Source organism: Rhea americana, unplaced genomic scaffold (assembly GCF_003343005.1).
Source record: "Rhea americana isolate MKP2758 unplaced genomic scaffold, rheAme1 scaffold_564, whole genome shotgun sequence".
Lineage (NCBI taxonomy): Eukaryota > Metazoa > Chordata > Aves > Rheiformes > Rheidae > Rhea > Rhea americana.
This window is the reverse complement of record NW_028186717.1, coordinates 34,262-104,760: the sequence shown is the minus strand read 5'-3', so window position 1 is coordinate 104,760 and position 70,499 is coordinate 34,262. Positions and strand designations below refer to the sequence as shown.

The 70,499-nt window shown below is 45.2% G+C and overlaps 6 protein-coding genes across 8 annotated transcripts; 4 read left to right on the top strand and 2 right to left on the bottom strand.

Annotated features, from left to right (window-relative positions):
- Positions 1–18,922: 18,922 nt before the first annotated feature.
- On the top strand, positions 18,923–22,949 carry LOC146587826 (uncharacterized). The gene is made up of 6 exons (XM_085318946.1): positions 18,923–18,953; positions 19,033–19,071; positions 19,240–19,536; positions 20,037–20,336; positions 21,018–21,119; positions 22,753–22,949. Exons 1-5 carry the CDS (start codon positions 18,923–18,925, stop codon positions 21,113–21,115), a joined length of 765 nt encoding a protein of 254 aa, XP_085175072.1. The 3' UTR covers positions 21,116–21,119; positions 22,753–22,949.
- A 6,247-nt stretch (positions 22,950–29,196) lies between these two features.
- Positions 29,197–35,342, top strand: LOC146587825 (Fc receptor-like protein 5). Of its 2 annotated transcripts, XM_085318945.1 has the most exons (8): positions 29,197–29,257; positions 30,117–30,155; positions 31,816–32,115; positions 32,412–32,714; positions 32,982–33,299; positions 33,980–34,273; positions 34,520–34,621; positions 35,058–35,342. In XM_085318945.1, exons 1-8 carry the CDS (start codon positions 29,227–29,229, stop codon positions 35,126–35,128), a joined length of 1,458 nt encoding a protein of 485 aa, XP_085175071.1. In that variant the 5' UTR covers positions 29,197–29,226; the 3' UTR covers positions 35,129–35,342. The 2 variants fall into 2 exon arrangements, with proteins under 2 accessions (XP_085175071.1, XP_085175070.1); XM_085318944.1 differs by lacking the exon at positions 30,117–30,155.
- A 2,284-nt stretch (positions 35,343–37,626) lies between these two features.
- On the top strand, positions 37,627–40,318 carry LOC146587824 (uncharacterized). The gene is given in 5 exon segments (XM_085318947.1): positions 37,627–37,646; positions 38,120–38,311; positions 39,122–39,543; positions 40,141–40,228; positions 40,303–40,318. Coding segments are annotated over 5 exon segments (738 nt in total).
- Positions 40,319–44,658: 4,340 nt separating this feature from the next.
- Positions 44,659–47,530, top strand: LTB4R2 (leukotriene B4 receptor 2). Its single transcript, XM_085318949.1, has 2 exons — positions 44,659–44,734; positions 46,494–47,530. Exons 1-2 carry the CDS (start codon positions 44,659–44,661, stop codon positions 47,432–47,434), a joined length of 1,017 nt encoding a protein of 338 aa, XP_085175075.1. The 3' UTR covers positions 47,435–47,530.
- Positions 47,418–49,190, bottom strand: LOC146587822 (ribonuclease CL2-like). 2 transcript variants are annotated; one of them, XM_085318942.1, is made up of 2 exons: positions 49,105–49,190; positions 47,418–48,406 (listed from the first exon to the last, which is right to left on the bottom strand). In XM_085318942.1, the coding sequence occupies exon 2, from the start codon at positions 48,392–48,394 to the stop codon at positions 47,978–47,980; it is 417 nt and encodes a 138-aa protein (XP_085175068.1). In that variant the 5' UTR covers positions 48,395–48,406; positions 49,105–49,190; the 3' UTR covers positions 47,418–47,977. The 2 variants fall into 2 exon arrangements, with proteins under 2 accessions (XP_085175068.1, XP_085175069.1); XM_085318943.1 differs by having other exon boundaries at positions 49,116–49,183.
- Positions 49,191–58,526: 9,336 nt separating this feature from the next.
- LOC146587821 (leukotriene B4 receptor 1-like) lies at positions 58,527–59,622 on the bottom strand. The gene has a single exon (XM_085318948.1). The coding sequence runs from the start codon at positions 59,620–59,622 to the stop codon at positions 58,600–58,602; it is 1,023 nt and encodes a 340-aa protein (XP_085175074.1). The 3' UTR covers positions 58,527–58,599.
- Positions 59,623–70,499: the final 10,877 nt, after the last annotated feature.

Here is a 70,499-nt window from a genome sequence, read left to right as displayed (position 1 = left end):
TTGTCCTGTCACATGGAACAACTGAAAAGAGTTTGTCCCAWTCTCCTTGATACCCTCCCTTCAGGTACTTATACACATTGATAAGATCCCCCTCAGTCTTCTGTTCCCCAGGCTAAACAGGCCCAGCTCTCACAGCCTTTCCTCRTAGGGCAGATGCTCCAGCCCTCTGATCATCTTTGTAGCCCTATGCTGGAGTCTCTCCAGTACCTCCATGTCTCTCTTGWACTGGGGAGATCAGAACTGGACACAGGACTCGAGAKGAGGCCTCCCCAGGGCTGAGTAGAGGGGCAGGATCACCTCCCTCAACCTGCTGGCAACAGTCTTCCTAATGCACCCCAGGAGACCATTGGCCTTCTTGGCCACAAGCRCACATTGCTGGCTCATGGTCAGTCTRTCATCCACCAGCACTCCCAGCTCCTTCTCTGCAGAGCTGCTCTCCAGAAGGTCAGCCCCCAGCCTGTACTGGTGCCTAAGGTTATTTCTCCCTAGGTGCAGGACTCTTCACTTGCCCTTGCTGAACCTCATGAGATACCTCTCTGCCCAGCTCTCCAGCCTGTCCAGGTCTCTCTGAATGGCAGAACAGCCCTCAGGTGTGTCAGCCACTCCTCCCAGCTTGGTATCATCAGCAAACTTGCTGAGGAGGCGCTCTGTCCCYTCATCCAGGTCATTGATGAAGAAGTTGAACAGGATTGAACCCAGTACTGAGCCCTGGGGGACGCCAATAGCCACAGGCCTCCAACTAGATTCTGCACCRCTGATGACAACCCTCTGAGCTCTACCTTTCAGACAGTTCTCAATTCACCTCACTGTCTACTCGTCTAACCCATATTTCCTGAGCTTCTCTAGGAGGATGTTATGGGAGACAGTGTCAAAAGCCTTGCTGAAGTCAAGGTACACAACGTCCATTGCTCTCTCCTCATATACCCACCCAGTCATTCCATCATAGAAGGCTATCAGGTTGGTTAAGCAGGATTTCCTCATGGTGAATCCATGCTGGCTACTCCTGATCACCTTCTTCTCCTCCATATGTCTGGAGATGACATCTAGAATGAGCTGTTCTCTCACCTTACCAGGGGTGGAGGTGAGGCTGACTGGCCTATAGTTGCCTGGGTCCTCCTTCTTGCCCTTTTTGAAAACTGGAGTGACACTGGCTTTCTTCCAGTCCTCAGGCACCTCTCCAGTCTTCCACAACCTTTCTAAGATGATGGAGAGTGGCTTGGCAACAACATCCGCCAGCTCCCTCTGTACCCATGGGTGCATCCCATCTGGGCCCATGGATTTGTGGATGTCTAGCCTGCCCATAAGGTCTCTCATCCTATCCTCTTCAACCAAAGGAAAGTCTTCCCTTCTCTGGACTTTCTCCCTCATGTCCAGGCTGCAGGATTCATGAGGGCTGTCCTTAGCAGTGAAGACTGAAGCAAAGAAGGCATTCAGTAACTCTGCCTTCTCTGTATCCCTTGTCACCACGGCCCCTGCCTCATTCAGTAGCGGGCCCATATATTGATCTTTGCAGCATTCCCCTCTAGGAAGAGGTCTTTGCAGCTAGTGGAGGGAAGGGTTTATTGAAAGGCTTCTTGAAAACTGCTGGCCTAGGGAGGGGAGAGTCTCTGAGGTCTGTGGTAGGTAAGGTATCCARCACTGGCTTTAGAGATCTTATTGTGAATGCAGCAGTCCAATACATGGACTTGTGAATCCCTTGGCATGTGGTATGAGCCCCTGGCACACAGACTTGGAGGACAGGTGGGAGGAGATTACAAAGCATTTCCTTTTCTTTGTATTTCTTCCTCTGAATAAATGACGATTTCAGGGATTGAGAGGTAGCAGACTGATTCTTGGTTGAATCTTTTCTGAGTTTCTCAGGTCTCTTCCTTCCATGTGGCCTCAGATTGTCCTGACCAGGATAGGTCTCATTGCCATATGGTGTCAGCTTTTCTGCCATACAACTTCCAAAAGTCATTTCTGAAGGAAAAGCAGTGACAGCAGTGCACTAGGATGGAATCTACTACCCCCCTTGCCATTGTGTCGTCTTCTTCTGCCTTGACCCACGAAGGTTCTGCCTTCTAATGATTTTCTTCTTCTCACTTCTTCCTAATGATTTCAAGGACAGTGTAGCCTCAGCCACCTTCAAAACACCTTGGGCTTCTGGGGTTGCTTGCTGTTCCAACACATTTTTTWAAAAAATAGTGTCTCTAGGAAAGCTTTGTTTTCCAACTGAGTCAACACCACTGCTGCTCCWCCTGGGCAGCTGGGTACTTTTACTCCCTGATGGAGTTTTAGAGTAAGTTTGGCACAGAGGACATGCCCTTGGCACTTCTTTTCTAGGTGTAATGCACATACTGTCTGCCTGCAAGCTGCAGTGATCCTGAGGTGCTTCTCATCTCTTCTCTGTATCTCTGATTCCAAAGGTCTCTGGTTCCTCTGAGCAGAGACATGAAAGATGGCTTTCTTGGTTGCAGTGTAGTTCCTTTGCCTCCCACTACTGAACTGTCATCATGTCGTGAGCAAGTGAATATGCTTATTGCAGTGATTAATTTTTTTGTGATGCTGGGGGATTGGGGGAGAGGAGGGAATACTTCCAAAGAAACCAGGCAGCTCCTCACAGCACTTGCTATGTGTCTGAAAAACAGACAACTTGGGCTCCTCTGAAACCACATTACATTGCTCTTTAGTTCTCTCTTCATCATCTCTCAGAGCTGTGTGCAAGATCCTTGCTACTTTAGACAGAACCTGTGTCATCACGGTCTTCATTTGATTAGTCAACTCTTCAGCTCCATGCCTCTGCAACAGAAAGAAGGAAAAAATGTTGAGTGAACATGCCAGTTTATTTCAGGTAAATCTTCCACTTTCCCAAAGCAGAAGCAAGTTGATTCCAAGCAGAAAGAGCCTGCTGCTTTGCAACAGGAAAAGCTACTGTGAACAGCACATTACCCAGAATACAGGGAGGCCTCAGATATGTGGGAATAAAATGTGATTTCTAAAAATCAGCAAGAGGAGATTTTCCAAATCAAAGGGTCCTGTAGCCACCCTGAAGTCATGCTGGTGGATTGCAGTGTGGTAGATGAAGTGACTTGGGCCCTGATTTCCATTCTCCGCTCCAGCAGGAACCCCAAGACTGGCCCACATGGATATGTGCATGATAGCAGACACCCTTCCTCCCTCCATACACATAGGCCATACACATATCTGGCCAAGGTGTTGTGCCATGCATAGGCCTAGATGGTTCCAAAACAAACCAAAGCTCTCTCCTGTGGACTGGTCTCCGTAGGAGGTGGAAATAGGTGTCCTTGGGTCAAGAAGGCCAGAGCCCTTTCAGTAGTTCCCTACAGGGACTCCAGGGCAGGAGAGTTCCCAGTCTAGCCCTTGGAGAGATTTCTCAGTAGAGGCTGTGAAGATCTACCATGAATCTGAAGTGCCCAGTCCTTTAGGGCAAGAAATGTCCCCTGAAGAGATGCGGGGAGCCTTCCCATTGCTCTCCAGGAACTGCATGGTGCTCTCATCTTCAGAGAAGGAAATCTTCATGAGAGCCTCTTTGGGTTTTGAATGGGAGCTGGTCGTCTCTCCCATTCATAAAACACCTTGCCAGGGGCCACCATACAAATCTTGTCAGCACAGCTTCTCCAGGGCTTGCCCAGTTGGGTCCTCATAGCCCTGTGAGTGTCAGCTACAAGAGAACATAGCTGAACATGGACAGCTATTTGCACCTCTGGAGCTGTACTCATTTCCTAACCTCTCTGGTCTCCTGTGACAGGACCCTATCATACTCTGCAGTGTCCTGCTTACAGCGAGGCTGAGCTCTCTCAGGCTGCTGGCTGATGTTGCTGGAGTTATACTTAAGAGCTGAGAACATGGGCCTAGTTATCTCCGGTCTGGCAGAAGGCCACAGCAAGTGTCCACGGCAGTTCTAGAGCACTCAGCACTCTGCAGTGTGCATACATAGTGTATTCAGCCAACCACCAACAGTATCATGCTAAGCAATGTGACAGACTTAGTTGCTCACCAGAGGAGAAAGTGACAACATGGACCATGAGGACATTGAGTGCAGCTGGCTGATGTATGCTAAGTGTGGGAGTCCTGGTGTCAAATACACCTGGGAACCTCTGTGCTTCAGCAACTGCCAGTGCCTTGTGTGAGAGAGAAGAGATACTCTGGAAACCAGCCATTTCTGGGCCTCTGACAGCCTTTCTTTGAAGCAGACACATCACACACCAGCAAAACAACATCTCCTCAGTGACCAAGTGCTGCTCAGAAGCTGAGAGAGAGAGTCTGTAGCAGCACTCTCTCATGAGTCCTGGGCACCATGGCATTGCAGAACAGGAGCCACAGAGACCTTCATGCACCCAGCTCTGACTCACAGCTCTGCTTGTGAGACCTTCTGTGCAGAGTCTGCATACCTGAGCAGAGGTATTTTTGCTTGTGGCAGTATGCGTCATCTCCAAGGCCTTCTGGCAGACCCAGGGAGTAAGTGAAGCTTTGGTGCGATGCTTACCATTAGTTGAAAACTGGTAAAGCTCCTATAGGGGAAAAGAAATGAAGCTTCAATTTGTAACTGTTCCCATAGCAAAAGACATTGACCGCAGGACTACGTAAGAGACTTCTGCTGGGACTGCAAGACCACTGCCTTCTCCTGCAAGAGCCTCGCATCCAGTGCGGGGAGGATAGCTGAGCCCCTGTAGCTTGCCTCTTCTTGGGTTTTGAATTTGGTGGGCTATCCTTGAAGGCCTGGTACTATGCCATGCTTGGGGCTGTCACAGAAATGCTGCACACAGAAGTGCACAAAGTGAGTGGCAACAAAATATTCATCCTGTCAGACAGCACTGAACAACTACAGCATTAACCTCTGCATCTTGAACATTCTTTGAGTGTTGCTTTTGAAATCATAGGTGAGGAGGACGCTAGCATATGCTGATATTCCACAACAGAGAAAGCACATCCTTTTTGCGTAAGGCTGAGATGTTCCACGGCATTTGTAAGAGTTCCAATTATATTAGGAGATGCTAAGGCCCCACCACTAACTGGCTGATCAAAGATGGGATGCCACAGTCCAGAAGAAGACAGGGCAGTTATCTGGTGTTAATTTCCAGCTCTCTTCCTTCGCAGCCCTCTGTGGAGGCAGAAGGAACAATGACAATGCTGATCTCAACAGGATCAGGAGCTCTGGGGTGAGCAGAGCACTTGGCACATGGGCAGCAGGATAGTCTGTCCCAGCTGCCAGTTCCAGTGGAGGCAGCAGAGCCCAGGATAGACATGGACAGGAAGGGCATAGACATCCTTGCTCAGGAGTGAGCACAGCCTGTGTTGCCAAGCAGCTACTTCTCGTTTCCCTGTTTCTCTTTGTTTTGCTAGAGTTTTGCCCACCTAGTTGCAAAAGGTAGCTGAAGYACCCACAGCCTTTCTGCCTGTTTGGATCCATGGGACTGCCTCAATGCTGCACAAAGCAGCTGTGAGCTGCTCTGCTGCAGACTATTGCCTAGCTGTCCCCACCTCCAAGGAATGGGTGCAACAGGGACTGTGATGTAATGGGGAGCTTCACTGTATGCTAAGGAGGAGCTCATCCCTGACTGGCCAAGCGCAAGGCCATGTAACATGCCACTGCTACAGGGCAGGGGCTGTGGGAGATGGATGGATGGCTCTACTGGAGCCAGGTTCAAGAATATTTGGTCCAGTCTACCCAGATCTTCCCAGGTCAGGAGCTGTGACTCAGCACTGAGCAGACTAGTAATTTCTAAACCAAATCCCATGTTAAGCCACCATATTACCACGATATTAGAGCCACATGCTCAGCCTACAGATTGTCTGCAGGAAAAATGTTTTCTTCCAGGGTTACCTTTGCCTATCTGGGGGCAGAGTGTGTGTGTGTCTAAGTTCAGAAAGTCTCCTCATGGCATACACATGAAAGAGAGAGAATGGAGGTATAGATAACAGGGCACCTTATTAATGTCTACAAATTCCTTGGGGGGGGTCAAGGGCATGGGGCCAAACTCTTTTCAGTAGTGCCAAGCAACAGGACACGAGGCAATGGGCAAAAACTGGAACACAGGAAATTGCATCTGAATATGAGGAAGAACTTCTTTCCTGTGAGAGTGACAGAGCACTGGAACAGGTTGCTTGGAGAGGTTGTGGAATCTCCTTCTCTGGAGACATTGAAAACCCAGCTGAATGGGATGTTGTTTGGCATGCTTTAAGTGACCCTGCTTGAGCAGGGGGTTGGACTAGATGATCTTCAGAGGTCCCTTTGAACCTCAACAATCCTGTGATTCTGTGATTGGATCAACTTTTTCATGATCAAGTGAAACCTGTCTGAAGATCTTGTTTATAGGAGATGCCAGTTCTCAGCCCCATTAGCTCATCTTATCCTAAGCTTGGCTGTTCTACAGGAAGCATGAAAGGCACATTAACAAAGTTAAAAGCTGCTTCTGCCATGTACAAGCTACTCACAAAGGAAGGCGTTCCTGTGAGTTATGCTGAAGTTTCTGTTTTTCCTTGGAAATGATTTTTCCTTTTTGGATTTCAGATAAGGTGAAAACCTTAGCTGAGCTGTTCTGGTGCTGCATGTCACGTACACTTGACATGAGTACATTCCCAAAGCACAGGCTAAGAAGCCCCAAGACAGCTCTGTGGGCTAGCATTCATTCACCCATCATGCTCATACAGTGCTTCAAAGACTTCAGAAGAGCAGCAGACCCCTACTCCATCCCTCCAGACGCTAAAGCTTTGGAAATGAGAGCCAGCATGTTTGCTGACCTGGGAAAGAGAGCAAGAGCCAATTCTACAAAACATTGACATTACAGGTACCTCTGGCTTTCATCGGTGCGTCCAGAGAGAACATCTTGCCCAAATATTTCCCATAACCTTCAGCCTCTGCACAGGGGGAAAGAAGATCTTGCCCTTATTGGAGGTGGTATGCCATTTTTTTTCTCCAGCAATAGTTGTTTCTACAGTATTAAAGAAAAGCAGTAAAAAAGTAAGTTACCATAAGGTTTCTTTTGCTGAGAGAAAATCCATCAAGCATCTTGCAAACAGCTTGCATTCACTTTTTTTCTGTCTAAGACAGAAACCACCACCCCAAGCTTCAGCCTGTTCAGTCTGGCATGCCTTTGTCTCGGGAGCAAGACAAAAGAATGTACAGAAATCAAATGGCAATGTGCTGAGTGAGCTGTCCTCAATAGCATCATATGACCTCACATTAAAACGTGAATGACTCCTGGCTGACTGAGCTGCTGGAAAACGAGAAACAGTCTGAAGAGGTGCAGTTACTTACACCTCTTTTGGAGGGACAATGGCAATTACACTTAGCTGTACCTTTATCATTCTTTCCTTTAGACCAGAACAAACCTGTCCAGCTCCTTTCACCAAACTATCTGGGTTTTGCACTCCAGACCCTGTAATGTTCTCAGGTGTGGTCAGCTCTAAGAGGGATCTTTGTGCTCCAAAGTATGCTTGGTGCCTCTTTTATACACTCTTTTATACACTCTTAGGATTTTTGTTAGTAATCACTCACTTCTCTGTCACCTACAAGCTGAAAAAATGTTCCTGCACATGCCTTTCTGTTTTTCTCTTCTCTCCTTTTCTTCTGCACTTCCTCAGTTCTCACTTCCTCATCCATGTCCTCCTTGAGTTGCAGTATAAGCAGCAGCTCTTTCTCCTTCCTTTCCTGAGCATCACCACAAGGCAAAAAAACACAGATACACATGTGAGGCTCCAGTCTAGAAATACCAAGCCAACAGCTCTATGAGAAGATTTTCTGTTTGATGCCAGGGCATGCTGAACATGTTCTGCCATATTAGTCCTTGTGTCAGATCTCCCAGTGCAATGGTATCATCAGAGAGAGATGTGGAGATATCTTGCTGCTACGAGAGCTGTGCAGGGGACCTATTGCGAGCCCAGGAGGCTGGGCTGTCAAGGCACCAGGCACTCTGCTCCAAGCACCTTTCTAGCCTGCATACGGGGGCTCCATGTGACACATACTGTGAGAATGGCTCACAGGTATTGCAGTAAACACACAGCTTGCATCCACACCTTACATTCTCCAGGGACTTCCTCCTGAATGACAGTTGATGGTAATTTTAGATAGTTCTGATTTTAGATATTAGTGCCTTGCTCTGTTTTGCATTGCTAACATTCTCTACTGTTTTATAAAGTGCTGCTTATGGTTAGATCTCTTCATAGGGCCACATGTGCACTCTTAAATCAAGTGTTAATCTTTCTGCCTCTTACCCTTTTCCTTATCTCTCTCTCTCTCTCTCCTTCTTGCAAACTCTCTCTTCCCTGCCACAGAAGATCCTGTCACCAGCAAAGATGAGGATAACTGGAAGTAGTCCTAAGCCATGGATACAATCGATTGTGCTGTAGTTGCTAAGGATGAAGAATAGAAATCATGGCTAATGTACGGACATGCACTCCTTGAGGGGAGAGAGAGGACTCTTGCACACTAGAAGGCAGTGTGTTTCACCCCTTGCTGACTGTCTTCTTGACTTTCTGTTGTCACTGGCAAAGGCAGAAAGTGACCTCTAATCCTGTCTCCTGTCCCTCTAATCTGCCAGAGGTTTCAGGTACCCAGAGACACCAGAAACGGCCCCTGGCAGCCATGTGCAGGCTGCACATGCCATTGTTATGTGCAGAGTCCTTGCTGTATGGCATGTGAACCCAGCATATGCTGCTAATTCAGTTATCAGTGAAGGCTCTAGTGGCCTATGCAGCTCATGTCCTTTGTGCCTCTTATTTCTCACCTTTGAAATTTGTCTGTCTGGGTTGGCAAGGCTAGGGGKGAAGACAGGGTCCTATCCAGCTGCTGTCTACCACCTGACTAGCATGGAAAAAAGCTAATCCAGTGTGATACTAGCCTGATAAATAAYCTAATTTCTCCAGAAACCTCCAAAGAAAGATGCTAGTCAGGCAAAGAACACATTCATCAAAGATCAGCATGTGCTGTATTTATCATAAGTTGTGTTGCCTATGTCACCTATTACTCACAACCATCCCTTTCCCATCACTGATGGGAAGGGATAAGTCTTTGTGGACCACCCCAGTGATTTGTGGGCCTTTCAAAGGCCATGACCTATCACTGAACCACAGTGGGTACACATGAGACAGGAGGGGGATTTTCTCAAAGAACCTGAGGCATTGAAAAGAGAGGTATCAGACAAATGATACTACTGGGAGTTTCTTCTACACTCACTCTAGAGAGATCAGATTGTGGTGAGAGTGATACATCCTGCCTGCCTAGGACACTTATCTTGGACTGAGTAAAAATACATTCTGGGAAGTGTCAGTCAGCAATCTGAACCACTGAGGAGATAAAGTAGCTTTCACAAGGGCTACTGGTGTTTTTGGTCACAGCTCTCAGAAACAGTGAATGATATAAAAAGCTCCCTGCTCTTCTCAGCTAATACTAGCAGGCCCAACAACAGACTGGCCCCTACTTGAAAACCTTGTCTAGTCTGTCACCTTCAGCCATCATAGCTAGAGTGATAGTGTCATCTGCTCAAAAGTGGACATGCATCCTATGTACCATTCCCGATCTGTGATCTTCCCAAGACAATCTCTCAGACCCTGACATATCATCAGGGTCTGATATATCCATCTTGCTTTGTTTTGCCAGGCTTCCAGTCCAGCTCATGGGGTTTAAAAGACACAGGATTAGCAAGTATTTTCTGATTATGTTCCGACATGTCCCCTGGAATGGGATGAATGTGTTCCAGCAGAGTACAGGTGTTCTTGGGGCAGATGTGTCCCAAACCTTTTTATCTTTCAGATATTCCAGGACCGTCAAATGAGAGCAGATACAAATACTAAGGCTGAAATCCTGCCAGACTCCAGGCTCAGGATTGATTGCCTCCCTTTTAACTACATTGTGAATTCAGTTATCTCAATTATGAAAYGAATCTAACTATCAGTTTGAAATGAACTTCTTGCTGAGGGCAGAAGCTGTTGGAGTTCAGGAGATTTTGAGGTGTATTTCAGCTTTCCTTTCACAATAGCATAGAAATATGAAGAGGGCTCTGAGTCCCTTCTCCTCTCTGCCCTGACAAGTGGGAATTATAGAATGTTATGGAGAGTGGCTTCACAATGACACCAGTTAGCTCCCTCAGCACTCATAGGTTCGTCTCCTCAGGGCCCATATATTTGTGTACGTTCAGGTTGTTTCAGTACTCTAATCTGATCCTCCACCAGCAAGGATGAATCTTCAGGGCTCCAGAGTCCTCCTCAGGTCTCAGGGTCCTGGAATTCCTGAAGATCAGTCACATCAATATAGATCTGGGGCAAAGGCGGTATTCAGTGCCTCTGCTTTTTCGGTGTTATTTGTTACCATGGCCCCTGCCTTGTTTAGTAGCAGGCACATATTTTTCCTGTCTATTCTGTTCCTGACCAGGTACTTCCAGAAGCCTTTCTTGTTGCCTTTCACATCCCTTGGCAATTTCAGCTGTAGGTTGGTTTCAGATCTCTTAACCCCATTGCTGCATGTTTGGACAGTGTCTTATATTCCCCCTGAGTCACCTCTCCCTACTTCCATCTCATGTACACTTCCTTTTATATTTGACTATAGTCAGGAGCTCCTTGTTTATCCATGCAAGTCTCCTGCTGCCTCTGCCCGGACCATTCTTGAGCTTGGAGGAGGTTATCCTTAAATATCAGCCAGCTCTCTTGGATCCCCATTCTCTCCAGGGATGTATCCCATGGGATTTTTCCAAGCAGGTCCACAAACAGGCTGAAGTCTGCTCTCCTCAAATCTAACCTACCCATTGTAATTCCCAGCAGCCAGGAACAAACAGTATTGCTCTGTTGTAATTCTGCAAAGTATACCATCTTCTCCTGAAGCATTCCTGGAGAATTTGACTTCTTTAAGCAAATCTCATTCCCTTGTGAAATGTTTGTGATGGGATCATCAGAAAAGTGAGTCATCTTCAACACATAACCACTGGTCAGATAGCAGCAACAACCAGAGATAGTACCTCCAGGTGAGAGGTAGGAAGAATTAGGAGAGAATGCATGTCCTTTACAAACCAGTGGCCCAAAAGAGATAAGATGTGGCTGTAGCAGATTATCATTTTCTCTCTGTAAGAGGGATATTTGCACATACAGCATCCACAAAAAGACTTGTTTATTTATTTATTTATTTTTAAAAATTGCAGTAATCATCCTGGAGATTTCTAAGATTAACCTGTAAATTTCTAAAATATGACTTGGAAGTGCCCCGGAATGCTTTAATAACAATTGGTGTGGGGGGTATTCTGTTTAATTTTTTTTGCTTGTTTCCTTGTACAGAGGAACAGGCTCTGGGGAGATTAGATTAATCATGTAAATTAAGACTCCAGCACATGTACACATGTGATATTGGGCAGTTTTTTTTTTCTGCAATAATTGCAGAAGTGCACAGCATTGATGCGAGGTATGGAGTTATCTGAAAAAAATAATGATGCGAGAAAAGATGTGGAGTGAATTCCTTCCTAACTGTCTCTATCTCTATAAAAGTAGCATGTCACATGGGAGGGTTCATTCCTTTCTTGTTTATGCCCTGACTTTGCTGCTGGGATCTCACAAAAGTGTCAGAGATTGCATAACTCAAATGGACATTTCCCTTTGAATAAGTCAGTTTTTACAGACAAATGTGATGCCAATCAACAGGGCGAGAGGCAATGGGCACAAACTGAAACAGAGGAAGTGCCATCTGAATATAAGGAAAAACTTCTTTCCTGTGAGAGTGACAGAGCACTGGAACAGGTTGTCCAGAGAGGTTGTGGAGTCTCCTTCTCTGCAGATATTCAAAATCTGCCTGGATGCAATCCTCTCCAGCATACTCTAGGTAACCCTGCTTGAGCAGAGGGGTTGGACTTTATGATCTCCAGAGGTCCCTTCCAACCTCAACCACTCTGATTCTGTGACTCTGTGAAATGAGGTCTTGTTAGAGGAGTACTGTAACCAAGGCGTGTTGATCCAATCCCTCTCCTTTAGCAAAGAGCTGATACTGAAAGCARTCATAGCAGGAAAAACTTGGCCTTTTAAAGTGCCTTTGGTTCTGAAGTCTTATTCTGGTATGTTAGTGTGGAAAAAAAATTAACAGGGCTGGGAACTGGATTCAGCTTCCAAACAGCAATGCAGAGATTCTTTGACCTGTATAATAGTCTTGTTCTTCCATCGTGGTTGTTACAGAGGAAATAAGATTTCTTCCTGTGTTTGACACTTGTCACCTCTAACATTCAGTGTTACCTATGGCCTCTTTCCTCTCCTTTGTTTTCTCCAATCTCATTTAACTATTTTAGGAGTCTAATTTAAAAGGAGTGACTAGAGATGTGGAGCAGAGGGACAGCTGAAAGAAGTTTTCAGTACAGATAGGGTAAATCCAGCAGAAAGGTTTTTCCACGAATGTTAGGTTGAGCCATGACTTTAAGGCTTTAGCCTTTTTTAGCCTTGGGATTACAAACATAGCTTTTGTAGTCATAAATTTCTCTTTTTGCTGCTTACAAACAACAGTCTCTCTCTCTCCCTCCCCTATCCCAGACCAAGGGCAGGATATTCATGCCAAAACCTATACATCCAGTGGCACTTTCTATGTCTGGAGATATTCCTGTGGGTTTCAAGGGACCATTCCACAATGAAAACTGATCACCTGTATCCCCCTACTTTTTGTTTACCATCCCCACTAACTGCTCCTGGTGCAGAGACTGATTCAAAATCACCTGACATACAAAGTAATCTTCAGCTCCTACCTCCTATAGATGCTTGCCCACCCATCTGGTGTTCAGTGAAGGCATTGTTCTGGCTTCTTTTGTCTAAACAGGGGTATCCAGTGGTATCTGGTGTACCCAAGGCTTTGTCTTATGCTTGGTGTGGGTTTCCTGGAAGTCCAACATCATGGTCACACCTCATAYTCCTTTCCTGGATACCTACAAGTATCTCAGATTCCACCATTGATTTATATGTGGGCCCTGCAGCCCATCTGAAACATTTACTTGCAMTTGGAACTGGACTTGGGACTTACATCTCCTGCAGAGTATGATAGAGTAAATAATCCCCAAGCCCATACGAGCACTCCTTCCTTATGGGCTAGGAGTGCTCTGAATCATATCATAGGTGACTGTGTGTTGCTCTTCATCTCTGATGGGGTATTCCCCTCTGTCCCTTTTCTCTTGCTGTCAATCCACCACATGCTCCTGTGCTTCTCCCAGGAGAGTGTGTCACCTAAGGTGCTTTGCTCCTGGGCTGGGAAGGGAACCAAGATAATGAGTTTTTAACAGAGCTTTAAAATAATTCCCAGCGATGATGGCAGAGCAAAGTTACAGAGCACAACTCGGATGGAGAGTGAAACATCACACAGATGTATAAATACACCTATGGAAGGTGATTGAGAACTCATATCTGAGAACAGCAACATTATCTATGTTTCTATGGCAAGTTGTTTCTTCTGTTATTCAAGTGGGTAGAAATGCAAGAAAAGACAGCATAATGTTTTTRGTTTTTGTTTTGGGGTTTGGGTTTTTTTAAAGAAGTTTGGAGCTCTCTGTTTTGTTTTGTCCTCTCCACTCTCTTGCCCCAAGTTAATCTTTATGTTTGCTTGCTTCTGGACAAATTATTAAATTAAGAGTGCTCACGTATGATGATAACCACAGTAGAAACTACCTACAGCCTATACTGGCTAGTCACATTGATGCCTCTCCATTTCAAATCTTTTCCTTATCTCTCTCTCCTTGCAAACTGTCTCTTTCTACTCCCTTGGTGATGGTTTTGGGAACTAAATTTGCCATTGTTAGGATGAATTGCACTGTGAGTCTTTTTCTGAGGATGTTGATTTCTTGGTTACGTGATACACTACCATAACTAGCTTTACTATGGCTTTGACAGAAATACTTTCTGCTTTTCAGTGATATGGATGCAGTACAAGAGGAGAGCAGAGAAAGGAGAGAGTAGAATCTGCACACTCTTGAGAAACTCAGAAGAGTTTCACCCAACTTCTGCTCTGTTTCTTTTTCAGTTCAAAGGCCTTGGATAAGCATTGACCAAGTTGACCCAGAAGAAATCTGTATGGAAATGGCTCAAGCATATTATAATGWTGGACCAAGAAATCCTGTAGCAGAAAAGATGCAGGCAATAAAATTAATCTTTATTAAAATCTGGATTTATTACAGCACGGTTAAGACTTTTTCTGAGCCATGTAGATCATGATTATAATTTGCTTAGCATCCCGTGTTAGTCTTGCATAAGAGCTCATCAGAAGACACACTTTCTTTAGAGGTATTTGGTACAGACCATGGAAACTGTATCAGAATGGTAAGGAAAGTTGCATACAGTTTAGTTCCTTTCCCAGGAGATGATGGACAGATTGGGGAAATTGGACTATGTAGCCATCTCCTAATATATTTTGGATCCTATTTTGTGCAACACAAACTACAAAAGGCCTTGAAAACACAATAGTCCATGAAAGGTTGTCCTCTCCCTTTGGGGAGACTCTAGCAGCTTTGTAGGAATCAAACTTATATTTCTTTTGCTTATTTTTCTGCTGAAATTACCTGATTATCAATGCTATGCTAGTATAGACCGAAGGAGAATCCAAAGGAATCCTAGCAAGTAAGTTGAACATATTCTCTCCCAGAACTGTTTTTCTTTCCCGGTTGAGCACCAGAGGAAACAGAAAGGTTAGTTTTCTCTGAGCATCCAGCTCCATAATGGCTAATGATAAATATGAAACTCTGCCAGAGAATGACTCTTATCCCCAGGGAATGAAGTTTTATTGGGGGGGGGGAGAGGATATGTCACTCCCCTTCCCTCCTCCCCCAAAAAAAGAAAAAAGAGAGAGATTCTGTCCACAAAGAATCGTGTTGAGACAGTGGCAACAGGGAACAAAACCACAGTTTTGGAGAAAGAATGTCAAATAGAATTTATAATCCAGAATGTCTAGGGGCAAAGAGAGAGAGGAAGAGACTGAAAAAACATGAAGAACCACATGAGCAGTTAACTCTATCATGATGTACATCCTATTAAATGGGAAATTCTTTTCCAGAATGAAAGTGGAGACAGGGACAAATGTGGCTGGGGTTGAATACTGGCTGGGGAGAGACAATCTCTTATTCAGCTCTAGGAGATGATAATTTAGATCATATTATTATTCCTTTTAAATCAAGAAGTGATGTTTTAAAATGGATATTAACTCAAGAGTGATTTTTCAGAGTTTAGCTAACTTCTCTATCTGTCTGCAGATAATTCTATGCATTTATATCTTTCTAGGGAGCTGTTTATTAACTTGGGGGAAAATCCAGGTACAGTGGGTAAGATATTATATTTTTACTGCATTGACATTACCTAAAGTGGAAGGAGCACCTTGAAGCTAACTGATCCTGCAAGAAACAATAGGCATTGCAGTCCCAAAGAATGAGAATCCTCTCCTTGAGCAGTGCAGTGAAGATGTCTGCARTTATTAAGGCCTTTGTTTCAATGAGCAGAGGTTGTGCTCATTCAGACTCCAGAATATTTTTCTTGCCTGATGAGCTCTGACAGGTTAGTACAAGAGGGACTGTTAGCAGGACACTGGTATTCTCTAGAGAGAGACAATATCTGCAGGAGCTAGCTGACTCTAGCTACAGTGGAGTTGCAAAGGCTTCCAACACATGATCTTACCTGTGGCAAATGGATCTGACTGTTAAGTAATAGCTCTGTCATTTTCTTTCTATGTAGAAGCTTATCAGATCTTACTGACAAGTAAGATCTTACTAGTCATTCTACTCCCTTTCTCTGGCTGATTTCTCATTTGAGGATCAGATTAGTCTGTGACAGATGAAACCAAGAGATGATCTATCTGAAAAAGACCCAACTTGAACAATACTGCGCTCCAGGGCTTAAACTGCTCAACATTCATGTCATCCTTTCAGGTAGTAACTTTTCAGCCTCATCAGTGGAGGTTAAAAAGGAGGTACATGTAAATACACACATTCTCTTCCTCTATGTATCTCACTCTGTTCAACAAAGGACAATGACTTTATGTGGTCCTCATGCAGAAGACATTTTTTTTCAGTAGAAAGAAGCTGATTAGATCTGATGCCTCTGATTTAACAACAGCAAAAACACATCATCCACCTTCGTCGTTCATGTCAATAGTTCAACATTGTGCTCATACTGCTGAGCCTATGACCTGGCTCCTCACTACTGACTCTTCCTAACCTCCCCACTCTTGGTACTCCCAGAATTATTTCCACAGAGACCCAGGGTCTATACCAGGTCAGTGTTTGCCTAGACCTTACCCTGTGTATCTATGTGATCAACAGTTGCAAGGTTACTGTGTCACTTAAGCTTGGATGGTGTCATAGGATAGGGCTGATTTTTTTTTTCCCAGAAGCCAACATGTATGTAAAAGGAGCTGAGAGAAGCAGGGTGGAGCTTTGTTTCTGCTTTTGAGATGCAGTTTTGTTGTCTAGACATAGATCTAAAGCTGTTTCAGATGACAGGAAGGTAGCTGAAAGAGATTCAGGGGATGAAATATAGGTTTCTGCTTTTGGATCAACACACCAAAACTCAGGCAAGATAAATATCTAGGGTATCTATAACAGAAGTCAATGTCAAAATTAAAGCACTTGTATCACCTTTAAGTTGTTCAAATCTAAGCTGTTTTTCTAGGGAAGTTAAAGGGAGAAACCAACAGTTTTGGGAGGTGTTGCCCTCTCTACATTAAGAGACGGATGGAGATGGAAATACTGACAGCTCCATGACTTCTGGGAGCTCACACTAGTACCATAGAATGTTAGTGTTTAATAACTGAAAGGCTTTTTTTTAATCCAATTATGGAGAAACAAACAAACAAGCAAGCCAAACCAAACCAAACTAAAAAACAAACAAACAAGCAAGCAAAAAAAACAACCAACGAAGCCAGAAGACCGATGAGTTTCTTTTCCGTTTTGTTTTGTGTTCCCCAATATATCGCTTGGAAATTTAGTTGCAAAGAAGTCAAAATTTTTTCTTAAGCAGAATACCAAAGGCCAATGCTTATAAGCCTCCAGTTGCATCTGAATGACTTGAGACATTTGTCTAYATATATCGGATGGGGGCAGTATTTTGGGTTCAATTCTTTATGAATAGATATGATAGAGATGATGGGAGAGGTTAAGCAGGGCCAGAGAAAATATGAGCACAAACCCAAATGGAATTCAGAGAATTGTGATCATGAGTACTCATCCAACTAATTCTGAAGCTCAGAGTCAGCCTTGTGTCTTCTCAGGCAGAGGGGAAGTCTTACACAAATATCTTGTGCTGTGTCGATGCAATAGGTTCTCTCTCCCAGGCCTAGGGAGAGAACCTCAGTGTGTTGGCTCCTAAGACATTCATCAGCTATAATCCAGTCAATCCCAATACCTCTCAGAGCTGGCAATTAGACCCTGACCTCGAGGTATCTTATACCCCAGCTCAACCAGTCTTTCCTCCCCTGCTAAAACCCATGTGATCTCAATTCCTTCCTAATTCATTAAAGAGCACATCAGTACCATTTCTTTAAATTTCAAGATAAAATTTTGCAGTGATGATATAAATCAATTGCCCAGCAATCAGAAAGTCACATCTGACAGAAGAAATAATCTTGTTCAACATGTTATGTGTGGTTAAAAGATAAATTTAGGGACCTGCTGAGTTTTGTATCTGGTTTTACTAGGAAGGTCTCATTGGTATATAGAATTTCTTCAAATTCATCAGAACTGGTGTCTAAATTCTTTTTCAGTTTTCTGCAGTTAAAATAGCAGGCAGAAATCATCCACCCTTCCTGAACCAAGCCCTTTTGATCTGTATTTGCAAACAAGCTCTTTTACTTCCTCCCAGCAATGTTAGTTCTAATAGTTAATGTAGTTTATCATCTCTGAAGGCTGCTGTATCATCCATTTCTATTCGACATATCTGAGCATGCTGAAAATGACATTGAGCATTCATTTAAGCACTTCAGTTGTTTTTCTCAGCTTGAATCTGAATTAATTCAACTTTTATGCATTAAGGATTAGTTGCCTAACCATGGAATAAAGACACTCAAGTGCTAATAGCTGTGTTTTGAAGCAGCAGGTGCCTTCTGTGCAGAGTTTTCTGAAGAGGTTGGCCATGGAGTGAAAGTCTGTAGAAGATGTTAGACATGTGATAGAAATTTGTTCTGAGGTTGATCCACAGATTGAATCCACAAGTGGTAGATCAACCCCAAGGTGACCACATTTTCAGATGCAATACTTTTTTTATTGCCTGGATTGGTGGAATTTTAGGACATTTCAGGTTATAGTTTGGGTGGTTTTGACTAGAGAACCATGTTGACTTAGTGGTCTTCACAAATTCAGTACCTGTATGTATCTGCACTAGCAGATATGTGAGTCTGTGTTCAGAAACACTAAACCAAAACCAGAGAGCAGTAGAAACTGAGTAGTACAGATGAATAAGTATAGCTGAGTAGTAATGCAGGGGGATAGATAGACACAAAGACATAACTGCATGAGTGTGTGTATGGATAAATGGGTGGATGTAGAATGAAAGGTTGGTCACTAAGATATAAAATTGCTAGTGGTGTCCATACCAACTGAAGGAAAACCTTCACCAAGCCAGATAGGGTCACTAGAAGGATAAATGGACAAGTACAGTATCTATCTCTGGATGAGGCAGACATCCATCAGGAGAGACATATTCACTAGGCACACAGTATGGGAGGCCAGTATCATGCCCTGAATTTGTTATGCTCTCTCCAAAATCTATAGTGTGACTGTTGTATAGTGGACTCTGTTCCTTGTCTTTGCTCTCTCATCTATCTTGATCTTCCGTCTCATGGCTGCATAGAAATTAATCAGTATGAACAGTATGAACATGTGGCACTGAGGAGGCGTATCCTGCTTGACTGAATGCCAAAGAGGGTAGGACTTCAAGGGTGCTGAAATACAGCCTTGCCAGCTGTCCAGCTTTATTCTCTGGGAGAGGTTTGCTCAGTATGGTGCTGTCTTTTCTTCTGCATCTGATGTGTAAGTGAATTTATTCCTCCACTTTTAGCAGCCACCTCTGTCTTGTCTTCTCAAAGCTCTTAATCTCCATCTCTTTCAGCCTTCCTCCAGGCATTCCTGTTTGCTGTATTATCTGCGGGTAAGTACAATTTTACCTATCATAAGATGTCCAGTTGAAAGGTGAGCCTTCAGCAATAAGGTGGGATTGAGTAGCATCTTGTAAGATGGAGATAAAGGGACTATCTCATCTTCTTTTTCCCTTCTGAGGATTCTCTCCCATTCTCTAAATCCTTGCTTTCTTTTCCAGATCTTCTGCCAGTCCCTACCCTCTCCACAGACTCCAGTTATCATGTATACTATGAAGGGGAGCGTGTAGCTTTGATATGCTTGGCTCCAACAAAGAGGACAATAGGTGGATTTTGGTTCTTCAACCAAAGTGGAGACCAAATCTATCAGAGAGCACCCTATCACCACACAGCTGCCTGGCTCCAGCTCACAGCTTCCAAAACATCTAGTGGAGAATACACTTGTATGTACTGGGTGGAGGATTCTGGACAAGAAATCTCTTCCAATAGGAGCTTTCCACTTTCAGTTAAGGTGCAAGGTATGTTTCTCTTGTGGATATGACTTGGATACCATTACCCCATTCACTCTGCTTCTCCCATTAGACCATGCCAATCCAAAATGAAGCTGCTCTGACTTCGAGTCTGTACCTTCTCAAAACGTCTTTATATGCTGCTGGATTTTCTCCAGAAAGCAGTAATAAGATTGCGTAGCAGCAGCTTCAGAAGTTGCGCCACTTTCAAGAGCTCTTTTAATACCTATCAACCACAATGTTTTCATTGGGATTGTGGGTGTATCACATGCCTTCCCACATAGGCTATATAAAAATACATATTTTCTGTATATCAGTGAAGCCTAGTAAACTGATCAGAGTTATTGTCTCTAAGACTTGTGAGATTATTTTACATTGCTCATGGTTCAAGAACAGTATAGAAAAAAGAGCCAAGAATGACCTCCCCCCTAGAAAGGTATATTTGGTTTGGTGTGATTTTATTATTTTATTTTATTTTATTTTATTTTGCTTTATTTTATTTTTTGCAGATGCTCCCATGGCTCCAATCTTGTCCCTAGATCCTCAGCAACAAGTCTACACAACTGGGAATGATATCAAACTACTCTGCTCTGTCCCCTCATCTCTAGACTATATTAGAGAAATCCAGTACTATGGGGACTTTGGACTTGCAATCTCTATCCCAGTATCAAACATTAAAAACTACAGCTACAACCTCAGGATCACAGGAGAGGAGGTCTCTGGATTTTACAGTTGTGCCTATTTTGTATTTTGGTCTAGACGTGCTGTTCGCTCAGAGAGGAGTCGCTGGGTCCATGTCTATGTGAAAAGTGAGTTTTTAAAATCTCGCACACGGGGGGTCCAATAACTACTGATCTATCATCAGTTAATTCATCTCCATGCACTTATCTATGAATTCATTCATGGATCTCATCACCATCACCTCCTGCCATATGAACATGTCTTTCTGTCTCAGTCTCTTTATCCATCACTGAACAAGCTCATTGCCATGTCCATCCATGTGTTTATCTACCAAAGAATGAGACATACTGGAAAAATCTCAATGAAAGAGCTTCTCATCACCTTAGAATGGTTTTCTAATAAGATCAGAGCTGTCTAGGATGATGCAACTTTACTGGACTGGGATATGTACCGTATCTTTCAAAGAGGATTACTCACTAACTAATCTCCTAGGGATCAATACAGCAGATTATGAGGGTATAGTAGAGTGGCCAGCGCAGTTTAGCTTCTGATTTGTAGGATCATACAGCTGCTGGCTGGTATGTTTCCAGAATCTGGAGATCCACTGACTCTCACACCAAATCCCAATGTTTCTGGTCCAGGAATTTGTGGTGGAAGATCTGGAGGGAACATAACCTCATTCCCTCTGATGTGTGGGTGGAATAGAAGCTGTAGGCATTTTCTGATTATGATAGGATGAATTTTATGTATTGAGGGGGGAAATATTGCATAATGACAAAATCACCCTTGATTTCTCCTCACCCGCACAGGCCAGAAAATCAACTGGATCCGTGAGATTGTTGTGGGTGGTTCATTCTTTACAATCAATGGCCTCATCTTTTTCTTCTCCCACTGCCTGATGAAATGAAGAGGTAAATATTAYATTTTTAGTCAGAAACACTGATTCTTATAATCCTGAGATTTTATTTTCGTTGCCAGAAATGATCCACTTTGTTATTTTACATTCATTTAAAAGGGGGGGAAAAAAATGTATGTTCAAAACGTTTTGGGGAGAATGTTCTGGCCAGAGAATTTGTACAGGATCTCTCTTTACTCTTCTTCCTTACTTGGCACCCAAATTTATCTCCCTTAGAGGTCTGAGACTAAAGAAGGCAATTTCAGATGCTGTTGCTTCCCTTCTTTGCAGATCAGGAGGAAGAATTCAGAATGGAATAACAATATGAAGCAGAAGAAACATCTCCACAGTTTTTTTCCTCTGTTTAACAAAAGCAATCCATTGCTTAAGACTTTGGCTAATTCCCTGTTGACTGTGTCAGTGTCCCCAAAAGACAAGCGTGGTGAATGCCAAGCTGAAATTACTTAGTCTGCTTCTCTCTTCTGTGCCTTCAAACTCGTCTCATGTCTCTGTGATAAAATCTGAGTGTTGTGTSTTTGTGGTGCGGGTTTCATCAAGAGATGCATCTTCCTATCCTCCATCCTGGAAAGTGTGTCCATGTGTGTTTGTGCATGTRTGTGTGCATCTGTTCTGCCACATATGTAACTCCACAATGTTATCATTAAATCTGATTCTTACTTTCATCGGAAATTCAGACTCCTTTATGGCAGACCATTGCACCTCAGGCATTTATTGCTGAACTGTGGGACCTGCCAGAAGGGTGAAAGGCACACAGGCACATCAGTTATTTATCCTTCTAGATTGCCTATGCTGGGTGTCCAGAGATAACAAATATCTGCACTGCCAACATATACTGACTTGCATCCGTAGAGGACTGATTTTTTGGAAAGGGAAAATAAAGGGAGACGGAGGGCTTAGATCACAGCAAATATCCCTGGGAATGGCCAGAATTCATTCTCAAAGGAAAAGTAGATGGAAGAAGGGACTCCCAGTACGGGAGCACTGTAGATATCAAAACTTCCTGCTCCATCACCAAAGAGTATAAATCATCCCTGGTAATGGGGAAGAGCTCTGCAGCCTGCCCTCAGCAGGAACAAGAAACCTCAGAAGGGCTAAATTCCCTTCTGAACACCAGGTTATGCCAAATGTTGGGTGTCAGTTTAGATGCTTAGATTTGCAGGAAGCCTTGTGCACACATTAGCCCCTTCCACAACTATGCTTGCAGCACCATGCTCCCTGGAAGATAGAGGAGAGCTGGCATGGAGCAGAAACATCTAACCAAATCCCACAATCATGGCTCAGCTGAGCTCAGGATCTGGATGGATCTGTTGCTCATCTGGTGCAAATCAGGCTAGCCCAAGAGACTACCTCGCCTCCCATTGCCTCACTTCCTCTCACCTCACTTCTCTTCATCTCCCCTCTCCTGCCCTCCCTCCTTTTTTCCTCCCCTCCCCTCCCCGTCCCTCAACACTCTTTGTAGAACCCCAATATCCTTTCAGTTTCCACAGAGTTGATCACCCTTCTGTGTTCCTTTCCCAGGGGCCAGGATGCAACAGGATATTAGTTCTTCCAGCAAAGTCAGTGGTACCACTTTGAGGTCTTCCGAGATCCCAAGGGACATGATCAAATGTTTCTTTTGTCTGAGACAGGGAAGAACGGGACATCTGTGCATGAATACTCAAGACAAGTCTGGCCAGGCAATCCCTTCTGAGGAGAGTGAGCCAGTCTTTGTAACTGTAGCAGATGAGATCCTGGGCTACTTGAAGGACAGTTGATCATAACCCACTGATCGTTTGTCAAAAGGATTTGGGTAGAGAAGAGCTGGTTCATTTCAACCCTAAACCATGAGAACTGCAGGAAAAAAGGTAGCTACGGTCCCCCAGACTTTCTCCTACTCAGCACCAGGTTTTGGGGACAGCATGCCTAACAGAAATTATCCCACCAGCATCTTTCACTAACCACTATTAAGCTGCAATACTAGCCTAGATTGAGCCTCCTGTAAAGACATCTTGAAGTTACAGAGAAAGCAGCAGTGCGTTTTGGTATTAGCCTATTCTTGGAGTCAAGCTAACAGCCCCACAGGGGTTTAATCTTGGATTTCTGTGCTTTTCCCTAGATTCTTCCTGAGAGTCCTAACTGGATGCAGATCCTGCACKCGCCATCTATGTCACTAAAGAATCCACCATCCTTAGATGCTCAGCTCCAGAGAAAGCCATTTACAATTTCTCTAGGGATGGCCAAGGGGGGCACTCATCTTTTAGCAATAGCTTAGACTTTTCAGTTTACATATGTGAGGGAGAATAAGGTATTAAATACTTGAGCACAAGAACATGCTATACTGCACTAGAAGTCCCCTGTATCTCAAATTTATCTTTCCTTCTTTCAAAACCCTTTCTAATTTTAGATTTCTAAGCATTCTGGTGAGAAGAGTGCATGACTGAATGCTACATAGCATAAGAAAACAGTGTCTTAGGTGCTGTTTTGAGGGTATTTATGGTTTAGAAGTCTTTCAAGTTTTCTCCCAAGATGGAGGCTACTCATCTCTCCTCAACTGATAGATATTCTCTTCTGGCCACCTATTTTTTTTTTTAGGTAACTGAATCCTAGCCCTCATGACTGGAGTCTAAAGAGCAGATACAGCTCACAGGAGCAAAGGTAGGTATCAGATATGTTTGTTTAAATAAATTCTGCCTAATTGATATTTTAGGTTATGTCAAAAATCCTTCAAGGTCCTCTCTGACCCCTCCTGTTTCTTCTCCTCTGTGATCTTCTTTCTGAGGTGGTAATGAAGGTGAATGACCTCTCTGGACTTAGATGGAGGGGAATTCACACTTATGGTCTGCACAGTCCCCAACAGATAGCAGCAAGATGGAGTCCAGATTATTCTTGGTAATATGAGGAGGAAGATCAGGCTGCTAGACAGTAGAGTGCAGGCTACATGAAACTTATTGCTCAGCATCTCATGAGTGAGTTGTATCAGCACCATGAAATTTGCTTGTTAGTAGAAGGAGGAAGTAAGAGACAGGTTAATCATATCTCCCAGAGTCAGGTCACAAGCATCATCGTCACCAGGAGATGTGAAGGGCCTGTTTAGCCTGGAGAAGAGAAGACTGAGGGAGGATCTTATCAATGTGTATAAGTATCTGAAAGGAAGGTGTCAAGGGGATGGGGCTAAACTCTTTTCAGTTGTCCCATGCGAGAGGACAAGAGGCAACGGGCAAAAACTGAACCACAGGAAGTCCCACCTGAATGTGAGTGAGAGTGACAGAGCCCTGGAAGAGGAGTCTCCTTCTCTGRAGATATTCAAAGCCCACCTGGATGCAACACTGTCTACCATGCTGTAGGTGACCCTGCTGAGTGGGAGGTTGGACTAGATGATCKYCAGAGRTCCCTTCCAACCTTACTGATTCACAGAATTACATAATCACACAGCGTCTCAGAGTAGTTGAGGTTGGAAGGGACCTCTGAAGATCATCTAGTCCAACCCCCCTGATCAACTGTGATTCTGTGTGATTATGTGATTATGTGACTGTCATACATAGGACTATGACCATCCCATAAAACCTCACAGAATCATAGAATCAGTAAGGTTGGAAGGGACCTTTGGAGATCATCTAGTCCAACCCCCCTGCTCAAGCACGGCCACCTAGAGCACATTGCACAGGATCACATCCAGGTGAGTTTCRAATACCGCCAGAGAAGGAGACTCCACAACCTCTCTGGGCAACCTGTTCCACTACTCCATCATTCTCACAGGAAAGTTTTTCCTCATATTCAGGTGGAGCTTCCTGTGTTTCACTTTGTGCCCACAGCCTCTTCTCCTGTCACTTGGCACCACTTAGAAGAGTCCAGTCCCATTCCCTTGACACCCTCCCTTAAAGTGTATGTAGACATTGATAAGATCCCCTCTCAGTCTTCTCTTCTACAGGCCCAGCTCTCGCAGCTTTTCCTCATAGGGCAGATGGTCCAGTTCTCTGATCATCTTCCTAACCCTGCGCTGGACTTTCTCCAGTAGCTCCATGTCTCTCTTGGACTAAGGAGCCTGGAATTGGACACAGTACTCCAGATGTGGCCTCTCCAGGGCTCAGTAGAGTGGCAGGATCATCTCCCTTAACCTGCTGGCAACATTCTTCCTAATGCACCCCAGGAGACCACTGGTTTTCCTGGCCACAAGGGCACATTGCTGGCTCATGGTCAACTTGTTGTCCACCAGCACTCCCAGGTCCTTTTCTGCAGAGCTGCTTTCCAACACATCAGCCCCCAGCCTATTTTAGTGCATGGAGTTATTCCTGCCTAAGTGCAGAACCTTGCGCCTGCCCTTATTGAACCTCAGGGGGTTCCTCTCCGCTCAACTCCCCAGCCTGTCCAGGTCTCTCTGAATGGCAGAACAGCCCTCAGGTGTGTCAGCCACTCCTCCCAGCTTGGTATCATCAGCAAACTTGCTGAGGAGGCGCTCTGTCCCTTCATCCAGGTCATTGATGAATAAATTGAATAAGACAGGACCCAGTACTGAGCCCTGGGGAACTCCACTAACCACAGGCCTCCAAGTGGACTCCACGCCACTGATGACAACCCTCTGAGCTCTGCCTTTCAGCCAGTTCTCAGTCCACCTCACTGTCCACTCATCTAATCCATATTTCCTGAGCTTACCTGAGGATGTTATGGGAAACAGTGTCAAAAGCCTTGCTGAAGTCAAGGTACACAACATCCACTGCTCTCCCCTCATCTACCCAGCCAGTCGTTCCATCATAGAAGGCTATCAGGTTGGTTAAACAGGATTTCGCCTTGGTGAATCCATGCTGGCTACTCCTGATCACCTTCTTTTCCTTCACACACTGAGATAAGACATTCAGAATGAGCTGTTCTMTCACCTTWCCAGGGRTGGAGGTGAGGCTGACTGGCCTGTAGTTTCCTGGCTCCTCCTCATTCCCTCCCCATTTAGTCCCCTTCCCCCAAGAACAAAGGAGAGAACCATGAAGACCAGCATGCATTCATCCCCAAAAATTAGAAGACATAGCTGCCTGCTGTTGCTCACCAACCAGACATCCAAGAGTGGAGAGCAAGGGCAGATGAATATCCACCAACACAGGATAACACAGTTTCACAAAGTTATCCTCTTTCTCATCAGCCTTCCTCCTCAGTTGGGCTCCAGTACCAATGATGGTGGGGAACCTTTGTCTTCATCAATGGCCTCATCTTCCTTATCTTCTGTTCTTGCTTCTCAAGTGGAATTTTCTGCTGAATTTCAAAGGTGTCTTTTTGCTCTGATGGAGATGGACTGTATTTCTGCAGTGAGAATGATTATGCTAGGTCTCAAAGACCTGCAATTTTGTTTCAAGRACAGCTAAGAGCTGTTGTCCTGTTTCTCATGCCCTGACTAAAGCAGTACATGCAGCAACAACACAGAGAAGTAAGTTCCTGTAGGACTGGGCTTCCTAGTTGCCCTAGAAGCCAAATAGGCTTCAGTATACCATTATTCAAAATACATTTTTCTTGTTTCAGATTTTTTTTCCAAGGTGATGGAAGATTTTCTACATTAGGCTTGTGAAGTGTTCACTGTGAGTTTGTGTTCTGTCACAGTTATAGATTTGGGGGGTTTTGACTAACATGTCTTGGGTTGTACATTTTGGAAGGCCTGGGGGCAGTGATCACTTTACGGACACCAGTATCCACCAGCTCTGGAGAGGAAATTGAGGATGAACAGCAATGTGTTGGAATGTCTTCTAACGCTTTGGGCCATTACTGGAAAGAAGGAGCAACTAAAGGCCAATATATAAGGAAGAATGGAGGAAAAATGTCCCTTTGACTTATCTAGACATGGATGAACCAAAGGAGTGAGGATCTCTTTGGAAACCAGGGAAATACTGATCTCACTTGTGTGCATTTGAATAAAGCATTGACCTAGTGCAACATGTGAACATGGGAAAGTTAAAGAAGGCTGAGATGTCTCTCTCTCTTGTTTACAGCTAATTCAAAATGGCAACCAATACTTTGCATGTAGTTTCTTACTATTAAATATGGATAGAAATCAATACTTTCCAACAGTGATTCATCACATCTGTCTCAGACCCTGATTTTAACCATGGATAAATTGTCCTTCCGATATTTTGGTTTCTGTTCATAGAGTGGATTTAGATGATTACRTAAAACATAGGCAACTGATTTCTAGAAGACTAACATTAGAAGAGATGAATCACTATGTAACAGAGAACAATAAAGCCAGGGAAGAACAGTGTAAAGTGTTGCCTGGAAAGAGGAAGTTTCAGTGTACTAATGAAGTTCCTCAGGAATAGGATTTGGGAAGTAAAACTTTACATATTTCCTCCAACAGTGTCAGGAAACCCAGTAATCAGCAGATGACACTAAGAGGAAGAGGTTATTCCTAATATTTACTGACATMTTGAACTCAGTTGCATATGTCTGACATGTAAACATTCAAAGCACCTTAGGTAGAAGATGAACAGAGATGCGAACTATCAGAAAGAACATGAGATACTTTGCTCTGTGTTCACTGAATATAGAAGGAGAGAAACTTCAAAAAAWTTTTGACAGAGCAAGTGAAATCAGGGACAGGTTCCTAATCAATGAAGATGGAGATTGAAACACCAGATCAGAGGAATACAGGTCAAGCTTACCATCTCCTAGTGTAAGATCCACCTTACCTGATATACGTATTTTTCTATGAAGTATTCCTTATCAGAGAACACATGATTCTTTTAGAAGGCAATCCATCTAACCAAGCAAGGACATCTGCTTTAGGCCAAGATGAATTGCATCCAGGCCAGAGACCTGTATGATTGTGTCTGCCTGAAGTTAGTAGAGGCGATTGCAATCTGTAGTAAGTTTGGGAGCTCTAAATGAGCCTCTAASTGTTGGGACTCTGAAAATGAATCAGCATTACAGAAGAGTCCTTGCCTACATTCCTTCTTGGGAAAGAAGTTCATATGCAAGAAGTCAGCAAAGAAGACAACCCAAAAAGCACCTGACTGACTATTGAGACATTTTCTACTTTGAGTGAAAAGCAGGACTAGACTGATTTTGGAAGATAGGAAGGAAGTACTACTACCTGTTTTATCTCTTAATTTTCTACTGCACTTGGAAGGCATTATGGAAGGTGCACTGGAGTGGGGTTTCTCTCATCAAATACTGCACTAATTGAGTTGCTATGTTGCCTTAAATTTCTAAACCCATTTAAAATTCCTGAGCATATTCTTGCTGCTCAACACAGACCTGGGTCTCTCACTGAGCCCTTCCTCACACCCACCAATTCTTTGCAGATGTCTTGGGTACTCTGAAGAACTCAGGTAGCTCTGGACATCTATGTTGAAGCAACAGAATCTTACCTTATGTAATACCAGAGTATTGCCCCTGCCCATATTTATGCTTGGGAATAGCCCCTCATAAAACACGTTATTAAGGTAGCTGGGACAAAATGTCCATCAGAGGCATCGGTTTCATTTCAATGGCTGCAAAGGGCTCATGTGGAGCTGTTTTTAGTCTGGTGAAGTTAACCTACCTTCAGAAGAAAAATGGTGTCACAATGGTCTGTGGTTAGCAGAGACTGATAAACAAAAAGGGCATGAGAAGGACTCTGTCCCTTATGTCTTTCTCTTGCTAGAGAGGCAATTCAATATCTCCAGCTGAGATAGGGCAACCTATGTGGGTTCAGTGCCTCTTCTCCACAAAAGGTTTAAGGTTATCCATATTTTTCCTCCTAAGAAATATTTCCTATGGCTCCATACCTAATTCAAGAACTAAAGCAAAATATTCCCTTAACTGTCAGAAGGAAATTTAAATAGTCAGATATCCCGTTTAAGTAAGTGACCAAAGGAATGTAAGTGAAACTATTGGGCTGATGCAGCTGACCATAAAGTGTTAGGAAGATGTTGTTCCTCTTCTTTCTTTCTTTCTTTCTTTCTTTCTGCCTGCCTGCCTCTGCCTGCCTCTCTCTTTCTCTCTTTCTTGGCAATGAGCAGTCTGGGTGAATTGTCCTTGCGCATGTGATGGAGGGGAGGGAACACAGGCAACTGGGGTTGAACAAGAGGAAGGATCTGTTCCCTTTGTGGACAGTAACGGAAAGAGAGGTGGTAGCCAGTTCATATACCAGGGAGGATTGGTTCAGCATGGAGTCCCCTTATTTTCTGCCTCTGCTTGGTGAGTGACTGTCTTGGCCCTTGTGCTTCTTCACTCAATGTGTTCTTCTGCGATTTAACAATACTCCTCTTTTCCTCTCACTATTTCTTTGTTTCTCCACTAGGTTTCTTTCCTTTTCCAATTAGACAAATTTCATCTTTCCTCTCTTCTCCCTTCCATTTCTCCTTATTTCTATAACACTCTCTCCATCTATATACTTGTATCTTCTCTGTATATCTGTCACCTCTTCCCTTTTTCTTTTCAATTTCTTCTTCCTTTTCTTGTTATCTCCCTTTTTCATCTCTCAGGAATGGCAAATTTTAATTCCTTCTCTCTTCACCATTTCTTTGCAATTTCTTTTCTTCTCTCTTTTAGTTTTGTCTAAATATCAGTTTTCTTCCTTCCCTTTTTCCTTTTTCTTTCTTTTTACTATCTCTCTTCCTCTTTTTATTTCTCTGGCTGTTATTCTTTCTTTCTCTCTCTCTTTCCCTTTCTTTCTTTTCCCTTTTTCCTTCCCTTCCCTTCCCTGTCCTGTCGTGTCTTGTCCTGTCTTTTCCTGCCTTTTCTGTCTTTGTGTTTCTCTCTTTCCTCCTGTCTTTCTCTCTTTCTTCTATTTCTTGCCTTTCTTTCTCTTCTTCTTCATCTCTTTCTCTACCTTGCCTCTATGTAGATAAATTTCTTTTTTCTCCTATGCTCTCAGTTAGTTTTGATCCCTACTGATACAATTCCAAAATAATTGCCCTACTATTTCATTTGTATAAACCCCATCATCCCTTTACAGCCTGCTTCATTGGCACCCATTTCTTAGTGCCTCTCCAGTTTCTTTGGCATCCCTCATACCTTCCACAGACCTTTCACTCATTTCCTTTCTGTCTTTCAGCATCTCTACAGATATTTTTCCTGTATGGGTCACCTGCAGGTAACAATTCTGCATTTGGGTTAAGGATGTGGGGTAGCACATTTCTTTATTCTGTTGGGACARCTGAACATCTGGGCACATAAGAACCCATTTGACATCTGTTTCCCCAAGGATCCAAGCATTTCAAATGCTCCATATGGTCACATCCCACCCAGATTCACTTAAGAACCATCGCTGGTAGGTGGCATGTGTCAACAAGACCATAGGCAAGATCCCAGTTAACAGACCACTGGCAAAATGAGTTGCCCAAACCTCAGTGAGAATCTCAATACACATGCACCAAAACAGGGAGGATAAATATGGACCTTCAGGAGAATGAGTTTGTGCCTTCCCACTCCAGCTGTTGCCTCGGTGATCATGAGACTGAACTTTGCTTATCAGCCCAATTCGAGCAAACAGGCTAGTTCAACTGCAATAGCTATCCAAAGAAAGAATCCCGTATCACCTGCTTGGCTGTACTTTGGAAGGAAACCCAGGAGAGAGTTTAAACCTGTACAATATGAGGTCCTAGATAGAAACACAAGAAGAACATTCTAGCTGCCCGTGAGTAGCTGCAAACTCTCAGTGTGGAGCATGAAGATGCCCAACTGTTTACAAGGAAATTGCTGATGCCTCAGTTGGGGGAGGGGGGAAATAGCTTTTTGTTGACTGTTCAGTGGCTAATGCTACTTCCCCTGCCACATCCACAATATTTAGTTCCTTTTTCACAATCAAGCTGCTCTGTGCTTTATTTTGCGTGGATGTGAGTTGAAATCTAAGAGGATCTGGCTGAAACCCATCAGCCTTATCTGAGCCCTTCTCCCCTGAGACTAGGAGWCCATTTTGCCTTCTATCTGCATTTTCTTCTGTTCCACCAAGTACCACATCAGTGTTTCTCTAGCTAGTGTGTGAATTGAGATGTTGGCACCATACCTGAATATCTGATTAGGTTTTAGTGTGGACACAGCCTGATCCATTCCCTGTAGTGCTGACAAAGCAGGACACTGGGGCCGAGGAGGAGTCAAGAAGGACTCTTTCTTATACCATACATTAGCAGCAACACTATTTTGATTACATCCTAAAAGTGTGGCCTCAGCTACACACAGGCTTCTAGGAATCTATTAGTGTAGGAATTCTATTAGTCTTCTAGGAATCAGACTGATTTCATCTGATTTCAAGATTTAAACATGGTGGGAAAAATAAGTTGTGTAATTGCTTTGCATGCTATTTGGGACAGGCATGGCATGGGCTTGTGGGACTTGGTTTGGAGCTGTTTTTTCATCTCTTGCACACTTTCTGATAAAATGGAAATTAGACTCCAAGAAAACTTCTGGTTTTTTTTCTTTTTTCTTTTTTGTCTTTTTTCTTTTTTTTCTTTTTTCTTTTTTTTCTTTTTTTTCTTTTTTCTTTTTTGTGGGTGGGAAGGGAGGGGTAAAAGGGCTGCAGTTTTTGCTGACAGTAACAAGAACACACCCTGGTTTCTTCCAGTGAATTCATGAATCATTCAGGAGAGAGATTCTTATTTTAGGATGGCTGCTGCAAGCTGAGCTCATCCTTTCCTCAAATACCTGAGTCAGCATGTCTGTACCACTTTGTCACAAGGCCAGAGATATCTGCCTGCTCTGGACCATGATGGATGAAATTATCTTTGTATAAGTTGAATGTCTAACTTCCTTCCCAGACCTCCCTGCACCCCCCAACATCTTTGTGAGCCCAGAGAAAACGGAGTATCTCATTGGAGACACCGTCTCCTTCCGATGTGTGGCTCCCCCCTCAAAGGACAAGATACAGGGCTTTCAGTTCTCAGGGACAGCTGGATGGGCTGTGGACATTCGGACCTCCAAGAAAGCCTCCACCTACACCTTCAACATCACAGGGCCAAAGGATGGTGGGTCACACACATGCAGATACACTATAATAGATCGGCTCCTTAGATCAGTCCAGTCTAAGGAAAGCAAAGTGATCATCATCAGTGTCAAAGGTAAGCTATGGATCACTCTTTTTCTTTTTCCACCTTCTCTAACAGTTTCCTCATCATACCTCCTTTTGTCTACAGATTTCCTAAAAGTCKCAGACCTGCAATGACTCTTTGATATTTAATAAAGAATATCAAAAGTGGCACTCTTCTCTTTTGCAACTGCTTATTCTGAACTCTGCATGCTCAATTCTCTTTAGAAYGGTATTTGAAGATTATGATTTATGTAATAGAGAAATAGATGGTTAAAACAGGGAGGAAGAACTAAACTCTATAAGTATCTTTTTGCTTTTTCCCTTTAGACCCTCCACCCCATCCCACACTTTCTCTGAACATTTCCAGTGGAGTTGTGAGTGAGGGTTACCCTCTCCTCTTCATCTGCACGGCTCCTGGAAGCACAGTGGAGCATAGATTTCACTTCTACAAAGAAGGAGCTGAAGTCATCCCTGGATCTGAGGTCAACTCATTAGAGACAAGTGCTCAACTTAGCATCTCACAGAGCAGTCAGAATCACACAGGGAATTTTACTTGTGCCTATGAGGAGAAAGTGGAGGGGAGATGGATCCTGTCTTACATGAGCAGTGTTGTGACTGTCTTTGTGAAAGGTAATGCCTTAGCAAAAGGAATGAGGATAAACTGCACAATAATGCCATGAGGGAGAGAACAAAGCTATTATCTAACAGGCCATTTGGGTCTTAAAAGGTCCTGTCACAGCCAAGATTGTTGACTGAAATCCAACATTTTATCTATCTTTCCCTCCCACTCACCCTCCTATGTGTTTTGCAGCTGGGCAACTATTGGTTATTTCCCCCTTACACAGAGCTATACAGCTGCTCTTTTAAAATTTTTGTTTTTCCAACTTTTCTCCCCAGAGCCTCCTTTTGCTCCTGAATTGGGAGTGGATCCTTCCTCTGCTGTGGTGACTGAAGGCTACCCCTTACGTTTCACCTGCATTGCCTTCAGGGATGACTCGAGGCTGAGATTTCACTTCTACAGGGATGGGGTTGAGATCCCATCAGGACAGGCAGGCTCAGAGACCACTACCATGAACCCTGGGAATTTCACTGAGCTCCTGTTCCCGCAGACTCCAAGGAGGTTCAGTGGGAAATTCAGTTGTGGATTTGAGGAGGATGTGGGCGGGACATGGGTGTCATCACCCCAGAGCAAGGTTCTGGAGGTCACTGTGAAGGGTAAGTTTGTCTGAGGGTCTATTGTGAGTTCTGAAGACATCCAGACCTCTAGGAGACTATGTGGATATAATTATTTACACCTCCAATTCAGGACTGGTTTTGGAAGTAGATTGCCATAATGAGCAATTTTCCCATTATGAAAAATTAATGGTCAAAAATATCACCATTTTTTGTCCTTGTTTCTATCTCCTTAACTGAGGATAATTTCAATTACCCAGCTCGTCCTCAGAGTCTTCCTAAGTGGCCAGCATTACCCCTCAAAAGTCCATAGTATGGTTTCTCAGTCTTTTGCTCTGTTTTAACCCTCCTCAGACTCCCAAGGACCATTACACCTTAAATAGGTGGGTCTCAGACCTCCTAGCCATCCTACAAGTGTCTTATCTCATTCTTGAGGTTTCTGTTGGTCTCATTCCTTCCAGGTGCATTTTATTTGCTCCTCTAATTTTGCCTTTGTCCACACTTTGCAGCCTTCTAGCAGAGGGTGTATCCTTAAATGCATTTAGTTTGCAACACACTGAACATAGTGCTAYAATGATACCCCTCACCTGCCCATGAAGGTATCGTTCTCTACTCYTGGAGGAAAGGAGCTGTGGGTAGTTTTCCTTTCAACTCGGAGGTCCTGGTTGAGTCTAAGACCACAGTTTCTTTTGCTAACTCATCTTCTGTGTTTCTTTTATTAGATCCCCCTGCTCAGCCAGATCTGATTTTGAATCCTCCATCTGGAGAAGTGAGGGAAGGGGATCCCTTACTTATCACTTGTGTAGCCTATGGTACTAGTGGTGAATGGAAGTTTTACTTCTATAAAGATGGGACAGAACAATTCTCAGAGGCTTGCACAAGGAACCACTCTTTCTTCAGCATCCCAGCAGTTGAATCATCTGTGACAGGGCAATTCACYTGCAGGTATGAGGAGAGAGTCAGTGGAAAGTGGATTCCATCACCCCTGAGCCAGGCGACGGTGGTCACCATGCAAGGTGAGTCTCTATAGCCAGTCCAAGCTTTTCCCAGGCTAAATCACAACCAGAAATATTATAAGTCCCTTCAAGTTGCATTAGAGACACATTCACACACTCAAATGCCTAAACTGCTTTACACTTGGTCTAGTTCCATCTCATCGTCAGTATGCAAAAATGGAAAGTTTGGCTTTGTAGATGCATGAACTGAAGCTCTCTTGCTGATAGTTCACAGTTGTTTATCTTTCCTAATCATCTGATAAACAGCCTCATCTCTGCCCATCCCATTGGTGACTGGATGTGCAGCTGCTGCAGCTGCTCTGGTTCTGGTGTTGCTGCTGGCTGCCTGTATCTGCCAGAGGAGGAGAGGTAAGTTATGAGTACAACGGAAAAAAAAAGGATTCAGGCTAGCTAAGATCAGAGGATACTTTTGAGAGGAAAGGAGATTGTGACACTGATGAGAAGAATATGTACAGTCAAGGGGCGAGTGTTCCTGCTCCTAGTATGCCTTTGGATTGTGGGTCCCTCCAAAGTATTGATCACAATTTAGTCCACAAAAGGTTGAGCCTGCAGAGCATTCTCCCACAAACCCATRCTGTGATCTAATGTGATGGTGGCAGCCCATACTGGCAATATCACCTCAACCCTAACTCTGATCCTTGGAGTGTATGATGAGAGCAACACCACATTGACTAACAAAGCAGACATTTGTGGGGCCTTCTTTGAGCCTTATCAGATGGTGACAGCCCATTTTTATGAAACTACATGTTTTAAACAGAAATTCTTTCATTTCTTTCTTTACTAGGCCATGTTCACTGGAAGGGACTTCACAACAAAGATGACACAAGTGCTTATCCTCTTGCCCTGGTCAGTTAAACTGGTATTTGATCTCAGGAGTGCTTGCTCATGTCTTTGCTCAAAAAAATGCAGTCATTTTCAGCCTCTTCTTCACTTCAGTGGAGCAAGAAAGAAGACAAAAGTAAAGAAAAGGATTGTTTCTRTTCTTCTTTGCTTTGAACACTCAATTCAGAGTTCACTTTGTAAATGCCCCTGTCCATCTTGTCAGTAAATCTCTCTTCAAGTCCAACAATGTTTCTTTCTCTCATTCCCTTCCACCATCTTTCTGAGCCTGCTAGAAATGGGGAAGTTTGTCCCAGGGCAAGGGTTGGTCTTATCTATACTGGCTTATGGTGCTATCCCATGCAGAGGACATTTTCTTTGGTCCATGAACCTAAAGGGCAGACAGCAAAAGTTTTGTCCAAGTACTATTAATGGAGATGAATCCCACTCCTCCAGTCTCTTCTAGTTCACTATTTTAACTGAATGTTGATGCATTTTAAGTGAGTCCTTTACAGCTCCTTAATAATTGAAGAGGAGGCCTACACAACAGCTGATGCTATCCTGGCTCTGGTGTAACACAAAAGAGTATTAAGGAAACAATTTGCCTCTTGGCAAATGTCCCTTCCTGGCCCATTTTGCAGTTGGCCACTGGACTATAGACATGTCTAGTCATGGCACACTTTGAGAGTCACAGGCATATTAGGAACTGGGAAAAAAAATGCAAGGGAAAGGTGCCTGATCAGCTGGGAAAATCAAGAACAAGAATGAATTTATTGCTATTGGTTCCAATCATCACAAGACATAAGGAAGGTGCCTAAGGCAGGAGAAAGTAGAGACAGATCCCTTCTTTCCTCTGGGTTTAGTGATGGATGCGATGGGTTGTGGTTAATGAGGCAAAGACAATGCCCCAAAATGATCCAGAGCATATGAGGAGGAAAATATCACTAAAAATGTGAAAACCACGTCTACAGCAACCCTGATAWTGTATCTGAGCAAAGTGCCTACCGAACCAATGTGACTGCCAAAGCCAAAACAATAGGAACATGCCTCTGGAAAGGAGGAAGGAAGGAGAGAAGGCAAGACATTGCCTCAGTCTGCCACACGCCTCTGAATATGTGCAGTATCCAGGGTGTAATTTCCCCCTGTCTCCAGCTGTGGCTGGCGACATATGTTTAATCATGCAGCATTTCCTCTCTCTGCCCCTCGTGACCACCTAACTCAAGTCAGATGGATGGAGAGGGAAGGACAGAGTGACCAAACAGTAAGTTACTCGCCTGGATAGTCCAGTATAGAGCTATGACCACCTGCTGGGCCATGGTGGCATGTTAATCTTCCCCTTCGTGATGTTCCGCAGTGAGTACTGGTCTCCTTGCCTTGCACTGTTTCTTCTTCTTCTTCTTTTGTGTATCTTTCTCCTATTTTTTCTTCTCTCTTCCCTTCCCTTCTCTTCTCAGTTCTTTCCTTTTTCTTTGTCTCTATCCCTTCTCCTTCTGCCTTCTGCATTCTGTTCCTCTCTTCATCTTTCTTGTTCTGCCCTCACCTCTTCTTTCTCTCTCTCTTCTGACTTCCAGTCCTGTCTTTCCTCCTCTCCTTCATCTTTCTCTCTATTTCTGTCTTCTTGTGTTCTCTGGTTCTTCCTCCTCCCTGCCCCACYATGCCCTCCCCTCTCCTGTTTTACCCTTACCTTTCCTTCCCTCCTTTCTCCTGTTATATCCTCTCTCCAAACAATCCCCCTTTTCCCTCTTCTCCACACTCATCTGTCTCCACACTGCTGCACTTAATTCTTCTCTCTCTTACTCTCCTCCAGCCCCTAAGTAGCTCCTACCCCTCCAGCCACTAAGTAGCTCCTGCCCCACCAGATGGCCTATAAGGAAGGTAATACCTCTGGGGATCCTGTGGGTTGGGAGAGGGTGTCCTTACAGAGAGACTGAACTACCTGGGGCACACRACCCCAGGATCACTAGTCCAGATCCAGGGCTTTGGGACACATTGATGTGATCACCTGGGAAGTCCTCAGCCTCTCTCCCCTTCCCAGTACGCCAAAAAGAACCCACTAATGAAATTAATTGTTAGGGCTTTTGATTTATCTCACTTCAGTGAAATCCCACCTGAATTAAACCCACTTCTGTGATGAGTGGTTCATGCTCTCTCCCTCTGGAAACCCCTTGAGCACGAGAACATTCCTCGGTCCTTCCCTTCCTATATTGGATGCTCCCAGTTTGAGTGCAGGAAGATGATATTTTTGTGGCGTTAGAAGTGTGGGCATTGTGGTTTCTACATGACTACTGCAGATGGGTATGAGCCTTCACCCTTTGCTTTTTCACCACCCTCTCATTTTATATTTTCAGAAAGTGATGATTCCTGTTAGAAAACCTCACTTGAAAAGACATTTCTGTTTGTCTGGAGTGGAGGAAGGTTTAATTGTTTCCTTTGCCCCATTGCGTCCCACTGTGGGACACTCCTAGTGCATCCAGGGGTCAGAGAAAGATGAAGACACTCTGTCTAGCATATTCACAGAGCTTTAAATTCAGGGTATGGCTGGACCTGGAGTGATGTGAGCTGCAAGTTTTGCTTAAAGGTCCCAGAATCTACACCTAGTTGAAGAATCAATAGTAATAAGTGAAATCCTTGGAGGGGATGATTTTGGCAGTCTTCTCTGTCCTTCCTTCTTGCCTCCGTATCACTACAGGACCTGAAAAGGGCCATTAACACCCCTGAGAAATGCATAGGAAGAGCCAGACAACCACTTGCCCCTTGTTTGCCCTCAGCTTCTTTTCCTACACTGCCAGATAACAGTCCAAGGCAGTGGCTGACCAGCTGTTGCTGACTCACATAGAGACAAAATGAGTCACAGCCTAGAGAAACTTCCATTTAATTAAATTCTATTTATGATTTTGATATCTTATTCTTTGAAACAAAAGCTAATTTCCATCTCTCCTGTGGAGTTACTCCTCGCTTCTTCAGCCCATTTCACCTCATCTTTGTCCCTTCATTGAAGCCCTACCTGTCTTCTTCTCTATCCACTAGTGAACTCAGTTGTAGCCCCTGCTCTCTCTCTCTTGATTCTTCAGGCAAAGGAGTATTTCCTTGGAGACACTGTTATGCTGGTGCGCACCAGTTGTACCAACTTTTTGGTGAGGCCAACTGGGCATTGTCAGAGTTTAGCTGGAGGAACAGCTACACCCACAAGTTCACCCTCTCTCAGATGTGGCATAGACAGCAACATTTTTGCAGCTATACCCTTTAGAAAGCCCAGAGGTCTTTCAGGTCTCACCCAGTGAAAAACTGATGATCAATATTGAGGATGAGCAATAGGATTTTCTTTCTCTATCTCTCTCTGCTTTCTCCCTCCTGAAAAGTCATATGCCATAATGGATACCAGATATACTCACCCAGTATGACACTCAGTTGCCACTGATGTGAGCAGTATACGAGTGACAGGCCCCAGAGATAAGTCCAATCCATACAGTTGCCCTATAGCCTATAGGATAYCTGGTGGAGTAGCTATCTGACTGGGATGAGCATGAAGTTGAAGGGGGATGCCATCTAGTCAAGCTGGCTGGAACCACTTTTTCTATCATGGTAGGAAGGTTACAATCTGAAGGTTTCACAGAATCACAGAATGGTTGAGTTTGGAAGGGAGCTCTGGAGATCATCTAATCCAACCCCATCCTGCTCAAGCAGGGTCACCTAGAGCATGTTAGACAGGGTCGCATCCAGCCAGGTTTGGAATACCTCCAGAGAAGGAGAATCYGCAACCTCTCTGGGCAATCTGTTCCAGTGCTCTGTCACCCTCACAAGAAAGAAGCACTTCCTTATATTCAGGCGGAACATCCTATATTTCAGTTTGTACCTGCTGCCTCTTGTCCTGTCTCATAACACCACTGAAAGGAGTTTGGTCCCATTCCCTTGACACCCTCCCTTCAGGTATTTGCAGACATCAATAAGATCCCCTCTCAATCTTCTCTTCTCCAGGCTAAACAGGCCCAGCTCTTGCAGTTTCTCCTCATAAAAGGTTACTGCACACAGTGGAAAAGTAAACACTTGGAGATCCATTTTTGTTCTCCTTATTCCTACATCCCCATTCTTTATTTCCCTTCCTTGTTCACATCCTCTYCCCCAACCATTGCTGATCGTGGATTCTCCCCTTGGAGAGATGATGAAGGGAGATCTCCTAAGGATCATCTGCAGGACCCCTGAAAATTCCATCAAGCAGAGGTTTCACTTCTACAGGGATGGGGGGAGAATTTCTCCCAGGAAGGTGAGCTCTGAGAACAACAAATCTGAGAGAGAAGACATTTTGAAGAATGCCATGGTCCTCCACTTTCTGCATGCTGGTTTCCAACACAGAGGAAACTTTATCTGCAAGTATGAATAAAAGATACATGGAAGGTGAATCCCCTCCCTCACAAGCCAAGCCAGGAAGGTCAATATTAATAGCAACAAGAGAGGTGAGCTGGCCACCCATTCATCCACTGACCCATCTATCCATTTGCACATCTATCCATCCATCCACTAAGTAGTCCATTTCATTATCCCCTCTCTGTGTCCCTCCATTTATCCTAAAACTAGCCCATTCCATCACCTATTCATCCATCTACGAACTAGCTAATTCCTCCATCTTTTCATTTAGCAGCTGGTCTGTCTGTCCAATCATCCATCCTTCCAAACATGAACTAGCCCAACTGGTCTTCCACCCACCCATTCCTCTCTCCTTCAATTCCTCCATCATCCCAGCTATCTTTCCAGCCACCAACTAATCCAACCATGCCTCTCTCCATTCTTCCAACTCCATGTCTCATCATCCTCTCTTTAACTTTCTAAGTCATGTCTCTAAAAACAGTCAATGCCTTCTGCACACAGGAACAAGTTGGGAGAATCCTTGGGTGTTCTGCCCTCAGGAACTAAAAAGGATGAATGAAGAAGGGACAGAGAAATGGAAAGAGAGATGAGGACAGAAAGAGAAAGAAAGAGGTCACATCCTTCCCACCATAAGCATGTATTAAAACTATCCACACTTTCATCCAGCCCATCCTTTCCCCTTGCAGGAAACAATTGCTTCCTTCTTTTATGTTTCTTGATTGTGGGTGGCTGCTTCTTCACCATCAATGGCCTCATCCTCCTCTTCTTCCAGATGTTGGTGAAGGGGGAAACAGCCTACATTATTCCTTCCTGGAACACACCTCTCTTTCTGTCTCTCCTTCCCACAGATWCCCCATTCCCTAATCTGGAAGCAGATTCACTAGAACTTCCCAAACATCTTGTAGATCCCTGTCCACTCTGCAACCCTAGCTAAGCACTCAGCATCATAAGTATGAGCAGGATGAGTGAAAGAAGACATGTTGGGCACTTCCARTCCCTCAAGACCACTCTCCACATAGACCACATCCAGAAAGGCTGATATGCAGTTGTATCAGACTCAGGCTGTCGGATAAATCAAGAACTGTTTCCTGGGAGAAAGGAAGTGGGAGAGAGCATAGAAAAGGGTTATTATTTTACATGGGAAAGAAGTGGGAATAAGGAGACAATGGTGGTAAGAAGTGTGAGAGAGAAAGAGGACATCAGCAAAAGAAAGAGAAGAGGAGAGAATGAGAAATGAAAAAAAATAAAAAATATAGAAAAAAGTGAGAATGAATGAAAGAAAAGGAGGAAAACAAGGATATGAATGAAAAATCAAAGGATGAAGAATGACAGTGAACGAACGAATGAAAGAGTGATGAGGAAGGAATGGTATGCTTGGATCAAAAGAAGGACACAAGGATGGGAAGAAAGGAATAGCAAGTTAGAAAGGCAATGGAGGAGTGTGGGGGAAGAGAGAAAGGAAGAGAAGAAAGCAGGTAGAAGGAGAATCATCAATCAAAACCAAGTCTTTTTGTGTACCATTAAACTAATGTCACTATGTTTCCTTCCTGCTTGGGATTGCCCCTGCCTTTGGTGTTGGGCAGTGCTACCTAGGAGGTACAGCAAGTTTCTGGAGAGCCATGGCAGATGGAGTAAGGGATTGTTGGGGAGAGTGCCAATGCATGGATTCTCTGAGATAGCAGTGAAGATGCTAGAGATGGGAAAGACTAGGGGAAAATGGATGATAGCGGGGACATAGAGGGCAATTCAGAAGTATGTGGAACAGTGCAGGTATAAGGAGGACTGTGGGAAGAGTATATGGGACACTATGGGGACATGGGGTTCTATGAGGCTGGCACTGTGTGCTTATAGAATATGTGCAGATGGGATATGGCATTTTGGAGGGCTATATGTATGAGATCTGGGGAGCTGTGTGGATGGAATATGGAGGCTGTGGAAACATGGGGGTTGGAGTATTGGATTTGTGATAAGGTATCAACTCAGTAGAAGTATATTGGGCACTTTGGGAGTATAGTGTCTGTGGCATGAGATATGGATGGACTTCAGGGTTATGGGAAGCTGTAGTAATGTGATATAGGGACTGTGGATGGTATATAGGGTTTGTGGTGATATAGGGGCCTGTGGAAAAGAATACTACAAGGTGGGGTTAGGTGATGAGATACAGGGGATATGGTGATATGGGAATCTGTGGGAATAAGATAGGGGATGGTGCTATATGGGGGTAGTGGGAAGAAGATACAGGACATAGTGGAGAAATGTGGGGCTGGGGGCATATGGAAATACAGAGATGACATCTGAGTCACTAGGAATGGAATATGTGGAACTATGAGGATAATGGCAGGATTATGAGGAGTGAATGTGGGGCACTGTGGGTGCGGGGAAGGCTGTGCAAACATTACATGCCGTAGGGTTGGCTGTGGGAAATAATATAGGAGGGAGCTGTGGGATAAACATGGGGGCTGTAGTGATGGGATACTGGCAGGGTATGGAAGTGTATGGAGCTGGAGGATATGGGAGTAGGTTCAAGATACAGGTGGTAGCAAGGATATGGGGGCCTTTAAGGGTATGACAGGCTACAGAGATGGGATATGGGGGTGCGGGGATTAAGTAGGGGGAGACACTGAGAGTATCTGGTGTTGCAGGATRTGGGAATGAGATAAATGGTTCTATCCCAAGAACTGTCCCCTTCAACCTTCTTCCACTTTATCACTACCTTGCAGTTGTCCTTCCTTCCCCTCCACTCTCTTCCGCTTGGGCCCTCATCCCTATGGGAGCCGAGGACAGAGGAAGAAAGAAAAAGCATTGATGAAGGGGGAGGAAATATGTGTCCYTCCTAATCCAATGTGTTTGCCCCAACCTTATTACTCAGCTCTTGGGGTTTTTGTCCCCCATCTTTGGAAGACACAAGGGAAAGAGAGTAAAGAAAGAGGACACAGTCTGATCTGAGGTGATGGAGTACAGGGCAGACATGGGGGCTATGAGGTGAGTATGGAGCTGGTAGTGGAATTGGGGTTATGTGGTAGGAGTGGGACTATGCAGTGTATGTTGTTCTATGGGGTTGTCCTTGGCCTACGGGATGGGAAAAAGGCAATAGGCCAGATGTTATGCTACAAGGTAGGAGTGGGCTATGGGATGGTAGTAGGGATATGGGGTGGCTGTTAGGCTATAGTGTTGGTTTGGGGAGGGGGGCAAGTGATAGGTTATGGAATAAGAATGAAGTAATATGGGTTTTCTTTGGGTTATGAGGTAAGAATGGGACTTGGGGGTAGGTGTTAGGAGAAGGGGTATTGGGTGAATTCAATTGGGTGAATTGGTGTAGAATTTGGCTATATGTGGTGTGAGTGAGTCTATGGGAAGAGACTGTGATTATCAGGTAGGCATTGTGCTCCAAGGTGGAAGTGAGGTTATGGGTTGGAGTGGGGATATAGTTTAGGCTTTGTGTCATGGAGAAGTGGGCTATGACATGGGAAGGGGTTATGGTTTGGAAGTGGCACTATAGAGTGTATGTTTGGCTATGATGACAGAGGAGGGACATGGGACTAGAGAAGGCTATTGAGTGGGACTTCATTGTGGTTTGAGTGACTTGTTTGGTGGTACTGTGGCAGCTGGGTGGTAATAGGTCCATGTTATAGGTGTGGGAATTTGAAGTGGGCTTCGGACTATAGGGTGGGAGTGGTACTGTGGATGGGTATTTGACTATGATGCATGAGTGGAACTATGAGACTGAAGTGAAACAATGTGTTCAGCATTGGGATATGGACTTTTAGTAGGCTATGGGGTTCGACTGAGGCTATGGGGTATGCACTGGGCTCTAAGGTACATACTGTGCTATGCAGGGCCCAATCTTAACCCTAAGCATGAGAGTGGAGTATGGGGTTAGGCATTGGTCATCCTTTGTGATTGGTCTATGGGATGAGAGTGAGGTTATGGAATAGGTGTTGGACTACCAAACACAAATGAACAATGGAGTGACAGTGAGGCTATATGGAAGGCATCAGGCTGTAGGATGAGTTGTATACTACTGAGTTGCAATGCAGTTACAGAATAGGACAGATGCTATGGGACAGTCTTTAAGTGCTGGGATGTGAGTAAGGCTATGGGATGGAAATGAGTTTTGGGGCATCTCTGAGGCTGAAAAGGGGAGTATGTTATGATTTGGGACTGAGTGTATAGATTGGGAGTGAGATACAAATTGCCAGTGAGACTAAGATTCAGATCTTGTGTTATGGAATGGGATTCAAACTACGGGGTGCATTTTGGCTTATGTATTTTGAGTGGAGCTATGAAGTGGCAGCAATGTATGTTATGGGAGTAAGGCTATGAGGTGGGAATGCAGTACAGAGCAGGAATGAGTGTATGGCTAAGCACTGGGCTATAGGGTCGCATTGTGATTATGAGATAAGAGTGGAGCTATGGGGTGAGCAAGAGGGACTGAGGCTTTGCATATAATGTTGAGAGTAGGGTGAAAGGTCAAAGCTTTAACCATATGTTAACAGTGGGCTTTGGGCTGTGGAATGACATTGGTGATACAGTGTAGAAATGTGTCTATGGGTGTGCTACTGGGTGAATATGAGATTATGGAGTGGATATAAGGTTATAGGTCTGGGGCTAGGCTACAGAGTGGTTGCTGGGATTTGTGGCAGAAGCGAGACTATAGTATGGAACTGGGTTATGGTAAAAGTGTTTGATTGTAGCGTGTCATTGAGACTATAAAGTGGAGWTGGGGCTATGGGTTAGGTGTTGGGTAGTGGGATGGGAGTGGTATTACCAGATAGATATATCAGGGCTATAAATTACCTTTAGAAACATGGAGCAGGTTGAACTAAGGAATAGTTTTTCAGATAAGAAGCAGGGATGAATTATAGAGGTTATAGAGGAATGGGAGAGAGGCTATTGTGTAGAAGTGGATCTAGAAAGTATTCATTGGGCAATGAGTTGGGTGGGACTGTGGAGTGAGGTTGGGCTGTGGGTTTGAAGCAGGGCTATAGAGTAATTGTTGGACTACAAGGTGGAAGTGAGTTATGGCTTGGGAACAGGACTGGGAGGTAGGAGTGCAGTTATGGAAAGGACATTGGGCAATGATGGGGTTCTTAACAATGGGTTAGGAGTAGGGTAAGGTGGTCACTAGACTATGAGCTTAGAGTCAGCTTTGGGGTGAGTAATGGGCTGTGGGAGTTGAATGTCTATGGAACTGAATTAGAACCATGGATCAGGTGTTTGACTATGACGCGGAAGTGGTATATGGAGTAGACAGTGGTCTATGGCATGAAGAAAGGAGCTGTGGGTTAGGCATCAGTCTATGAAGCGGTTGACTTGGGGTGGGAATGGATGTATACCGGTGTGGGCTATGGGGTAGGCATTAGGTGATGTGGTAGCAGGGGATCTATGGTATGGGAGCCAGATACAGATTGGCAGTGGACCTATGGGCTAGGATTTTTTTTTTTATGAGGTGAGAGTAGGGCTATGCAGTTGAAGTGGGCCATGAATTGAGAATTTTGCTATAGGGTAGAAGTTAGGCTGTGGATTTGGCATTTTGTTATATGGCTGAATTGGAGTTATGGGGTGGAAGTGGCGCTCTAGGGTACAAACGGGGCTATGGACTGAGAGTGAGGTTATGTAATATGACTGAGACTATAGGGTATGCTTGCGGTATAAGGGGGATTGAGGATATAGGATGGGACTGTAACTATGGAGTTTGGAGTGGGGCTCTAGAAATAAAGTGAACCTATGATGTGGGAGTGAGTGCGTGGAGTGACATTAGACTTTGTAATAGGTTTGGGCTGCAAGGTTGGAGTGGGGTTATAGGGTGGGAGTGGACCTCTAGAGCGGAGTGGGTTTGCAATATGGGAGTAGGGCTCTGTGATGGAAGCAGGGATATGAAGTGTGAAATCGCTCTCAGGTAGGAGATATGTTATGGGGAGGAAGTGAAGCTTGGCAGTGGTAGGTTATGGAGTGGGAGAAGAGTTACAGAGGGAGAGCGTTTTGGAGAGAGATTGGATTATATAGCAGGATTGAAACTATCTGAAACTATCAGATGGAGTAAGACTACAGGACTGGACTGGGCCTCTATTGTGAGGCTTTGGGTTATACAGTGGGAGGGGGGTATAGGGTGGGACTGAGAGTATGGAGTGCAGTTAGACTATATGGTGGCACTGGGCTATGGAATGGGAGCCTGGGATCTAAGGCAGAAGTGGGGCTCCAGATTGGGACTGTGCTGTGAGGTGGGAGTGGGGCTATAGCTGATAGTGGTGCTATGGGGTGGTAGTGGACTATGGGATTAGAACAGACTATGGCAGGGGACTTGCCTATGGGGTAGGAGTGAGCTTTGTGACTGGAGTATCCTTGGAGATGGGAGTAAGGCTTTGAGATAGGAGTGTGCCAAGGGGTGGGGCAACAAGGCTGGAGCAGGACTAGAGAGTGAGGGACTTTGAGGTAGAAATGGGGCTATATGAGGTGGAAATTTGGCATTGAGTGAGACTGTGCATAGGAGGTGTGATTAGTCTATGATGTGGGAGGAGTTTATGAGGCAGGAATGGGGCTGTAGGGTGGGAGTGAGACTATGGGTGGGGACTGGGCCTGGGCTATAATGAGAGACTGGGCTATAAAGTGGAAATGGGGCTCTAGGATGGCTATGGATGGAGTAGGGTGTTCTTTGGGTGTTGACATTGGTTGGTGTGGTTATTCATTAGCCTTGTTGGTTTGCTTTGATGTTGGAGTGAGATATCTGCGTGGGAGTGAGGCCAAGCAGTGAGAGTGAGGCTGTGGTCAGGGATTGGTCTAGAAGGTATGAGTGGGGCTATGTAGTGTGAGTGGGGCTGTGGGGTGGAAATGAGGTAAGGGTTGTAAGCACAGTGATAGGGTTGGAGTGAGGCTACTGGGATAGAGCAGTGCTATGAAGTGGGAGTGAGGCTATGTGGTAGCCCTCCTCACCCATTGCTTCCCCCCCACAGTGCCTCCCAGTTGCCTCCCTCAACTGCCCAGTGCCTCTTCATCTCCGGTAACAGCACACTGCTATCCTTACCAGCTTCCCGTGTGGCAGGTGCCATCCTCCTTGGGGCTGCCACCCTCCTGGGGCTACCAGGAAATCTCTTTGTGGCCTGGAGCCTGCTGCGGTGGACACAGCCTGGGTGCCGCTCTGTCACCGCTGTGCTAGTGCTCAACCTGGCCCTGGCCGATGGCACTGTTCTCCTCCTCGCACCCTTCTTTGTGCTCTTCCTTGCTGCTCGGTCTTGGCTCCTTGGTGAGGTGGCCTGCAAGACTCTCTACTACATCTGTGGCCTCTCCATGTATGCCAGTGTTTTCATCATCACCCTTCTCAGCCTTGACCGCTGCTTGGCTGTCTACCAGCCATTCCTCTCCCTCACTCTGCGGAGGAAGACTGTGGCCACCAAGGCCTTGGTGGCCACATGGCTGGGGGCTGCCATCTTGGCCTTGCCAGCACTAGTCTACCGCCATGTGGTACCAGATCCAGCTGCACCAGGCCAGCTCTGTGAGCCATGTCATGGCCATCCTGCTGCAGCTGTCTTCCACCTTGTCTTGGAGACATCTGTGGCCTTTGTGCTGCCCTTCACCATTATTGCTGGCAGTTATGCTGCCATCCTGGTGAGGCTGCGAGGTCGGCCGTGGCGCCGCGGCAGTCACACGGGGAGGGTGGTTGCTGCTGTGGTGCTCTGTTTTGCTGCTCTGTGGTTGCCCTACCATGTGGTCAATGTCCTGCAGGTCAGCTCCAGTGTGGCCACAGGCCAGGCAGCTGAGAGCCTGGGCCAGGCCTGGAAGGGTGCCCGGGCTGGGGCCACTGCTTTGGCCTTCCTCAGCAGCAGCCTCAACCCCATTCTCTATGCCTTTGCTGCAGGACACCTTATTCAGTCCTCTGGGGCCAACTTCCTTGCCCGCTTCTTTGAAGGCACCTCGGGGGACCTCAATAGGAATCAACCAGCCCAGGGACACCCAGCAATGCACATGATGGGAACTCCTATGTAGTAACTTTAATTACACTAATCAGGCTGACTGGAGTATGCAGTGATCAGGCACAACTAATTCACGTGCTAATTGTCTTTTAAGCTTTGTGCATGTATATTTTAGGGTAATTTTAATGGATCTTTAAATGTGGTGTTATCTGCTAATGTTATCTATGAAGCACTCATTCTTTTTTCCTTGAATAAAGTAAAAGCTGCAAAGAAAGGATTGACATATCTGAATGCAATTGTCCCTGGGGGCTTAGGGGTTGCCAAGTGGTTAGGATTAGCCTGTAGGTGCTAGGAGTGACCTAGGGTGATTAGAGGCAGCCCAAGGGAGTTAGAGACTGTCCAAAGGTTTTGGGGGTTGTCAAGGGGTTAGAGTGAGGCTAGGGGCATTGAGGGACTCAGGGGGTTTGGTCACCTTCATTGACAAGCACAATTAGATCAAGGGTGGCCCACAGGGTTAAGTTAGCACAGGGGTGTGTGTGGCAGCCCCAGGAGGTAAGAAGCACCCTCGAGAGTAAGGGACATTCAGAGGGATCAGGCCTTCCCTATCCATGCCTTGCTAGAAGGTGCGATGCAGATGCACAGGGCGCCCATTCTGACAGGCCACCTGGACCTGATGGTTGAGCTGACTGATACGGTAGGTGCAGGGTGGGCGTACGTTCCCCCCAGTCAAGCGGCAGGCTGTGACTGGCAGGGTCCCCGCGGTGACATGGAGCCCATCAGGCTGGTGGGCACATACTGCTAACAGCTGTTGAGCTGGAGCATGCACAAAAGTGTTGACAGGCTTGCAGGGTCTCCCAGGGCCATTAATCGCACGTCGCATCAGCAGGGTATTGCAATAACGGGCCCCAGCAAGCCCTGATGTCATGGGGTAGTCCACATGCTGCCGCAAGAACTTCTGGTAGCGGGTCTCCTGAGCACCCACAGACATCAGCAGGGACAGGGCTAGAGCCAGCATCAACCACAGAGATCTCATGACCAAGGCAACCTGAGAACAGAGTTTTAAGGGGCTTCCAGATTCCTGGGGCTTCTGGGAACACCCCACTGCTTCCCAGAGGACCCAGGTATCCCTTCTGCACCACACACTTGACCACTTCCCAGGGGACCATACACACAAGCTCCCTTTGCTATACCACATACATTCCATTGGCCCTTGGTGACCCAGACATGCAGGATTCCTCTGCTCTAGCTCACAAACACACACACCCTCCAGGGAGCCAAGGCAGCCAGGTACCATAATCCACCCCACACCACTGCCCCCACTCTATTACCCCCTATCTTCAAGGGAACTAGCTTTCAGGACACCCTGATCCACTCCACACAACCAAGTAAACCTAGATCATATCTGAACCTTAGCTGTGGGCTCTCCCTTAATTGCCCAGAGCTAATTGCAAATATTTAGGAAGGAGGAGGTAGGAGCTCCCCTTGGGATTTCCTTAAACCTCGTAAGTTGTTAGGGCACTGCTGGGCAAGCTAACAGAATATGGGGTTAGGACAGCCTTGGGAGAAGCTCAAATCATACAGCCCCTTCTCATACTCCCTACTTTTTTCAGTCATTTCTCCARCCTTATGCAGTGTTCTCAGCCCTTAGTTCCCCCTGCATATAYTTCCATCAAGCCCCAGTTCTCCTCCTTCCACAAGTACCCTTCCTCCCCCCCAGCCTCAGGTCCATTGTCCCTCACACACCTAGGACTCACGTCTTCTCTCCTGGGATCTTTGCAAGGACCAGGTCCCCTCTCCTCTCCAGGGTGTTTCTCTGCCCCAGTCCCTCTGGCAATAGTTCTAACCACTGAGTGTGACTTCCCCTCTACACAACTGAACAGGAAACACTTATGTAAGAGTCAGCAAAACCACAATGGGAAGAGGAACTGGGTGAGAGGCACCATCTGGGGGCTTAAGGAAGGGGCAACTCAATTAAGCTCAATCACTCTAAACATTAGAGGACATTGCCCTGGTGAATGTCACCATACCTCGTGAATAATTCCTAGGGGAAACAGGCATTTCCATGTATTACAGAATCACAGAATGGTTGAGTCTGGAAGGGACCTCTGGAGATCACCCAGTCCAACCCTCTTGCTCAAGCACAGTCACCTAGAGCATGTTAGACAGGATCGTGCCCAGGCAAGTTTTSAATATTTCCAGATAAGGAGACTCAACAACCTCTCTGGGCAACCTGTTCCAGTGCTTGATAGCTTGGGGTCTAGTGGGGAGGATAAGGGTAACAGCAAACATTCCCTCCACTTTCCAATCATTGTAGAGCTCCTTGCACTCTCTGTCCATTCCTTTGATTGACCAATTTTCCAGCTAACATCTTGTTCACTGCTCTATTGAGAGAATCCAATAACCTTCTATGTGTGTGGGGGGGGAGATTGTTTATCTATTAACCTATATGGATATATGAAATCTATTCATGTATCCATCCACTGACTCATCCATCCACCAGCTCATCCATATTATCAACCATTCAACCACCCACGCACCCATCTGCCAGTCAGTCCATCCATCAGCACATCCATCCATTCATTTACAAATCTATCCATGCATTCACTAATCCATCAGACAGCTATTCTATCCAGCAATCTGTTCATACATCAACCCATTCATCTACCTACCAACACATCTATCAACCAACCAACCCATTCATTTATCCATCCATCCATCAACTAATGCATGCATCCATCAATCAATACATGTAACAATATGTCCAACCACTCATCCATCCATTCATCCACAAACCCATCCATCTACGTATTTACCAGTGTATCCAGTAATGCAATTAATTGCATTCTGCCTGATATTTTCACCATCTGAAATGGTGTCCCTGATCTCCCAGAAAACCCAGATATCAGAATCACCTTCCACTTCCCTGATCTCAAGCTCAGATGTCTGGGTTCTTTCATATAGGTGAAATACTGTTGGATAAGGACCAAATCCTTAAGCTGGAATCAACTGAAGCATTTCCACTCAGCTACAGTCAGTCTTACAGTCTTTAGGATCAGATGATATAAAATACTTTGTGGAGGAAGTACAGTGTGATGGAGGAGATATTAATATTAGATTGTTTTTCCCCTTAAAATGATCAAACCCAAATATTGAATAGAATTAATGAAACAGTGAAACAGAATTAGTGAAAYAGAAATAGTGAAAATATAATTTATATCTCTGGCCCCCTCTGTAGCTATATCAGGAGTCCTTTTGCATTTCATTGCTGCATAGCACTACATTTCTTCCACTACAAACAACCCAGCTGTTCTGGGATTAATGCAGTTTCCTCCTATGAAGCATTGTCATAATGTCTCCATGACTTTAATTACTCATCATGAAAGGAATTAAGAAGTCTGAGCATGTGCCTGTAACTCTGCACAGGGACAATGAGAACTTTCAGAGATTAGATATAGACGGTTAGTCTAGAATTTTTTAGGTGTATATTGACATCCTGTAAGTGTCTAGCACTGTGGTTTATTTGGTTTATTGCTGATATTAATCCTGAATATATAATTTGCTGATTGACCATTATTCACATATCACTTATAAATCAATATATCACTGTGTTCTTGATTTAGCTTGAACTATGTGAACTGAGTTGTGTTTCCCTCCAACAGTGAGTTGGGAGACACTTTTGCATGCTTTCTCTGTCGACAGAGAGGAAGAACATGTTGCCAAGGCTTGTGAGCTCAATGTGACTTGACAGAAGTCCCTTCCTTTCTCCTAAGACACCATTACAGAAGCCATTGATAACCTACACTTGACTGTTGGAGAGCCAAGAAGATCAATCAGGATGAATAGTGAAGCACAGAGTGCAAAAGGTACCCTTAGGAAGAAGGAAATGAATCTGTTTGCAGAGACAGTAGTGGAGGAGGACCCAGCAAGGGCCAGTGGCTAACAGAAGGAAGTCTCAARAGATTGCAGCAAAACTCAGATGCTTGACTAGCAATCTGTAATAACCCCATTGCTGAATTCCCCCCTACTTATGTAGGGGGAAGCACCCTGCTATCACAACCTCTGTCTCAGTCAAGTAAAGATTGACAAATCCTTCCACTTCAATTTCCCCTTTTCTCAGTGAACACACCCAGATAGATGAGAGGGTTCATGTGGGAGGAGGGCCTGCCAAACCATATTGCCTATAGTGAGGTTCTGGCATGAATATTTGAGATGCAAACATCATCAATCTGGTGCTCTCGCAGTTGGGGAGATCCTCTGCAGATGGCCACAGGGCAGGAATGGGGTGTGAGTTAAATGTACATGCTCAGCTCATGGCAGTGTTAGTGGAACCGGACAGATGAGAAAGCTGCTCATGCACAGGGAATGTACCAATATCTGTCACGAGCTGGCAGCCCCCTGCAGTGTACAGAGGGTCATGGGTAGAGCCTTTGCATGAGACTTCTCATGGTTCTTTATCACAATTTAGCTGTTTATTCAGCAGTCTGACCCAAGGCTACATGGTTGTGCCATATTGGAGAGGACTTGAATGCTAAAATTCTGGGAGTGGACAATGAAGAGGAGGCTGAAGAGCCTGTTGATTTCAGTCAGATAGCCAAAGAGTGTGAAGTTGAGCCAGGGTTAATCCCGTAGTGTGGCTCCTCTCACCTAATTAAGGATGGTTTTATGAAGCAAAATAACCTTTGAATCAAATTTTCCATTTCAGCTAACAAAGCAGATTTGTCTTCAATCTTTTTTTTTTCTTTCCTACTAGCTTAAGATCAGTGAAAGGACTATTCAATATCACAGAGTCTGTAGAACTTCCCATCTGCTGGTGGGAAGGATGAAAAAAAGGAGAGGAGTAAATCCAACTCCTGTTTTTATTTTGTGTGGAGGATTATGTTGTTGGCGTTGGTGTTTTTTTGTGTGGGTCTCTTCTTGCATCCACCTCACTTAAATTCCCTTAGGACTTTTGGTGGTGATYGTGAATCTGAATGTCAACTGGCAGTGGGAGTGTATTGTGGATAAAATCATCTCCAAATCTGATAAAAAGGTTGCAGAATTGAAAGAGCTAGTAAAAAGAGCAAATGGGAAAGGGAAAAGAAGTGGCAGTCAATTTGCTATTTTCAATTTTACTATACTTTCATCATTTTAAAATTTTAAAATTAGTAAATGCAAGATATACTTGGGATGTAAAAATCCCCTTAACTCAGCTGGCTACTAAAATCTCCACCAACAGAATGCTGAATCTTTGAAGTGCAAGCTAAAGCTGATGCAGATGAGATGGACTGCTCTCAAGAAGGAAGTACAGAAGAAGAAGGAAGTGCTAAAAGAGTAACAAAAAGAGAGGGAGAAACTGAATATTAAAGTGGAAGAATTCCAAGCTGTGTATAAATGCAGATTGTCTTGCTGATAAAGCTAATCCAAAAACACTTGAGAAACAGATAGTAGTCCTAGCTACTAGCTACTAGCAGCCCTAGCTGTATCCCTAGCCCTAGCATAGTTATGAAGTAGAAAAGAAAAAAAAAGAAAAAATATAGAGATGAAGTGCCTTAAAGTTCTTAAATTTTACAAAAGCAGAAAGGGCTTGAAATGCTCTGAAAGGCAGTCAAAATCTCAGATGATGAAGAAAAAAATCAAAATAAAATAAACTGCTTAAGCTTAAGTAACACATGAATGTAACTTTAAATGTTCTTAAGGGAAGTCATTCCATCCATCCAAGACGAGTATTGAAAAAGTACTGAAAAAATATAATAACTTAATGGGATTAGCAAATCTTTTCTTAATTTTTTTTTTTGGGGGGGGGGTTATGTTTTGTTTTGTTTTCATTGTAATTCTCTGCCGTGTGGCAGCTTTCAGAGAGATAGATAGACTAAGCAAGGGAATTTTTGTTTCTAATAATGTTCTTTCTAGTGAGTGGGTAAGTATATGGTACATGGCCAATCTTTAATTATCTTCCTCCTTGGATGCATTGAAAATTGCTTGAGTGCCTTGATTCCTTGATTTCTTGCATAAGAAGGACCCTGAAAGCATGAGACTTCTAAATAAATAGTTAGTTTTCAGTCTTGTTAAAATGTCCTGTGCAATCTTCAAGGTCCTTGGACTCTTTTGCAGATGGAAGTATATTCTATTTCCAAATGGAGTTCAGCCATGTTAAGTAAACAATACAGATATAAGGTGATCTTACAGTGTCTCCTTGCACTAATATCTTGGGGTGCATTAGAAAGAGTGTTAGCAGCAGGTCAAGGGAGGTGATCCTGCCCCTCTCCTCAGCCCTGGAGAGGCCACATCTCGGGTACTGTGTCCAGTTCTGGGCTCCCTGGGACAGGAGAGACATGGAGCTACTGGAGAGAGTCGAGCATAGGGCTACAAAGTTGATCAGAGAACTGGAGCATCTGCCCTATGAGGGAAGGCTGCTAGAGCTGGGCCTGTTTAGCCTGGAGAAGAGAAGCCTGGGAGGGGATCTTATCAATGTCTACACATACCTTAAGGGAGGGTGTCAAGAGGATGGGGCAGGACTCTTCAAGAGTACCATGTGACAAGACAGGAAGCAACAGCCATAAACTGGAAGCTCCACCTGAATATGAGGAAAAACTTCTTTACTGTGAGGGTAACAGAACACCGGAATAGGTTGTCCAGAGAGGCTGTGGAGTCTCCTTGTCTGGAGATATTCCAAACCTGCCTGGAAGCAATCTTGTGCAATTGTGCTCTAGGTGACTGTGCTTGAGCAGTGAGTTTTGACTAGATTATCAGGGGCAATTCAAAAAATATCCTCAGTTCTGGGCAGATGCAAGGCCTCTTCCACTTACTCCTCACACCTTGGAGTGATGACTCTCCTCTACAGCTCAGGCACAGTTGTATACTTAAAACACCCATCAATGGATTGTGCAGTCACTGAGGACAGCCTTACTCTGTTTTACATGACTGTGACACCCCCCACCTCCATATTTAGGCCTATCACCTGTAGCATGAGAAATAATTAAGTGTGAAGAGGAGGAGGAGGAGGAGGAGGAGGAGGAGGAGGAGGAGGAGAACTCCTGCCTAGTTTTGATCTTCTGCAAGAGATCTCCTGAGGCGTTCCTATCATCTGTGAGACCCCTACCTAAATGTAGTCATGACACAACATGCTAGAGCATTTTCAGTGCCAAAAGATACTTCTAAGCAGATGGTTAGTTCAAATCTTTTTTTACAAAAGTGCCAGTGCCATTAAATGAAAATAATTAAAAGTCAATGGGGTCTAGAGAGTGGTACATCTGACAAGAGGAAGGTGACTACATTAAGGTTGTAGAAATTACTTACTAGACTCCCTTGACTATCCAGAGTGTACTTGGGAGAAATCACTTAAAGAAGTTAGAAGACATGAGTGTTGCCTTCTCATGACATAAGCTCTTGTGCTGAGTTGTGTTCTGCCAAGGCCCAGCCCTCCAGCAGGCTTTAAGGTTCCCTCCTAGATAYCTGAGTCCTCTAAAGGCCCCAAATGGTCTTTAAAACCTATTGTGGGATGACTGAGTCAACTAAACCATGAAAATCTCTTTCCACTGCCAAAGATCTTATATGGAGTCATGCAAAACTCAATCAGCTTGAAATAGAAAGGAAAAAGTAACCACTGGGACACTCAGGAAGCTTTTTCAAAGGACAGGAGCTTCTTGTCCTATGAAGTTTCAGAATGGTTTTCCCTGCACTGGCACAAGTAGGAGCAGCCACAGCAAGAGTGTATTTTGAGGATATATTTTTTGTGTACACATTCATCCATCCATCCATCCATCTAGCCATCCACCAGCTCATCCCACTCCATACACTTTCACCTCCTTATCTATCATACACCCCTCCACCTATATAACAGTTCATGCAACCACCAATCAGTCCATCCATCCCTGTACATTTCCATCTGCTCACCCATGCTTGAGCCCATCCATTGATCTGCCCCCAAGTCAACAACTCATCAATCTATCCATTCATCCATATACAAATCCATGCACCCATCCATCTACCCACCCTTTCATCTATTGAAACACCCATCCAGCCACCCATCCAGCCACATACACCCAAACATCCACCCACTGACCAACATTCATCAAGGCCCTCATCCATCCCCTTCTATTCTCCCAACCCACACATTCACTAAACCACACATCCAATCAGCCACCCATTCATCCACCCACCCACCCACAATATATCCACCTATCCATCCATCCATCTATTCATTTACACAACAATCCACCCACCCATCCATTGACTGCCTATCCATTCATCCACACATTGACCCCACTCATCCACTGACTCATTAATTCACCCATTCATTCACTCAAACATCCATTTACACATTCACTCAAAGCTCCATCCATCTCCCATCCATACCCACCAATCCTTCCAACCATCCTCCCAGCAATCCACCCCTCCAACAATCCAACCACCTACCAATCCATCTACCTACCCACTTGTCCATTTACTCACCTATCTATCCACCCGTCCACCCTTCCACCCACACACCCATGCGCCCACCTATCATCCACCCACCCACTCACAAATCCATTCAACCATCCATCCACTCAGGCAYGCATAAATCCATCTACCCACTCTCTCATGCATCAGCCCAGCCAGCCAACCACCATCAATACATCCGTTTGTCCATTCATGCATCATCCATCTATCCATCTGACCATTTTAACCATCCATCTACCATCTGCCCATTCATCCAACTAATCATCCATCTTCCATCCACCAGCTCATTCCTCTACCCACCCATTCATGTACCCAAACATCCCTCTATCAACTCACCCATATATCAGTCCAGCAGTCCCATCCTCCACACATGCATCTACCCATTCAACCAGCCACTCACACACCCACCCATCCATTCACTCATCCATTTATGCACCTATCCATCCTGCCCGTCACTCACCTGTCCACACACCCACCCACTCATCCATCCACCAACCAGCCACCCACACAAAAAATCCATCCACACATCCACCCAAGCATCTATGCACCACTGACACAGACATTTAGCCACTTATCCCCTCCACCTGTCCACACAAACATCCATACATCCACCCTTCCGTCCATCTGCATCCCTTCTTCCAGTCCCCATGCAATCCATCTATCAATCCACTCAACAACCCACCCATCCTTCTATCCATCCACCCACCCATCCATCCCCCCATCCAACCATTCACCCACTCATCCATTGACCCATCCATCCATCAGATAATGCATGCATGCATTTCTCCATCTCACCGAATGCACTCATCCCCACTTACATACTTCTATTCATGCATGTATCCAGCCAGTCAGCCACCTACTCATCTATACAGCTATCCATCCATCTAACCATCCAACCATTCATCCGTCCACCCACCCATACAAACATTCCTTCCTCTCCTCCAGCATTTGCTCCAAAACCTTCTTGTAAGCGTAAGGTGCAGACAATGCCTGGGCTCCTGGCAGGGAAAGATATACAAACACAAGGCACACTGTGGCCAATATTGAGCATTTATTATCTCTGCATCTGAATGGGGGTTCCCCAGTGATTTCCCAATCAAGACAAAAATGGCGTGGGAGAGTCCTTGGCATTGCTGAGTGTCAGTCAATGGTGAGGAATGTTGGGGAGTGCACTACATGAGGGTTTTATGTACTATACATAGGCGCAGTAAGCATATTGAAGTCATCACTATTCTTGATTTAAAGCCCAGGTGTAGCGCCACATGGGCACATGTGACTATGGGTCAACATGCCTTGTTGATGCTCTTTTTTCCCACTGAATAGTCTGGCTAGCTTCCATCGCCTGTCTCTTTGATATTCTTCCACATTTTCCCATACACTTCTCCCCATAGCCTCCTTCCCTCATCCACCTCATTCTCACCCATTCTCTGGCTCACCGCCTCTCTTTCGCATCTCTTCACCCTTGAGAACCACCTCTTCTCCCTCCTTTGTCTCTCTCTCTCTCTCCTTCCCTCCACCTCTTTTCTCAGCCTGTTGCCTCCCAGTGACCTAGGATCCTCCAGTCTCTCCATCTGATCCCAGTGCCCCTCAGATCTCCCAGCTGCCCACCTACATCCTCTCACTGCCCTCTGTCCTTTCTCAGTGCCTCTTCCATCCCTTCCAGTTCCCCCTCCAGATTCTCTCAGTTACCCCCCCATCCCAGTGTACCCATTCCCTCCCAGTTCCCCCAACACCTTCTCAGGATTTGCAGCCTCTTCCAGGCACCTCCAACTCAACCCATAGTCCCTCACCCTGGCATGTGGGGGACTCATGTCTCCCTTTTGGTGCTCCCTTCCTCTCTACAGCTGCAGCTGTAACCACTTGATGTCMCATCCCTCTCCTTGCCCCACCCTCGCATGGCCTCAGCAGGAAACAAGGGGAAAGAGGTGGAAAATTTCAGCAGAAAGAGGACTCAGAGCTGGAGAGAGTGCTGAGTGCAGGCAGGGATGAAGAACCCTGGTGTCCTAAGACACAGTGGCCATGAAGGTAATCCTTTGGCATCTAAACATGCCATGCTGCCCTGGCCCAACATGATGACGGCTTACATCTCTGCTGATTGTATTTTCCCCAGGAAAACTGGCTCTACCAGGTACCTAAATGATGCACATGCACATGGCTTTGTATCATGGCCATGCTCAGGTTCCTGAAAACTTAGGTGTGCAGCTTCAAACAACAGTTTGTCTGCCTGCTGCCTCAGCTATTGGACTTTCAGCAAACCACTTCACTAGGTATGGCAAGAGATAGATTTTCTCCTGCACACCCCTCCATCCATTCATCCACCCACCCATTACACCCATCCCACAGACAGCAGCAACACCTTGGCATCCCAGGGTGGCCTTTAATGGAGCAGAGTCCTCATACCTTCTGCCTCTCCTACCATGCCTCAGGCGGCTCTGTTTGTGTAGCACTAGGTGCTATTGGCACAACTGAGTCCCTGCAGAGCAATGAGAAGCTGGTGTGCACCCCTTCCTCCCAATGTCACCAGGTACGTGACAAAGGGGTAAGGAGGGACAAGACTGGATGGGTGTGTGGATGGGTGGATAGGCAACTGGATGTATGGATGGACAGATAGAAGGGTTGATGGATGGATAGGTAGACGTGTGGATGGATGGATAAATAGCTGGATGGGTAGATGGGTGAGTGGATGGGTGGATGGATGGACTGGTAGATGGAAGTGTGTGTGGATGTTTGAGTTGGTGGGTGGCAGCCATGTTCACATTAATCTATTCCAAGCCATTCCACTCTGCATGTCCATCTGCACATGCCCCATGCCTTCCCCAGTCATTCTGCATTGACTGTTGTGTCATCTTCCTTGCCGATCTCTGCCTCTGTTTGGGGCTCACCTGTGCGTCGAGTGGCCCTTCCTGTGCCTGTGCGTCTACTGCCAATCTCTGAAGCTGTTCCCTCGAAGAGCCTGGCCATGAAGGTGGCACCAGCAGTGCGAAGCAGCCCCCGGCCAGCACAGGCATAGAGTAGGGGGTTGACTGCACTGCTGAAGAAGGCTAGGGCTGTGAGAGGGGGGCGGGCAACTGCAGCAGCTCCACACAAGCCCTGTGTGCCACGGAGCTCACCAGCCACCTCCAGCAGGTTAACAGCATGATACGGTCCCCAGGAAGCAGCAAAGGCAACCACCACCAGCACCACCAGACGCTGGGTACGGCCCTTCCTCCGGAATCTGGTATGCCGGAGTCGCCAGAGCAGGATCCCATAGCCAGCAGCGATGGTGGCCATGGGCAGTGCCCACCCTGCCACTGTCTCCAGGAGGTTGTGGAAGACCAGCCAGCCTGTGCTATTGTGTGCCCGCTGACATCGCTCCCTTGGAGCCTCACCAGACACCTTTCGGAAAGTAATGGTGGGCACAGCGAGGAGGAAGGCCATGGCCCATACGGCAGCCACAGTGCCATGGGCTACCCGAGTGGAGCGGCCTGCCAAGGCCAATGTGGGTCGGGAGACAGCCAGGCAGCGGTGAAGGCTCATGAGGACGATTAGGAAGACGCTGGCATACATGGCAACGGCACAGATATAGTGGCAGCCCTGGCAGGCTGCGAGGCCCAAGTCCCAGCGCCCAGTGCTGAGGAAACGGAGGTAGACAGGGGCAGTAAGCAGGGTAGCCACGTCAGCCAGTGCAAGATGAGTCACCAGCAATGCTGGAACACTGTTCCGGCGTGTCAGCACTGTGGAGCTCCACAGGACGAAGGCATTGCCTGGGAGGCCCACAGCAAAGGCCAGTGACAGCAGCACCAGCCCTATTGTGGCACCAGGGACAGGGGCAACCGTTGTATTAGAGAAGCGAGGGAGGGTCATCAGAGCATGCAAATACAGCTGTGGGGGAGGAGGAAAAGAGGGGTTACACAGACTCTCTATGAGCAAACTTAAACATCCAACCTTTCATCTGTCCATTCACTTATCCACCCACCCATATACCTGATCCATACTCATCCATGTAACCACTTATTTACCCATCCATCTGCCCATCCTTCCACTGATACATAAATCCAACCACCTATCTGTCTATCCAACCATCCATCCATCTACCCACCCATACATACACACACCTGTAACTTCTCCTACACCATTTAGGCTCCTCTCCATACATAACTGCTTCCTCTCCACAGTCTTCTTCCCCCATCTCTTGTTCCCACTCAAACATCCCCCTCTTATCTTTCATCATAGCCTTTCTGTTTTCATTTATTCCATCATTCTTTCTTCTCTCACTCCACAGCCTGTGGGGACTCTTCTTCCTTCACTCATCTCTTCTCATTCCTTTCATTTTTTTTTGCCCAGCCTATCATATCACAGTGCCCTAGKATACCTAGTCCCCCCACCCACTCCCAGGGTCTCTGTAGCTCCCAGAACCCACCTATATCTCCCAGGTGACCACTAGGACCCTCTCAGTGCTCTCCACCCCCTCTCAGAGCCTCCTCTGTCTCTTTCAGAGACAGCTTAGATCTCCTCACTGCCTAGCAGTATCCTTCACTTTTTCCCAGCTCCACCACGCACCCTCTCAGTATTTGTGGTTCCTTCCCAGTCACCTCAACCCCAACACAAAAGTTCCTCACCCTGGCACGCTAGGGACTCACGTCTCCACTTCCAGGGTATGTTCTCCTGAACAGGGCACCCCCCAGCCCCTCTCTCTGGCTATGACTGTAACCGCTGGGTTTCACTTCCCCCCTGCATGGCCCCAGCAGGAAATCATTGCGTGAGAGGAAGGAGTTGACAATACATTGTGAGGGAGGAGTTCCAGGGCTGGAGGAAGTGCTCAGCAAGGGGTAGAGATAAAAGACTCAGCCACAGCAGCCCTACAGTGAATTACCCTGTGTGATATAATTGCTAGGTCATACCACCCTGGCAGAACACAGTGATTCTGTCCCTGGAATGAAAGGACTTTTTCAGGTACCCGTGGGAAGGGGAGATGATGAACAAGCAGACACTTTGAACAAAACACAATGGGTTTTAGGGGTCTGAGGATGTCTATAAGACAAGGCCATAGGTGTTATCACCCATTCCCACAGGTGTCTGGAAAAGCCCATTTCCTCCATGGACACAGTCACTGTGTTGGGACAGGGCAGTGTGGCCTAAGGGTTAGACTAAACAGGGTGCACTGGATGGCCACCACGGCTGAGAACAAAGTGTCCTTCAACCCTGCCCCTGCAGCCCTGAGTCTCTTCCCTGATAAAATATTGCTGCCTTTTTCCTCTTGCATAATGGCTTCCTGCTGAGGTTGCCCAGGGGAGAAGTAACACTCAGTGGTTACTGCTGCCAGGAGAGAAAGAGGGTGCAGGGGGCACCCCCGCTGTCAATTAGAGGGGACACTGGGATGGGAGACGTGAGTCTCTGACATGCCAGGATGAGGGACTGTGGAGTGGGGTGGACTCTCTCCCTCCAGTGGGAGGGACTGCAAATACTGGGAGAGTGTGAGGGAGAACTTGGGGGGGGGTGAGGACCACTGAAAGGTGTGTGTAACTGGGAGAGTTTTGAGCAGGACCAAGGGGGGCTGTTGGAGTAACTAGGAGGGACTGGCCACTGGAAGGGTGGTCCCTTGGGAGGTCTGGATGGGCAACTAGGAAGTCTAGTGGGCATTGATAACAGATGGGGAGACTGGGGGATTCCAGAGATAGAGAGAATGAGTAGAGACAAAGGAGGAGTAAGTGGCAGCCCACTAGGGTGGAGAGAAGGGGAAAGAGGCATGATGAGGCAGATGATTTATGAAGGATATGTTGAAGAGTGAGAGGGGTGGGAACAAGAGTTGTGTGGGGCAAATTCTGGAGGAGAGGAAAAGATGGATATGTTGAGGGATGGTTGGATGGATGAATGGACTCCTTGTTGGAGTAATGGATTATTGGGTAGGTGGATGGGTAGATCAATAGATGGATGAGTGAGTGGGTGGATTGGTGGAAGGATGGATGTATAGGAGGGTGATTGGTTGGATGAGTGGAAGGATGGGTAGATGGACGCAGGGATAGATGTATGGATTAGTGAATGGATGTACTGGTGGAGGGATGGATGGCTTTGTCAACTGCTTTGTGGATGGATGGGATGAGCAAGGAGAGGAAGATCGCTCTGTGGAGTCCCATTGTCCCATTCTCTTTTCTCCACATAGAGTGGTCTGTCTTTTTTTTCCCCCACTTGCCAGGAAGGTATCCTGTGAGCAGACATGCATTTCTGTGTTAGAAATTTAAGAGCTGAGGTGGACTTTACTAATGAAAAAAGAACGACTCCACTATCTATCTATCTATATGTATATGTATATATATGTATATATATACACACACACTTTTCCTTTGTTCAGTCAATTTTTGCCCCTCACCCTGCACCTCCCATAGTATAAGGAGAGAAGTAGGTTCTTCCAGAGGGCAAACCTTCTTGTTTCAAGAGAACTGCTACTGACCACAGGGGGTGACTTGCCTCATGGAGCTGCCTCTTACTCTCTTTGGAATAAAAAGATCATGTGTTTGCTCACTTTTACATATTCTGCTTTCCTGTGCCCATGGATTTTCCCAATATTATCCAGACTAGAAGTTGAAGAAACAGATTTTTTGCTCTGGCAAGGGAAAGAGTGTCAGGAAAACCAGTACCATAATTTGAAACGTGTCAAGACAGATTTTCTCTCTCCAACCAGGAGAATGCTGGGTATGGCACTAGGTGAATGGTTGCAACTTTCTGAAATCTTTGCTTTAGGAGGAGCTAATTCATCAGTTGAGCACACCAGCTCAGACAAAAAAAGGGACTAGGCAGTGGGAACGGAACAGAGGATGCTTGAACCCACATTGTGTGTCAAGCTGTATAGAAAATGAAAAGGCAGGAGGAAGGGAAAGTATTAAAGAAAGAAAAACATAACCATGAGTTGACCAGGAAACATGAAAGAGACTTTGTGCAGGGAGGAAAGGAAATGCACAAGAAGTATCATTTGTTTCTCATCTTCCCCTCCTCAGTTATGGTTCCTGAGGACTCTGGGGCTGCCTCCCTGCATATCCCAACCCAGCAGCTCTATCTCAGCCCTGCCACCTGTGCTGGCAGGGCTCCCTGCTCAGCATTGCTGGGCACCATGAGGGAGATCCCCAGGATAAGGGGGGATGGAAGCAGAGTCAGAGACCTGGTCAATGCTCAGGACATACCTGAATGCATGGCCAAGGAAAGTCCATTCCTGAGAAATGGCCCTCTGCTCAGTGGCACTTGATACAGCCATTCCTCTAAGCTCTGTCACACCAACCCCCTCATCTGCAGTGAATTGCTTCTGAAGATGATAGCAACAGGCAGTGTTAGGAGAGTTTTCCAAAATCAGTATGGAATTATTGACATCCCCTGCACTTCTTACTGCAGGGGTGTGAGAAAGCTGAGAATCGAAGACAAAAACCTCTGTGAATGTGCTAAAGAGGGAAAATAAGAGAAATTATAACTCTATTCGTGATGAATGGAGGAACAGAGGTAACCTGACACATCCCAGCCAAGATGGGTGCRTGTCCCTGGGATGGCTCCAACACACCAACAGTCCAGCTGTAGCTGAATACCACCAGATCCAATTCCCAGGATCTCTACTCTGCAATGCCATGGATTTTTGTGGATGTACTATAATCCTGCTAGTGAACCCTGTGCTAATGATGCCTAGGAATGAAGATGAAGGTTAGTATCTCACTTTCTGCTTCTTTGCCACCACATTTTTCCCCTCCCTCTTTGTAAACTGTGACCCAGGGCTCAAGCATTGCTCTGCCTTGTTGTTCATTTCCAGCACTCTTGTGGTGAGTCACAATCCACACCCAAATGCCCCCTGCTCCCCAGAATCTCCTGGGGTTTAGAGCACAAACAAGTCTGAAGGTTCATGTTGCAGCTCAGCTCTCCCTAGGAACTTCAGAGAGTGAGCAAAGTATAATTGGCTCTCAAAGTAGACTGAAACTTCTGCAACTGTGTGTTCACTGACTGTCAGGTTTAGAGAGTCCTTAGTGTCTGAGCTGGTTCCTCCAGCCTCCCATGATGGTTAGTGAGGAGGGAGAGGCATTTCCTCCTAGCCACAGAGACATCCTCAGATGCCAGGCTTTATCCTCTGAGGGGAGAGGGTTCCAAAGCTCTCCCTGAGGAGCCRGGGCCTGGCATGTCAGGATCTGAAGGGAGTGGAGATACTGTATGTCCGTCTGGTTCAAGTCCCTTTCTTGTTCTTGGGAGGTGCCAGATACACTCACAAATGTAAGCCACATCTGGAACTGATTCCTTTCAATCTTGTTGGATTGCATGTCATGAGATGCAATCCCTTTGCCCTCTTCACTGGATTGGAAGGACAGGGGAGCACGAGCCCATGGGTACAGACATTCTCACCATAGCTTCTAAGGGCAAGAGACACTGAGCTCAGACTGTTTATTTATGAGAATCACAGCCATTTCAATGTAAGTGCCAACAGAAATGTGCTCATTGGAGCTCAACATGTATTCTCCTCATTCACTCAGGAGTGCTGGTGTTCAGAAGGCCTTTCCCTGTGCACAGGAAGGTAGTTAGATCAGTTCTTATATGTCTCTGTCCTCTGATTGTCTTTTGGGGAGGTTGGCAACCACCTTGAAGCTCCATATCACATCTGCACACTCTCTCAGTCTTTCTCAAATACCTAGGATCATCAGAAATAGTCCCAGACACATATATCATAGGATCAAAGCTTGTAGAAGCAGGAGAGAGTGGCCCAGTGGACACAGAAATTTGTGCTGCAGCTCCTAARGACAACAGACATGAACCTCAGTTGGAGGACTGCTTTTTTATGAGAGTCAGAGTCATTTTAATGCAAGTGCCAATACAGATGTTAGCTTATTGGAATTCAACATGTGCATTTCTCACCTATCCTGGAGTGCTGGCAGGGAGGAGGTGTTACCCTATGCATGGGTAGTCAGTGGAACTCGACTGTTGCAGCGTATCTCTGGACTCCAGTTGCCTTTTGGGGAGGCGGAGAGTCACCTTGAAGCTCTGTGTCACATCTCCCCACTGCCTCAGTCTTTCTCAAATACCCCAAAACATCACAAATAGTTCCAGACATATATAACATAGAATTAAAGAATAATTCAGGATGGAAGGGAACGTAGGAGGTCTTTTGTCCAACCTTCTGCTCAAAACAAGATCAGCTCTGAGATCAGACCAATTTGCTAGTGCTTTATCCATCAGGTCTTGAAAACTTGCAAGGATGGAGACTTCACARCCTCTCAGGGCAASCTCTTTCTCACAAGGAAGAAGTTTCTCCTTTCACCCATTATGAAGTTCTCTTATTTCAATTTATTCTCTTTGATCCTCCCACCTTTCAACACTATGTAAAGCCTGTCTCCATCTTCTTGACAATCTTGTGGGCACTGCAAGGCTTTTGTTATTTCCCCCCTCCACAAAGTCATCTCTTCTGCAGACTGAACCCCCCCACCCCGTTCCTTCATCTCTGCAAAATGTTCCCCATGAACATTTTGACGGCTCTGCACTGAATGAGCTCCTGATTGTCATTGTCTATTTTCTTATTCAGGACCCAACATTGAACTCAGTACTCTAGATGTGGTCTAGAGCATTGAATAATGGGAAGTGATCATCTCCTCAAAGTATGACTGTGCTCCTGTTCATGCATCTCAGGATGCTATTGGCCTTCCTTGCTGCCAGGGCACACTGTGGCCTCATGTTCATGTTGTTGTGCGCTACGACCACCATCTGGTTTCCCATCCATCTTGACCATCACATTCTGACTTTGATACAAGACTTCTGTGGGAAACCATGTCAAAAGCCTTGCTAAAGACTATGAGACATCCACTACTCTTCCTTTCTCTATAAAACTAGTTCTTTTATCCTAGAAGGCAATCAGATGCTTTCATCATGCTGCAYAACACATAATTTACTGGTAATGGGCAATGACCCTACACTCCAGACACAATTTTTCCTCTTGTCACTTACAGTCTATTTGGTAACGATGTTTGGGAGCATCCTCATCCTTGTGCTGGTGGTGACAAACTAACATCTGCACACTCCCATGTATTTTCTCCTGGGTAGTCTGTCCTCCTTGGAGGCTTGCTACAGCTCCACCATCCTGCCTTGGCCACTGGACAGCTTTCTGACTAGGAACAGAACCATCTCTGCTCACAGCTGTGTGGCACAGCTCTATTTCTTTGGCAGTTTTGCAGTTGGTGAGTGTTACCTGCTGGCCATGATGTCCTGTGATGGATACTTGGCCATTGTCCAGTCCCTACTCTACACAAACCTCATGACCTGGAAGGTCTCTCTGCAGCTGGCAGCAGCATCTTGTCTAGGGGGTTTGTTGCTGTTTGCCATAGTCACATTCCTCTTATCCCATATGAAGTTCTGTGCCCCAAAACAACCAACTGCTGTGACTTTACCCCATGGTTGGAGCTTGCCTGCAGTGACACCAGCAATGTCAGGCTCATTACTTTCATATTTGACTTCGTGGATGTAGCCTTCCTCTTCTTATTCTTTCTGGCCTCCTATGTGTGCATCATAGCTGCCATCCTGAGAATCCCATCCAGCACTGGCAAGTAGAAGGCCTTCTCCACCTGTTCTTCTCATCTCACAGTTGTCACTGTTTTTACAGCACCCTCCTCATTGTCTACCTGATACCCAAAACACACCCAAGYCGAGAGAGCTCAACAAAGTGTTCTTTTTCTATACTGTTCTCACATCCCTGGTCAATTCTCTCATCTACAGCCTGCAAAACAGGAAGGTCAAGGAGATGATGAGGAAAGCACTCAGGGGACATTTGGGTGGCACACAGAGCTCATGCTAGTTGCCTGACATGGGCACAAACAACTTCCAGCTCTACTACAAAGGCAAGTGCTGAATATTGGAGACCTCTTTAGAAGTATCTGGCATGAAGCCTGCTTGTGGAGTGACAAGGGGATGAATGAAAGGGAAAGGTCCTTGGGGAGAAATGTTCTTATTTAGAGGAGAAAGTTAAAAATGTATTGTGTTTTCTTTTTCTTTGATAATAAACAGCATGGTGGTCTTACATGTATGAACTGGCGACAAGTTTTCTTTTCCTGAAAATTTAGAAAAAACAAATTTGAGATGATATATGAGTACCTTCCAGGTGCAAGCATGTCATGATGGACCATAGGTTGCCCTTATGACAGTATCTATTTGCTTTTGAAAGCACAGCATTCAGGAGCTTCAAGGATATATAACTGAATAGGAAATTGAAAAAAAATATATATTGATAGAAATAGCWCTTTGGGGAGATTTGGATGGCATACATCTATTGTTGCAAGCAACAAAACTGATGCCTATGCTAGACTGTTCTGTAATAGTGTAGTAAACATAGCCTTCAATGAGACTCCAATGTCCTCCCACCATACATAGACATGTGGAATATAAACGGTAGTTTGTGCTGTCCTGTCACTTGCAAGTGATACTTCAAGCACACAAGGAAACCAGTATCTACCCCATGAACCAAGTGGCAAGCATACTTTACCAGGATGCATTTCTCTAGGTGTCTGATCAGGTGAGGAACACTCATGTAGCTCTGGTTCCCATGGGGAAAGTCCTAGCAGTAAATGTGGGCACTGAGTAAACATTACTGGTAGATGACTGCAGAGGCAACCATCACTAAAACCCAAAGAGAGATAATCCTCTTGTGTGACAGATGAGCCTCCAACCACATTGCATGCCTGCCCATGMTTTAACAGCTCTCAAGTGCTTCTACTAAAAGTCCAGATGCTATAATACAGTAATGCCAAACAACAGAATACCCTTTCTGCCTAAAAGTAAAAAGGCACAGAACAGCACCGAGTTTCTTTATTTTTTGTCCTCATTAAGAAAAAGGTAYAGATGTGCAAATAGAAGTATTTAAATGCTTTCAGTACCTACAGTGGGGCATTACAGGCTGTGAAATTGTTTATATTCGATAAATGTATTCAGCTGAACAAAATGTTTATATTAATCAACAAATGTACAATATTCATGGCTAGTAGCATCCCCCAGGGCTCAGTACTGGGTCCCAWCCTGTTCAAATTCTTCATCCATGACCTGTATGAGGGGATGAAGTGCCTCCTCAGCAAGTTTGCTGATGATACCAAGCTGGGAGGAGTGGCTGACACACCTGAGGGCTGTTCTGCCATTCAGAGAGACCTGGACAGGCTGGAGAGCTGGCAGAGAAAAACCTCACGAGGTTCAGCAAGGGCAAGTGAAGAGTCCTGCACCTAGGGAGAAATAACCCTAAGCATCTGTACAAGCTGGGGGCTGACCTTCTGGAGAGCAACTCTGCAGAGAAGGAGCTGGGAGTGCTGGTGGATGACAGACTGACCATGAGCCAGCAATGTGTGCTTGTGGCCAAGAAGGCCAATGGTCTCCTGGGGTGCATTAGGAAGACTGTTGCAAGCAGGTCGAGGGAGGTGATCCTGCCCCTCTACTCAGCCCTGCTGAGGCCTCATCTCGAGTATTGTGTCCAGTTCTGATCTCCCCAGTTCAAGAGAGACATGGAGCTACTGGAGAGAGTCCAGTGTAGGACTACAAAGATGATCAGAGGGCTGGAGCATCTGCCTTATGAAGAATGGCTATGAGAGCTGGGCCTCTTTAGCCATGGGAAGAGAAGACTTAAGGGGGATCTTATCAATGTGTACAAGTATCTGAAAGGAGGATGTCAAGGGGACGAGGACAAACTCTTTTCAGTTGTCCCATGTGACAGGAGAAGAGGCAATGTGCAGAAATTGAATCACAGGAAGTTCCGTCTGAATGTGAGGAGAAATTTCTTCACTGTGAGAGTGACGGAGCACTGGAAGAGGTTGCTCAGAGAGGTTGTGGAGTCTCCCTCTCTGGAGATATTCAAGGCCCGCCTGGATGCAACCCTGTCTAACATGCTCTAGGTGACCCTGCTGAGTGGGGAGGTTGGACTAGATGATCTCCAGAGGTCCCTTCCAACCTTACTGATTCTATGAGTCTATGATTCTTAAGTACAGTGAAAGAAAGGAAACATATTTCCTTACACACACACACACAAAAGTTTCATTACACTATTATAAAAGAAAGGGGGGGTTAGAAGAAGGGACTCTGCAGTCAGGCTGGTGCAGAGCAGTCTCCTGGGAGCTACAGGGTCTTACAAGGAGATGAAAACCATGGGCTGAATCCCACTTAGACCAGCAGGAGCTCTTGCCACAGAGAGAGGTTTATGAGCAGCATCTTCCAGCTCCTTAAGCTACCAGCAACCACCTGACTGTTGAATTTGGAATGGAAGTGCATAATATCATCATTTGATGATCTTCAATCTAAAACAAATGTGGATTTTCAGACAGAAATAACAAGAAGCACCTTAAAATCAAGCCACCTCCTCACCATGAGCTCCACCTACCCCACTTCAGTCACTTGATCTTTTCAGCTTAAAGCAGTGAAAAGGTGCTGACATGCATCTTTCTCCAGAGGATATAGTACTAGCAAGCAGAGCTGATAGGCCCAGGGTATGAGCTGCCAACTTCTCCAGAGCGTATATTCCTGCAGGCTCCAGGGGAGACCTAAGCCTGCATCCTGGCTCTCCAGTTGTTTAGAGTCTGGGCCTGTACCATGCTGGCTGGCAATCAGCATTTCTAGAACAAACAAGACATTTAAAAATAAAGTTACCATGGAAGAGAGAGGTGCTAACTTCTTTTTCTTTTCTTTTCCCCTTCCTCTCACTTTCTTTTTCCCTTTTTTTTTTTTTTTTTTTTTTTTTTTTTTTTTTTTTTTTTTTTTTTTTTTCAGTGGAACTCCTGGTCAGCATAGTAAGAAAAACTGAGAAAAATAATTTGGACAATGGCGACAACTTAACCTCACTTTTCAGCTGTGGGCTTCAATGACTTCCACACTGAAATATCAAAAGATTAACATAAACTTAGTAGCTTTGAGATTACAAATGTAGGCATGGTTTCCAGCATTTTCCTATGCTGTTTTAACAAACCCATTCTCAATTTTATTCCTATTACACAATTCACTGCTGTTTTAATAATCCTGGAATTTGAAAGGGCAAAGATGACCACACAAATCCTTATAGCCCCCCCCTTTTTTTTTAGCCTGAAAGGATAGACAACCCTTGCTTTTGTGTCACTTAAGGAATACTGTGTTTTAAATCAATGTGATCTGAGTCTGGGGATCTTTTTGGAGGATGCTGGGTCCTTCAAATTGATCGGTAATATCGACATGCTTTATTGGAACTCTAGTATTGAGTTTCATCTTCATGACTGCTTCTTCCAGCTATTGATATAATCTTCCCTTCCTGATAAACTTTTCTTTACGCTCTTCTCTCTCACCCCTTACTTTTACAACAGCCAAAGCTGTTTACAAGGACCCAGCAGCTGGAATCCAAAGGACACAGACATTTACCTGTTGCAGTTAAGGAATGTTTCCTCTTGTCTAGTATGAATTTATGAGTTAATTAAACCTCAGAACCCAGCAGGTGATTCCTCATCACTATACATTTCATCGTCATTTAAAATATGATGTATACTATCTGAAAGACACAAGATGTTTGTTAATTTCCCTGAATAGTCCATATGCCTCACTTGCACTCATATAGCTTCCAAATTAGAACTGAAATACATTACTTTTCATTTTGTGATTTAATGGGAACACACTATATTCTTATGTCTTCTTCCCACCACACAGCAAAGGAGACTTTACAAGTTTTTGCAATATCCAGATTTGGCTCAGTATATTTCTCCAGATGTGAAAATATCTATTTTCCCAAGAATAAAAACAGATGA

Excerpts from the sequence above, each read along its gene's own strand:
- LOC146587826 (XM_085318946.1), top strand. The coding sequence starts at position 18,923 with ATGGTGCTGTCTTTTCTTCTGCATCTGATGT. Across the intron at positions 18,954-19,032 it reads TTTTCTTCTGCATCTGATGT|CCTTCCTCCAGGCATTCCTG; the intron begins GTAAGTGAATTT and ends CATCTCTTTCAG. Across the intron at positions 19,072-19,239 it reads GTTTGCTGTATTATCTGCGG|ATCTTCTGCCAGTCCCTACC; the intron begins GTAAGTACAATT and ends TTTCTTTTCCAG.
- LTB4R2 (XM_085318949.1), top strand. The coding sequence starts at position 44,659 with ATGGATCAGGTGTTTGACTATGACGCGGAAGTGGTATATGGAGTAGAC. Across the intron at positions 44,735-46,493 it reads ATGGCATGAAGAAAGGAGCT|GTGCCATCCTCCTTGGGGCT; the intron begins GTGGGTTAGGCA and ends CCCGTGTGGCAG.
- LOC146587822 (XM_085318942.1), bottom strand. The coding sequence starts at position 48,394 with ATGAGATCTCTGTGGTTGATGCTGGCTCTAGCCCTGTCCCTGCTGATG.
- LOC146587821 (XM_085318948.1), bottom strand. The coding sequence starts at position 59,622 with ATGACCCTCCCTCGCTTCTCTAATACAACGGTTGCCCCTGTCCCTGGT.